General features: G+C 44.3%; 3 protein-coding genes across 3 annotated transcripts in view; all 3 read left to right on the plus strand.

The window, feature by feature from the left end:
• LOC107976976 (carcinoembryonic antigen-related cell adhesion molecule 3-like) overlaps positions 1–8,370 on the plus strand; it is a 19,679-nt gene extending 11,309 nt beyond the window's left edge. Inside the window, exons 5-9 of the mRNA XM_035449349.1 lie at positions 1,592–1,619; positions 1,666–1,988; positions 3,692–4,051; positions 6,725–7,072; positions 8,087–8,370. Coding sequence (XP_035305240.1) covers positions 1,592–1,619; positions 1,666–1,988; positions 3,692–4,051; positions 6,725–7,072; positions 8,087–8,370 — 1,343 coding nt within the window. The remainder of the gene's footprint in view (positions 1–1,591; positions 1,620–1,665; positions 1,989–3,691; positions 4,052–6,724; positions 7,073–8,086) is intronic.
• Positions 8,371–25,678: 17,308 nt separating this feature from the next.
• LOC100771234 (carcinoembryonic antigen-related cell adhesion molecule 3-like) lies at positions 25,679–34,524 on the plus strand. Its single transcript, XM_035449109.1, has 3 exons — positions 25,679–25,736; positions 26,666–27,034; positions 34,163–34,524. The coding sequence occupies exons 1-3, from the start codon at positions 25,679–25,681 to the stop codon at positions 34,522–34,524; spliced, it is 789 nt and encodes a 262-aa protein (XP_035305000.1).
• Positions 34,525–59,093: 24,569 nt separating this feature from the next.
• LOC107980387 (carcinoembryonic antigen-related cell adhesion molecule 3) lies at positions 59,094–64,199 on the plus strand. Its single transcript, XM_035449110.1, has 3 exons — positions 59,094–59,157; positions 60,322–60,684; positions 63,916–64,199. The coding sequence occupies exons 1-3, from the start codon at positions 59,094–59,096 to the stop codon at positions 64,197–64,199; spliced, it is 711 nt and encodes a 236-aa protein (XP_035305001.1).
• The last annotated feature ends 7,890 nt before the right edge of the window (positions 64,200–72,089 follow it).

The raw sequence follows: 72,089 nt of genomic DNA on the forward strand, positions 1-72,089 counted from the left end.
CACCTTCTGGATGAGAACAAATTCCACCTCACCAGAGCATTGAGGTCATGAGGACAAGTGGGTTCACAGCAGAATTTCTGTGTCACAGAGAATGTGTAGGGATAAGAGAGTCCCCTTCTTTGATGCTACAGTGCCAAGGCCAGGACACAGCAGAGTTTAGTTCTGGAATGAGCTTTTGGGCTTTGGGACACAGGGATTATTATTGGCTCATTGCTCATTGTGTGGTCTGGAGGTCTGAAGCATAAAGAAGGCAATTTGGGAACAGAATCACCAAGCAATGCCAAGGAGACCAGGGAGAACTGTCTTGGACAAGGACCCATACACAGTCCTTGTGACTCTCTGATATGCTTCTGCCCTCTAGAAGGCTTAGCTCTATGGAGGCCAGGGCAGCAAATCTGACTCAGGTACATCAGAGCTGACTCCAGGACAGCAGAGCTGACTTTATGACAGAGGAGTGTGTTAGCTGTGCTGGATCCTTTGGAGACCCCACCTTGTTCCAAGGGATCAAGATCCCTATCTTGTCCGAGGGTCACCATGGGCAAAGGCTAGTCTTATAAGTGAAGAGAATTCCCTGGCCATGAATGGGAGGTGTAGCTCAGGCCTTCGGTGGGGTCTCTAAGGAGGACAAGAGTCTGAAGGAGAATCAAGGTGTCTGCTTGCCACCTTAGTGGAGGTGGTACAGAGGTGGACTCAGGTCCAGCAGCAGGAAGTTCTCAGTGAACAGGAAATGGTAAGGGGTAGGGTTGTAAGCCAGACTGTTTTCTATTCAATGGTAATCAGGTTGACTGCTGTATTCTGAAGACTCATTTTCTCAACTATAACAAGTGACAAAGAAAAGTATCTAACCTGGGTGGGGTCAGTGATGTGTTTCATTGAGTGAAGGCAAATTCTACTTGGCCCAGTGACCTGAGTTTAATACCCCAGCTCCCATGTGGTGGAAGGAGAGAACCCTCTCTCTCTTAGTTGTACTCTGCCTCACACATAATGTGGCATGCCCCCAGTAATAGACACATGTCTGTAGGAATGCACATGAACACATAAAATGGAAATAACCATAAAAATTAAATAAAACCCTGGACATCCTTGACCTTGGAATACTTTTGGTCATTCTCATATTCATTCATTCATTCATTCATTCATTCACTCACTCATTCATTCATTCATTCATTCATTCTCCACAGCTGTCAGATAACTTTCTAGGTAACATGTCTTCCCCAAATGAGATTAACCCTGGTCTTCACAAAAGTATATTCTAAGTGTTCTTGAAGATAGTCCAGTAAAGAAAGCATAAAGGCAAAGGCAGGTGTTGTCTGGAACCATAAGAGGAAAAAAACGTAAACAACAGAAAACTCAGAGAGTCAGGTGTCAAGGATTGCAGGGATAGAAGCCGGGAATTTATACCCCTAACACCAACCTAGACTGAATGTGAGCAGGGGTCTGGGGGCAGTGAGCTGGCGCCTGTTAACAACAACTAATCAGAGAGTGTCATACAGAGAACATGACATGTGCAGGGACACCGAATGCATAGAGCTCATGTCCAGACTCACCCAGTAGGACAGAGAGACACACAGGACACAGGGCCCCAACTTAGGCAAATACAAAAATCCTACTACTAATGCATCTTTTTTCCCTTCTAGCCTCCCATTGTGGGCACCATCCCTCCACCCAGCCCACTGTTGAATCAGTTCCACCCAGCGTTGCTGAAGGGGGAAATGCTCTGTTAGTGGTTCCCAATCTCCCAAAGGATACTCGAGCCATTTTCTGGTACAAAGGTGCGGTTGCATTCAAGAATCAGGAGGTTGCCCGACGCAAAATTGCCGCAAAATCAAGTGTGCTGGGCCCTGCACACAGTGGCAGAGAGACAATGTACAGTAATGGATCCCTGCTGCTCCAGAATGTCACCAGGAATGACGCTGGGTTCTACACCCTCCGAACTGTGACCACTGATCTGAAAGTTGGATTAGTCCATGTGAAACTCCTGGTGGACAGTAAGTGATTCTCCGTGATCACTCAGTGTTCTGTGGTATTTAGACACACAGCAGTGTCTTTTCTGGCTCGTGCATAGTGTCACCATGTTGGTGTGTGAGCACTTAGTGGTGGACACACATGATGGAGACAAATGGTGATAGATCATCTTACATCATCTGAATCCTCCTCCATCATGAAGTCCTTGTAGCAAAGTCACTCAGCCTAAGATGTCAGATCATGCTCAGTCTCATGGGCATCTCAACACACATTTCAGTAAGAAAGACCATGTAGGCATCAGGTAGGGACTTCTTGAGGAAACCATGCCATCTTTTTCTTTTCTTCAGATTTTTTTATTTGAATTAGAAACAAGATTATTTTACATGCCAATCCCAGTTCCCTTCTCCCTCCCCTCCTCCCCTACCACACCCCCCAACTAAAACCCTACCTATCACATATCCTTTTTTCTATTCTTCCCCTGACTCAAACTTTCTGCTCCCTCATGACCTCTGCATCCTTCCTCTTCTTCCCTTCTCATTCTTGTGGCTCCCTCCCCCCTCTTCCCATGCTCTCAATTTGCTCAGGGGGTCTTGACCCTTCCCCCTTCTCCAGGGGACCATGTATGTCTCTCTTAGGGTCCTCCTTGTTTATTAGCTTCTCTGGCTTTGTGGATTGTAGGCTGGTAATCCTTTACTCTATGTCTAAAATCCACATATGAGTGAGTACTTATCATGTTTGTCTTTTTGTGATTGGGTTACCTTGCTTAGAATGGAAACCATGTCATCTTAACAGAGAGTCAATCACTAGTAAACCTTGGCCACAATCCACTCTCCTAAGCTCAAATACTTGGGGACAAATTGCCAGAACTAGACTATTAATGTCTCTTAGTACTGAATGGGAGCAGTGGTTTTTGGCTGTCCATGTCAAACTGGGACATTTATTTTCTCCAAACATGAGTTTCATAAAAAATTCTAGGAACTGGTGCAGAGACAGTGGAGGAGTGATGCTTATTAGTTTGTTCTTCATTGCTTGCTCAGTCTTGTCTCTTATGTCAACCTAACCCTTAGGATAGGAGCAGAAATGTTTTCAGTGTGCTGGATCCTCCAACATCAATCACCAATTTAAAACATTGTAGTATAGATTTGCCCACAGACCAACATGGTGGTAGCATTTTTAATTGAGTCCTCCTCTTTCAAATTGATGTAGCTTGTGTGACAACGACATAAAACCAGCCATCTTAGAATGTATGTCTGTTCTAACACCTGAGCTTGCCAAGAATATCAGACTTCTGGCCCTTATCCAGTCCTAGACTTGTGTGATTCAAGGCAATGTTGCAAGAACATGTAGAATTTGAACATGTAGTCAACCAGGGGTTGACTGGAGCCACAAAGCAAATTGAGAGAAAAGTTACAGAATGAGGATGTGGGGTCTGTGGAGAACAAGTTCAGAGGAGGCATAATCTCAACCTCAGTGTGCAGTGCTTGACTGAGGGAAGTGAGTGGAAGCTGTACAGACACCCGGGGAGAGAGTTCCATGTAGAGGAAATTATATATTCAGGGGCACCGAGGAAATGAAGGTCATGTTGTTGACATTCACCAAGTGGGTTACAAACACCCACACCTTCATCTCTAGGCTGAGTGATGGATCCATCTGTTTAGGGTGAAGGTTGCTATCTTTCCACCAAGCACACGATCCTTGTGATAACTGTTTTTCTTTTGTCTTTCAGCCTCCCTTTCTGTGTGCTGCAACTCTCTCACTTCTGTCCAACTCATGATAGAGCCAGTGCCACAGAATGCTGTTAAAGGGGACAGCGTTCTTTTCCTTGTTCACAATCTGCCAGAAGATCTGCGAGCCTTTGCCTGGTACAAATTAGGGCATAACAACCAGAAATTTAAAATTGCAGAATTCAGCAGAGTCACAAATTACATCACCCATGGGCCTGCCTACAGTGAAAGAGCAGTGGTATACACCAATGGATCCCTTCTGCTCCAGGATGTCATGCAGACAGATGCAGGAGTCTACGTGCTGCAAACATTAAACAGAGATTTCAAAACTGAAAAAGCATATGTCCAATTACATGTGTACAGTAAGTGATTCTCTATGATCTCCAGCTGCTGGGTGTGGCTTATCTTACTTCACACACTGAACTCCCAGGCCTGGGCTGTGCCTGCTTCCCCTCTCCTCATTGTGTACCCACTCCGGGTTTGAACTCGTACTAAAGGAGACAAAAGGAGTAGATAAAATGTATTGTATCAGAAACCCTCACCTCTCTTTACTTGTAGAGTTGAGGACCTGTGCGTGGTAAACTCAGCCCCAGGATGTCAGCTGTACCCAAGACTCTTAGAGGCCTCACCATGCACATGAACCAGAAAGACACTGTGGGAGTCAGGCAGGCCCTGGCTGATGAAGTCATGGCATCCTCACAGAGAGTGCCAGGAATCCCTGGCTGCAAATCTCTGTCTCTGACTAGACTCCAGATGACACTTGGGAGCTTTTAGTTACTGCGTAGTTTTGATTTCCTATGAAAGATGACAGGGAACAAGGCTTTCCTGATATGTGGAATCACCTAGTGCCCTGTCAAGAGAGCTATAGTTAGCTTAGGTCACCTGGATTTCTTCCTCAGAGATAGCACATGGAAAGTATAGCCAGTCAGGTGCCTAGTCAACTAACTAACTAACTAACTAACTAATTAACTGTTCTGATGGAATTATGAGACCCCACAGGAAAGTCAGGATCCCCAAGTCGAGTAACACAGGAGAGAGTCCTTTTTGAAAGTGATTGCCACTTGGGGTCCTGCTCTGGAATTTTCTCTTGCAGGTAAATAGTAACAGAGGTGCTGATCTGGACAGCTCCCAGACAGGAGGGACAGTTCCTTGCGTAACCATTAGATGGCTGTAGATAGACACAAAAATCAATACCTAGACAATTGTTTCCAGGAGTCATGGGATTAATTGTAGTCTACCTTCCATCCATGTCCTTGTAGACCTGGAGGTCTCTTACAGCCTTCTTAGACATCCTGGTTGCTTCCTGTGTTTCTAAGCACACTTCTCTGCCAGAGGATCCTATGTTGCCACCTTCTACCTTCTGGCACAACCCAGGAGGACTTCACCTAGACAGATGTCATTCGCATCCCATGGAGAACATGCAGAGACCCATGGCATGGCTAAACCATCACAGGGAGATGGAGGGGCCCTCTGAAATCCTTTCTAGGTTGATGGAGTCACCAATGTCTCTCCAGGACTCAGGTCATCTCCTGCTTCATATCTTCATGAGTCTCTCCTGGGTTTCCATGCCCTTGACTGGTGACTCCATTGAGAGTGGGTCTCTCCCCTTTCCAAGCCTTACTCGGCCAGCCCATTGCCAGCTTCACACCCACATAAATCAGCTCACACAACTCCTGGGCTTCATGAAAATGCATCCTGACTGCTGACTCCACTGGGAGTGGGTCTCTCTCCCTTCCCAGGCATCACTCAGCTCGCCCCTTTCCAGATTTCATAGATATCAATGTCACCTTTCTGTGGGGAGTAAATTCCAACTTATCAGAGCATTGAGGACAGAAGGCAGACTAGGTGCTCTGCTAGGATTCCATGTCATGAAAGATATGTCGGGAGAACATAGCATAGGGTGGCCCTTGGGTGAGCTGTTGTTGTCCTAGGACACAGAGATAATCATCAGCCTTGTTGATCTTTGCATGGTGTGCAGGACTGAAAAATATATAGAGAACCTGACTAGGCTACCAAGCAAGACTAAGAGTTGCAAGGACACAGAATGTCCTTAGACCCCATTCCTGACAATGTTCATGTTAATCTCAGAAGTGCTCCTTCCTGTGGAGACCCAGAGCTCAGAGACTGGAAGTCTGTAGTGATTGTGGGAAGTGATGGAGGAAAATCTGTTCTCCACAGCGGGAGGGCAGAACAGATGGCCACCCCTATGGAGGCCCACTGTGCACTTCTCTGCAAACGGTGCAGCCCCTGGTAGTGGCTCCTTTCACTGGAGAGAACAACACTATCTGAGAGCGTGAGAGGGGAGAGGAGCCCAGGGACAGGATGTAAGCTCCATAGTTGGAGGGATAGGAAGGAAAGGCTTCAATCCAGGTGCTGTTACCAGCACACACACACACACACACACACACACACACACACACACACACACACACACACACACCACTCCACATATGCATAAGGTAATGATGTTAGCTGGAGTTGTAACTGGTGACAGTAGCTCCACATATGAGAATTTCATAAACACCTGGACATGAAAATCCATGGACATTCCTTCTTCCATCCACCCACATGTATCTCAGCCTGTCCAGGTATCAAAGATCTAACTATCTTTTCCAATAAAGTCCCAGCTCTAGTGGACTGGTAGGAAGACTAGGAAATCATTTCAAAGTGAAGGTATGGGTTGACTGCCTACCGAGAGATAAGATATCAAAGAGGTCAGAATGGGAAGACTGGGGTCTGTAGAGGAAGAAGTGAGGGAAGGCACCCCTCCTCCACATTTTCTGAGCATGAGCAGGCATGTGAGGACAGCGAGTGTGTAAGCACACGCGGAGACAGCTCTCCACACAGGAAGTGACACAGTCAGGTGCACATGGGTCATGGGGTTCCTTTTTCTTCCTATGAGTGTGTCAGACATTCCCATCCACCTCAGCTGAGTGATGGTATAAGCTTCTCAGTAATCAGGCCCCAGCTTTTCACCAAAGACAAAGATCTCAGTGTTGATGAATTTGTCTTTCTTTCTCTACCCTTCCTTTTAGCCTGCAGACTTCCTCCTCCCAATGGCCAGCTCTCTATTGAGTTAATGCCAACAAATGTCGCTGAAGGGAAAAATGCTCTCCTACTTGCTCACAATATGCCTGAGAACCTAGTAGCCTTTCACTGGTACTTAGAGGTAGCCATTCTCAACAGCCGTTTAATTGCACAGAAGGATACAATTGATAATAAAATTTGGATTGCGGCTGCGTACAGTGGTAGAGTGACTGTGTACCACAATGGATCCCTGCTATTCCACAACGCCACCCAGGATGACACTGGATTCTACTCCCTAGTAACCATAAGCACACGTGTTAAAACTCAACAAACACATGTGGACCTCCGAATATACAGTAAGTGATTTTTTTTGTGACCTCTGGGCTCTGGTGGGGCTGATTTCCCTTATCACACACAGGACTGACTGTTGTAGATTGAGATCCTCCCTTCTACATTCTGTCTCCACACTGGGATTTAAGCATTTTGTGCAGGACACACATTGGGTAGACATACTAAAATAGACCAGAACCCCTCACCTGACTCTACCTATGGAGAAGGCTGTGTGCTCAGCAACCAAGCCCAAGGATGTCAGTCCTCAGAATTTTGGGGCTCTCACCATGAACATATCCTTGACCAAGACCTCATGGAAGTCAGCCATGGCCTATCAGGGAAACTATGTTTTCATCATGGTGAGGTGAGCATCAGGCAGCCCTGGATCCAGACTCAACTCCAGGTGACCATGGAGAGCTTGGCTCCAGGGCTAGAATTTGACTTCCTGTCAGAGCTGACTTGGAACAAGGCTTTAACCGACTGTCCAAGACCATAGAGTGTGGAACCAACTGTGTACTGCCATGACGGCTGCAGTTAGCTAGGTCACCTGGGTATCTTCTACATCTGAATCTCAGTGGACAGGTGTCAGGACTAAGCCAACTCTTCTTATGGGCTTAGGAGACTTCAGAGGAAGGCCAGGCTGCCCAAGAGGAGCGACAGAGGTGACTGGTCTCGAGGAGCTCCTTGTCGTTAGGGGTCCAGCCTAGAGAATTCTCTTCTGCAGGCAAATAGTAAATGATGCTGCAGATTTGGGCATCTCCCCATCCCAAGATCGGGCCATTGCTCACATATAAGCTTAATTCAGGGCCCTGACAATGATCATGCACTGAGTGCACTGGTGAAGGGAAACAGAGACCAGGAAACACAGAGAATAAATCAGGGCCACACAGGCCATGGGTGACAGATCCAAACCACAAGAAATCTGTCTATTGCAATAGCCATTAAGTCTCCACCCTGGAGGGTTGATTAAGTGTCCATTGACTACAGAGGGAGATCTCTGAAGTGTTATTGTCATTTCCACCCCCTCTTTTGCTTCACAGAGCCTGTGACACAGCCCTTTATCCAAGTCACCAGCACAACAGTTACAGCACAGAGCTCTGTGGTCTTCACCTGCCTCTCAGGTGATACTGGAGTCTCCATCTGTTGGATCTTCAATAACCGAAATCTGCAGCTCACAGAGAGGATGACATTGTCCCCGACAAAGTGCCAACTCAGCATAGATCCTGTCAGGAGGGAAGATGCTGGAGATTATCAGTGTGAGGTGTTCAACCCAGTCAGCTCAAGGATCAGTCTCCCAGTCAGCCTGGCCGTGACGAATGAGTGACCTGTCTCCTCTTTTCCTCCAGCAGATTTGGGGCATTTCATTATTGATCTGGTACAGCAATGAGAAAAGTTATGTGGTGAAAATGATTGGTCACCATGCCGGTACAGCCAGCATGGCGACTCACAACTGTAATCTTGGGATAAAGGTGTATCCCAGGATAGGCCAGGACATAAATAGAGACTTGGTTTCCTAAACTGAAAAGAAGAAATCAATATAGGAAACAGGATTGCAGGATTTCAGAGCTTAGGATGTGGATCAGATACATAGATAATTCTCAGAATCCATGGAAACAAATTTCATGTGTCCCCAAAATTCTGGATGCTTGACTCTCCTGTTAACATGAGGCAGTGTTTGTGTGGAGATAAAATCTTCCTCTCATATGCTCATATATATTCCATTTATAACTGATTCATGTAACCCCAATGTTGCCTAGACACCAGTCATCCATGTGAAGTGAGGAAGAGTGACATGAAAAGGCACTGCTCTCTTTCCCTGTGCACATAATTGTTTACTAAATAGTTGTGATCCACAGTTTGTTTGAGGCACACATGTAAAAACCTATGGCAAAAGTCTGACCTGGACTCTTTCTATCCTGAGACTGGCATTCACAGGGTGACATCACACAAGATTCATTTTCTTGTTAACATTTTTTCAGATATACATGGGTTTTCCCATTTGGCCACATTGAAGTGAGAAAATAAGTGGCATGAACACATTCATATTTTCTTGTGGCCATCACCATTGGCTATCTCCAAATCATTTTCAATCCAGTCCATTCTCTGCAGTCCTGTGCAACCCCATCTGTTTCTTTCTCTGTGCACGTGACAAAGCAGGACATCAAACTGTTTGTGGTCATTATTCATTTACACAAGTACTTCTCAGGTGGGTTTGTTTGCTCACCAGTTTCAGAAATTTCTGTAGAATTCTTAGGATTTTCTACAGATAAGTTCATGTCACTTGCAGACACATTTTACAGCAGATTGGACACCTTTCATTTCTTTGTTTTGCCTAATTGGTCTGTATAGGACTCCTTAGGTAAAAGTGAACAGAAGTGGCCACAGCGGCATCCTTTTGTTGATCCTGGTTTTAGAGGGAAAGCTGTCAGTGTCCCCACTGTGCATTGGGTTGGCTGGGATTTCCATGTGTATGTCTACTGTACCGGCCTAAATCCTCTCTGCCCGGTTTGTCTGGTTTCATCATTAAAAACTGTTCACTTTGTCAAATATATTTATTGATTCTTAATGTCATGGCTGTGTCACCCTCAGCTTCAACCACCTGTCAGATCTACTCTGCTGTCTAGATGAGGTTCAGGGCCTGTTTCTTTTAGTTCTGTAGCTGGTAATGGGGAGAGTCATCTCTCTCATTTGTTGAACAGAAGTGGCCACAACAGCATCCTGGTGCTGCTCCAGGTCTTAGAGGGAAAGGTCTCAGTGGCTTTTCAGTAACAGTAACTGGATAGACCACAGGGGATGATGTTACAACCTTTGGTAAGTCATCTTTGACTCTAAAGGTACTGGTAATATTAAATCCCTTTCATTTATTTTATTTGTACCTCAGCTCCTGGTGTATTGCTATTATGGTTTTCTATGGCCTGTAATGTATACACCATTGTTTCTTGGAGTATTTGAATTTCCTGAAATGTATAAACTTCTAAGGATTTCATTACATAAGTCAGATTCTTGTTCTTTTCATTTATATATGATTCTAGAGATTTAATACTCTCAGCCTTAGAGATTATCTGGATGACATGGAGATTGCCTTCTAAAAGCAATGTTCTGCTCGCTTGTTATTAGCCTCTGACATGGAACAAATTTTTCTGTTAGTATTTCAATCTTATGTTCCATTTTTTTTGCATTTTATTTGTCGAATCATCAGTCATGGAACATTTTTTTTCTGTTAGCTGGTCAGTTTTTTGTTCCATATTTTGTATTCTGTTTGTCGAATCACCATTGCCATTTTCAGTGTTCTGAAGCCTTTTTCTAAGCTCTCATTATTGGTCTGTAAAGTCTGTATGATTCGTATAACTTCTTCACTCTTTGCTCTATTATCAAATCATTTTGTTAAGGATATTATATGGACGACAAATCTAATAGCCACCATGAATACTAAATATATTCCAGGTAGGTCTCAAGCCTCTTGTGAAATCCCATCCATAGAAGAAACCAAAGATTTTCACTTCCTATATTGAATTGTTATCTGCCATTGTTACTTGGTAGTCAATTTACCTTAAGTAGATTCCTGAAATTCGGAGATCTTGGTAATTGTTGGCTCATAGGGTACTTTGCAGTCGGGCAGGCAAATTGTTGCGACTCAAAGCTTTGGGCTACTTTCCACAGCCAGCTCCTGCAAATCCACGGCAGGCAAAGAGAGCAGGGAAGCGCTTGCTTTTCCTGGGACAGGCTGAAGAACTGTGAGGCAAACTCAGTGACCAATGAAAATGCAAAAAGCGTGGTCTTTACAGTAGGCCACAAGGCAGTCGAGCAGATTTACCCAAGCACATGTCAGGTGCAAATTGAAGGGGAGGAAACGATTATATCACTAGACCAAAGATAAATGATAGATGGGCGTTTATTATGGAACAATTATACAGAAAAATACAAAGGACCGCTGGATATTTCCCTGCTCTTCCTTCCAGATCTGCTGACATGCCAGACAGCATGCTTTAAGGAAAGCCACACCTCAATCTCCTCTGTTTCCACTTCCTTCTGTCTGAGGCCACACCCAAAAGGGTGTGGCCACTGTTACAGGTCCACAAACCAGATGCCTACAGGGCTCGGTTTAAGCTTTAGTAATATTTCTTTCACAAACGCAGGATTCTTTATTGGCACATTAGCATTTTCTAACCCATATACTGATGTATGCATGAATAAGTACACAATATTCTCTCTCTCTTTCCACATATATAAAATACAAAATTGTATATTAAAAGTCACACTGTGGTGTTAGCCTATTTTGTTATGTAACAATTCGAGATTCCTTCAAAGTTAGTGTCCTCATGTAATTGTTCACTCATTCATTCGTTCATTCATTCATTCATTCATTCATTCATTCATTCATTCATCCACATGTGCCTGAGCCTTTTCCAGGCACTCAAACACCCCATAACAGCTGGGGCATTCTGTTCTCCCAAAGCCTTAGCTGAAATGGACTGGAAGGGAAACAGGTATCTAGAAGGTCAATTCAGTGGTTGACTTGAATCACACAGGCACCAATAAGGAAATCTGAAAGGCGGGCTGGGGAAATTACTCAATATTTAATAGTACCTGCTGATCTTCCAGGAGCCCCAAGTGCAGTTCCCAGCACCTATGTGAAGAGACTTCACAAGGTCATCTAACTCTAGCTCCAGGTGATTCCACACCGTCCCTGGGCTTCCGCTAATCACCTGGGCATCTCATTCTGATATTCAGCCTGGAGAACCCAGCTGCACTGGTGCTCAGGCAGTTACCCAAGTGTTCTGATGGGCTCATGAGATGTCACAGGACAGTCAGGGTTCTCAATCGGAAGGGCAGGGGCATAGCTGCTCCTGATGATTCCATGTCCTAGCAAATTCTTTCCCACAGGCCGGTAGTAACAGATGTTGCTGACCTGGAAAGCTGTCCTGTCCCAGTGTCAGGGCCTTGTCCATATTTGAGGCTAATTTATCTCCTTGAGAACATTCATTCACGATGTGTGGGAAAGAGACACAGGAAACACAGAGTGTACATCTGCCTCACAGGCCATGGGTGACAGACAATCTGTGTATGACCACATATCCATATCTTTACCCTGGAGGCTTCTCAAGTGTGTGTGGAGCAGGGACAGCTGTTTTTCAAAGATGTTATTCTTGATCATCATCTGTTTCTGTGAGGAGGCCTCGACAATCTATGGGGCCTCTGATAGTAGATCAGTATTTATCCCTGGTGTTCAAACGGGCTTTGGGAGCCCATTCCAAGTGGAAGGATGCTCTCTCAGCCTGGACACATAGGTTTTGCCCTGGATGATATGACTAACATTGGAGATCCCCCATTGAGGGCCTCACCATCCTTGGGGAGTAGAGGGAGCATGGAGTGGGGGACTGGTGGGGGCTGGGCAGGAGGGGAGGGAGAGGGAGCTGGGATTGACATGTGAAGCAGGCTTGTTTCTAATTTAAATAAAAGCAAATAATTAAAAATAATAAAAATATGTTGGCCATCAGTAGCTTGGGGAGGTGTCTCTTTTACCAAATGAAAACAAATGGAGACTTAGGTTTGACTTTAGAACTAACTACCAGCCTCTGGAGAACTTCTACTAAATTCCAAGACTCTACAGCACATGCTCTGGACAGAAAATCATGTGTGTTCTGGCACACTGCTATCATTATTCCAAAGGCAAATACCAAGCCTTTGCTTTTTATCCTTCAAAAGATCCTGCGTCTAACACAGGGCTCTCTCTGCACCGAGAATCACTGATTGCAACCAAATTTAGCATCTGTCTGTCATCAAACTTCATTGTACTCTTAGGGAAGCATCCTTTTGGTGATTGACCATAGATCCTGGGGATTTTTAATAATTGTCTCATAAGGAGAAAGTTAGCATTCCATATCCCTAACTCAGATATGCCAAACACACTTGTCTCTTTCAGACAGAGTTCTATCCTGTTATTGATCAATATCTTCTACCAGTCAGATCTGCTTCTGAAATCATCCACCTGCATGCTGGAAACATGGCTCAGTGTTTAAGAGGGATGATTGCTCTTGTAGAGAACACAAGTTCTGTTTCCAGCACATACATGGCAGTTTACAACCAGTCTGTAATTCAATTTCCAGGGGAATACAATTCCCCCTTCTTGCTCCTATGGATACCAGCCATACTTGGTGCACAGATATACATTCAGTAAAAATAATCATACACATGCCAAGACAGAAAAAAATAAAGGAAGAAAGAAGTAAAGGAAGAAAGAAAGGAAGGAAGAAAACAGAAACCTGAATATCAAGAAATATTTCTCTATTTTCCTTAACTGTGCAAGAGAGAGCATTACAGGCCAAGACAATGGTTCTATTTCTAGCTCACCTATATCCAATATTCTTACCTCTCCTAGATTATTCTGAGGCTCATCATTTGCCATTTGGGGACCTGTCCCTTATCTCAGTCACCATCAAGCACATGGGAAAGACTGGTCCATGTTATGGTCCATCCCGTGTAATTAGCTCAATGGCAGACTCACTCATAGTCTCATGTGTGAGATTTCTGTGCACACATTGAGTCCTGAGGACAATCTGTGGGTGCTTCTCAGGGAACCATAGTGGGAAGTCTTACTCTGTCTAATAAGTAGGACATCCTTGAACAGAAATGTCTTGGGGGGCACAGAATATGGAATTCAAGACATTTAAATAACGTAAGGCTTTTCATGACAGTGGGACATGTCTGCCCCTGGCAGCACCAATATGTTTCAAAGAAGATGATGGGCACTAAATAACCTCCGTATGTAGTTAGCTTCAACTGTGGCAAACCTAGCTATTGGACAAGAAACTACCCTAGTCTCTACTGCTGAGAGTATTCTGTCCAAGTTGGGCAAGCAGGACACAAAGAAGGAGACTGCAAGAACTTTGCCAAGACAAGGTAGGCCAGTCTTTCAAAAATTCCTGCTTCACAGAAAATTCTTTCAGAATTGATATGCCAACGTTGCAGAGGAACCTTAGGTGACTGTCCATGCAGCCAATTGTCTTTTTCATTTCTATAGTTTTGAAGTTGCTTGTTTTGCACTTCCTGTTTACTCAGGTAATATTTATCCTTCTCAGGTCTCTGACAGTGTTGAAGACTAGATAGTTGTTGTTTTGCCATTTTCTTGGTTACCAAATTAAAAAAAGAAACTCTCAAAAGAGATGTAAACTTTATAAACTTTGAGAGACATAAAAAGCTTAAGTTGTTCATGCATCTAACCCAAGATCAGCTGAGAATATCACTACAAAAGTGGGGACACAGTACTCTTTTTTTCCAGGTAGGCAGTGTGTCAGTGAGGACCAGGAGAGACAATGGGCATCTAACTTCAGACGGTAGGTCTGTATAATCAAGATCTGAAGCTTAGCACTCGCATGGCTAGGAATGTTTCTCTGAGTGCTCAGATCTTTCAGAATCTGACTTGGACTCATCTTCTGCCTGGTGTTCTGAGTACATGATTGGGGATGGAGGTTTAATGACCAACACTGGTCAGAGGTCTAACTTCTCTCTGTTTTCTGCACAGTACTGCTACCCATGTTTACCTTTAAAAGCAGCAACTCTAACCCTCTGGAGGGTGAGCATGGTAGCATTAAAGCCTGAACATGGAGAATCAGGATACAATTTATCCTTCAAGGATAAATGCTCAATGACTCTCAGATGTAAACAGCTCAGCTTAGCAAACAGAGGAAACTTAAGCCTGATCTGAAAATCTTGCCTGGGACAAAAGACCTCACAGCTTCCTTCCAGGAGTCAAGTCACCTCCTCCCACAAACCCAGGATGTGACACTCCTGACACATTCTGGGCCTTTGACCTTGGTCAGAAACCTGATCGGTGATTCCATGGAGAATATATTTGTTCTTTTCCTCATGCACTTCTGATACCGTCCCTTTGGAGTCACACAGATATGTCTGTGCCCTTCCTGGAGGGAGCATTCTGTGTTTCCAGACCATTGAGAACACAATAAAGACTGGGTGCCCAGCTGGGTTTCTGTCTCATGCAATTCTGCTGACGGTCCGTTTTTGGTGCTTTGAAACCAAGGCCAGGACATAGTTAAGGGCAGTTCCAATGGCAGCTGGTATTTTCTCATGTCAGAGGCTCTTCCTGTAGGTTCTAGGGGACAGAATCTTAAGGGAAGATGGAGAGAGGGACACTGGGCAGCACTGAGAGTGTAGGGGATAGATCAGTTTTTGAGCACAGACCCATGACAGCCTATGTGACTCTAGAAGGTACTCCTTCCTAGGAAGGTCCTGAGTTATAAAGGCAATGATGGCAGAGCTTGTAAGGTGTGCTGCAACAGACATTCTCCAGAAGGAATCCAGAACCATCCACAGAGACTAGCAGGTCACCCTCCGTACCCATATTCGTAAGTTGTATCATCTTCCAGGGGCTCCTGCTCACAGTCAAGGAAACCATAAGTTGACTCTTTTTGACAGGAGAGGGTTGACAAGCTGTCTGGATTCTCACAAGAGAGACAAGGACATGAGAAAAATCCCAGGGTTTGTAGGGAGAAGACAAAGCACAGGCCAGAGGATCAGCAATGTTAACGTTAAACAGTGAGGGAGGACTTGAAATGGTAAGGGTGTGGGAGACTCTGTATGCTGGTGGAGGGCAAAGGATTCTTCTCCAAGGTCATAATCTTCCGGAAGATCTCAAGCCCTTTCCTGGTACAAATCAATATATATTGGTCAGGTACTTGAAATTGAACTATGAATTCCATTTCCTGGCAGCCTGCATACAGATGAGGGATGGTGTCCAATAAGGGATCCCCGATGGTCCAGAATGTGTCTGAGAAAGATGCAGTAATGTCATACTAGACATTTTCAACAAAGATTTCAAAAAGGAAACACTTACATAAATTTGTAAATAGTAAGTGACTGTGGCCCCCAATGTCTGGGTGTGGTTTATTCTACTTCATACGCTTAACTGTCAGACTGGGCTGGGCCTGGTCTCTCCCCTAGTGCATTGTGTTACCATACTGGGCTTTGGGCACTTATTGCAGAACAACATGGATTAGAGAAACTGCAATAAGTCAGAACCCCTCACCTGTCTTTTCCTGTAGAGAGGAGGACCCCTGTTTGGTAAACCCAGCCTCACCTTTTCAGTAACCCTAACCCTAACCCTGAAATGGCCTGGAATCTAGAAGGTGAATTCAGCATTTGACTTGATTCACAAAGAGTACAGGGAACAATGAGAAAGGAGGTCTTGGGAAATAACCCAGTGTTGAGTATCAGTTGCGGATCTTCCAGAGAACCCGAGTCCAGTGCCCAGTCCTTATGTGAAGAGACATCATGGTTTTACCTAACTATGTCTCCATGGGATTCCATACAATTCACAGGAATTCAGTAATAACCCAGGCATCACTTCCTGAGATACAGCATGGGGTACCCAGCTGTACTGTTTAGCACCTTGCTAACCAACTGTTCTGATGGGCTTATGAGATGTCACAGGACAGTTAGGATCCCCAAGGAGAGCAACATAGGACACTGGTACTCCTGATGACTCCACATCCTTAGGGATTAAGTCTAGCAAATTCTTTCCTGAAGGCAAGTAGTATCAGATACTGCTTGTCTGGACAGCTGTCCTGTCCCAGTGTCATGGCTGTGTCTATGTTTGAGGCAACCTTATCACCATGGCAACATTCCTTAAGTATGTGTGCTATCACTGGAAAAGAGACACAGAAAACACAGTTTGTACATCTGTCTCACAGGCCTTGAGTTACAAGCTGTCTGCGTACAACCACATATTCAGTGTCTTCACCCTGGAGGCCTTCTCCGGTGTATGTTGATCAGGAGCAGCTGTTTTTACAGATATTAATCTTGGCCACCAGCAGTTTGAGGAGGTGTCTTTTTTTATGAAGTGAAAACATATGGAGAGTTGGATTTGACTCTAGTTCGAACCTACCTGGCTGTGGAGAATTTCTGTCAAGAAAATTACTCCATAGCCGACCTATTGGATAGGAAATCAAGTACTTTCTGTTTCTATCACTACTCATAAAGGCAAAAGACAGGGCTTTGCTTTGTACCTTCATACAGCTCCAGTAGATGATGCTGGACTCTGTTCAGGGCACAGCTGATTTCAAACTATTCTGGAATCTGTCTCTCATCATTCCTCATTGTACTCTATAGATTACCAATTCTTCTGGGGATTGACTGTAAATACTCAGTATTATTAAGAATGATCTCTTATGGAGAAGATTAGCATCTAATATCCCTTACCCTAATATTGCTAAACACACTTGTCCCTTCCATCCAGAGTTCCAGAAAGTTATTGTTCTCTACCTTCTATAGTTTGATATGCTTCTGAAAGCATCCATTCGAGACTTCTGGAGAGATGGCTCAGATGTTAACAGGATTGTTTGCTGTTTTGGAGGTCATTAGTTCTGTTCCCAGCAAACACGGCCAGCTAATAACCAATCTGTTATTCAATTTCCAGTGTATCCATGCTCACCTGTGTTTTCTTTGGGTACCAGGTATACTTGTGTACACAGGTATACATGCAGTAAAAATAATCATACATATGACAAGAAATAAATATGTAACCAAAGAAAGAAAGAAATATGTAAAGGGAGAAAGAAAGTTAGGAATAAAACACTACCCAAATTTCAAGAAATGTCTCTCTATTGTCCTTAACTGTGCAAGAGAGGGCATTGCAGTACCCGACAATGGTTCTGTTTCAAGCTCACCTGTACCCCATATTGTTGGGTCTCCTAGATCATTCTGAGACTCATCATTTGCATTTTGGTTACTTGTCCCTTATCTCTATTATCATCATACACCTGGGAAGATTTGCCCACGCTATGGTTCACCATGAGATCAATGACGGGCCCATTCCTGGTCTCATAAGTGAGATTTCTGAGCGCTCATTAAATTCTGAGGATAGCCTGAGGGTGCTTCTCAGGGGAGCTCAGTGGGTAGTGTTACTCTGCTTCTTTCAACACCAGTGTCCTGGAGGATACTGTCCCTGGCTCAGTAGTGGATATCAGTAGAGCAAGAAGGAGATAGCACTCATTGGTGCCAGACATGGCTAGGGTCAGTGGGATCCAGGAGAGAGAATAGTCATCTGACTCCAGATCCTAGGTCTGTATCATCAAGATCTGTAGTTCATCTCCTCCATGGTAAGACTGTTTCTCACATACAGCACAGGAGGCCCACTATCTGTGAGCACTCGGGGCCTCCTGCATCTATGCCTGTGAGTCATCTTCTGCCTGTTTCTCTAAGGACATGGATTGAGTGTGGAGGATAGGAAGGCCGAAACAGTTTGAAAGAGGCCTCTTCAAGAGTCATAGTTACTACAGGGCAACATATTCTCTCTGTTGTTTGCACAGTACTGCTACCCAAGTTTACCATTGCAAGCAACATGGCTAACCTCATAGAGAGCAAGAATGATAGGCACAAAGAGTGAATGAATGTGAGAGACAGAACAGGTTCTAGTTCTTGAGGAAAAATGGTCAAATCCTCTCAGAAGGTAGCAGGCTAAATGTCAGTGATGCAGGACTCACTGAATGTGAAGCCTGCAAGTTAATGTTTGCCATTGAAAGAGACACATACAGCCTGAATATTTTGTGTGAGCAATTTTTGTTTCACCATGGCTGCAAAGGCCGAAATGTAGATAGCTAGAGCCAAACATTTGGTTCTCTTGAGGTCATGCCAGAGATGTACTACACAGATACCTAGCATGGCTAGGACCTTGGGGGACTTCTGCCTAGACAGACTGAGGGTGATGGAGACAGGGGACATCTCAGACTCAGTGCACACATGCATGTATAGTGGGAGTGCTTTGTATGTTGTGCTGGAAATTAATGGGAGAATGTCCTTCTGTGTATATGCTTCTCTCATAGTTTGATGAATGAAACACTGACTGGCCAGGCAGAAAGTGTTAGGAGTGAAGGAGAAGGCTGGGGGAAAGGCAGAGAGGTGTCTCAAAGGGACGCTATGTACTTATAAAGAGGAAAGAGGACGGGATTCTCCCATAAGTCAAGAAGACATGGAAATATATAGATTAATAGAAATGGGTTAATAATCAAGACAGAGCTAGCCAATAATAAGCCAAATCCATCTGCCAACATTGTGAAGTGGAAATAGAGCAGGTATTTCAGGTGGAAGGGGAGAGGGGTCCGGTGGGGGCTGTGGAGATTGGCGCAGAAGGACTCGGGGAGAGGAAGGATGCATGGAGAGTCCTGGGGGGACACAAGTGGAATCTGGGGGCGCCTCTGGGAGGATTTGGAAACCTAGTATAATGGAAACTCCTCAGAATCTATGGAGGTGAATCTAGCTAAAACTCCTAACAATGGGGATTATAGAGCCTGACCAGGCCATCTCCTGTATCCTGGGAAGACGTCCAGTAGAGGAATTGTGACACCAACACAACCACTGAACCTATAAACTACAATTTGTCCTTCCTAGTAGACATGCTGTGTAAAGTTCTCACAGAAAGTGTGGGAGTGGTAACTAATGACTAGAGTAAACTAATGTTTGATGGTATTGTCTCACATTTTCTTCACAATGACTGTAGTGGATATCACAGTGTCCCTGGGCCCAGGATCTAGGAGGTAAAAAAAGTGTATCCCAATTTACATGTCCTTGGCTGTGCCTTGGCTCTAGAATCCGGATGTGTGTGTTAGTAAATAGATACCTGGAGTTGTGATAAGCACAGCAAAGAAAGAGGGGCACCCACTTGGAGAAGGGGAACTTCCTTTGAAATCTCCCTATTGTGGGAATTACCAATACGGAGCCAGGTACAAGGGAATTTATTAGGGAAAAGCCTTACTTACAGAGCGACCTAGCCAGGCAGCAGGGCAGCAGTAAGTACAGCAAGCCGAAGATGAAAGGGAAGAAGGGGCCTTCCACGTGTGTGTGCCTCACTCTTAAACCTGCCCTACTTCACCCTGACCACTCCCTCAAAGGGTGGGTCAGGCACACATGGACCCATCCCCTAGCAGGCATGGTTATGGTTTCCCCTACATCTCCCTGTGGAGGAGGGGGACATAGCAGTTTGAAACAGTGTTCTAGTTATCACTAGCTGTCATTTTGACAAAATCCAATGTCACTTGGGTGAAAAAAAAAGAGTCTCAACAAAGTAACTACCTTTATCAGGTCAGGCTGTACACGCCTATAAGGGATTGTCTTAATTATTGGATGTGGGCCCAGGTCACTGTGTGCAACACCTTCTCTAGGCGGATGGTCTTGGTTGTATAAGAAACTTGCTTAAGATGAGTCTGAGAGTGAGCCAGGGAATGGTCCAGTAAGCATCATGCTTTCTGTCTTGACTTCCTTCATTGCTACAATATGATATAGCCCCCAAAGTAAATGCACCCTTAGTCTCTACTAAGCATTTTTTTCCTCAGGCAGTTTTTTCAGTCAGAGTGAGGGAAAATTAGAATAGGGTATTGTTGGGGGAGGACCTTCTGTGTATATGTTTGTCTTACTGGTTGATAAATAAAGCACTGTTGGCCATTAGGAAAGCAGGAGAGGTGGGACTAGGAGTCAAAGAGGATTCTGGGAAATGTAGTAAAGATATCCAGGCAGGAAGTGATATAGCAGGAAGACTCAGAATATAATCAGGGACAAGAGGGAAATTGTCCGCTTGCTTTTCCTCTTCCTCCTGCTCTCTTCTGTATGGAGCAACATGTGATCCCAGGAAGATGATGACAGCAGAAGGAGTCCTCGATAAGTCTTATAAAATATATAGATTTATGATAATTAAGACTGAGCTAGCATATAAGAAATCCTAGTCAATTGGCCAGCAGCATTGTAAACTAATTTCAGTCTCTCTGTGTTATTTGGGGCCCTAGAGTGGCTGGTGGAATTCAGGTGGCCTAGCAGAAAGCGCCCACATGGCAGCAGGGCTTGGGCAGATGGAATAAAGGCTTATCGTTACAGGGTATAGAGAAGAGCAAATGGCTCGTCCACTTGAAGCACTGTTCTCTGTACTCATGAACAGATCCTCTCAGCACTCAGTGGGTAAAGAGAAGGAGGCATTCCTGTATCAGTGATGGTCATGACGTTCATGTGCAACCCTCCATTAGTGTCCTCTCTATTTTTCTTTTTAATTTTTTTATTAGTTCAAATTAGGAACAAGCTTCTTTCACATGTCAGTTCCTTCTCCCTCTCCATCCCCTCACCCTCACCCCTCCTCCCCCACACCTGACCTACCCCCCATCCCATCCACCCTCCACTCCCCAGGCAGGGTAGGGCCCTCAACGGGGGCTCCACAAAGTCCACCACATCATCCTGGGCTGGGCCTAGGCCCTTCCCCACGTGTCCAGGGCAAGAGAGCATCCCTTCACGTGGGATGGGCTCTCAAAGTCCCTTCTTACACCAGGGAAAATACTAATCCACTACCAGGGGCAGAGGCCTCCTCATTGACATCCATGTTCAGGGGTCAGGATCAGCCCTGTACTGACCTCCCAGTCAGCATCTGGGGTCGATGTGTTCCCCCTTGTTCAGGCCAGCTGTTTCTGTGGGTTTCACCAGCCTGGTACCTACCCCTTCGCTTTTCATTCCCCCCTCTTTTCAACAAAGTTCCAGAGTTCAGTTCAGTGTATATCTGTGGATGTCTGTCTCTGCTTCCATCAGCCACTGAATGAGGGCTCTAGGATGGCATAAAAAGTAGTCATCAATCTCATTTTAGGGGAAGGGTGTTTAGGTTATCCTCTCCACCTTTGCCTGGATTGTCAGTTTGTGTCATCCTTGTAGGTCTTTGGAAATCTCCCTAGTGCCAGATCTCTCCTTGGACCTATAATGGCTCCCTCTAATATGGTATCTCTCATCCTGCTCTCCTCTATTCTTCCCCCAACTCAATATTTTGCTCCTCTATTTCCTCCTATCCTCTTCTCCTGCTTTCATTCTGCTAGCTCCCTCTCCCCTACCCTCATGCTCCCAATTAGCTCAGGAGTTCCTGCCCCTTCCCATTCCTGGGTCCATTCATTTATCCCTTAGAGTCCTTCATGTTTCCTAGTTTCTTTGGTGATGAGGATTATAGGCTGGTAATCCTTTGCTCTATGTCTAAAATTCATATATCAGTGAGTACATACCATGTTTGTCTTTATGTGACTGGTTACCAGACTCAGGATGGTTTCTTCTAGTTCCATCCATTTGCCTGTGAATTTCAAGATTCCATTGTTTTTTTCTGCTGAGTAGTACTCCATTGTATAAATGTACCACATTTTCTCTATCCATTCTTCAGTTGAGGGACATCTAGGTTGCTTCCAGGTTCTATTCCAGGCTATTACAAACAATGCTTCTATGAACATGGTTGAACATATGTCCTTGTATGAACATACATTATTTGGGTATGTACACAAGAGAGGAATTTCTGGATCTTGAGGTAGACTGATTCCCATTTTTCTGAGCAACCGCCATACTGATTTCCAGAGTGGTCTTACAAGTTCACACTTGCACCAGCAATGGAGGAGTGTTCCTTTTTCTCCACATCCTCTCCAGCATAGATTGTCATTGGTATTTTTGATTTTAGCCATTCTGACAGGTCTGAGGTGGTATCTCAGAGTTGTTTTGAGTTGCATTTCTCTGATGGCCAAGGATTTTGAACACTTTCTTAAGTGTCTTTCAGCCATTTCAGATTCCTCTGTTGAGAGTTCTCTATTTAGTTCTGCATCCCACTTTTTAATTTTATTGTTTGATGTTTTGGTGGCTAGCTTCTTGAGTTCATTGTACATTTTGGAGATCGGCCCTCTGTCAGATGTGGGATTGGGGAAGATCCTATCCCATTGTGTGGGTGGTCGTTTTGTCTTACTGACTGTGTCCTTTGCCTTACAGAAGCTTCTCAGTTTCAGGAGGTCCCATTTATTAATTGAAGATCTCAATGTCTATGCTACTGGCGTGATGTTCAGGAATCGGTCTCCGGTGCCAATTCGTTCAAGGGTATCTCCCACTTTCTCTTCTAGAAGATTCAGTGTGACTGGATTTATAGTGAGATCTTTGATCCATTTGCACTTAAGTTTTGTACATGGTGACAGATTTGGATCTATCTGCAATCTTCTGCATGTCCAAATCCAGTTGTGCCAGCACCATTTGTTGAAGATGCTACCTTTCTTCCATTGTATAAATTTAGCATCTTTGTCAAAAATAAGGTGTTCATAGGTGTGTGGGTTAATATCAGGGTTTTCAATTTGATTCCATTGGTCTATCTGTCTGCTTTTGTGCCAATACCCAAGCTGTTTTCAGAACTATGGCTCTATAATAGAGCTTGAAGTCAGGGATGGTGATGCCACCAGAAGATCCTTTATTATCCTGGGTTTTTGTTTTTCCATATAAAGTTGAGGATTGTTCTTTCAAGGTCTGTGAAGAACTGTGTTGGGATTTTGATGGGGATTGCATTGACTCTGTAGATTACTATGTTGAATCTACCTATCCAAGAGCATGGGATATCTTTCCATTTTCTGGTATCTTCTTTAATTTCTTTCTTTAAAGACTCAAAGTTCTTACAGTACTGGTCTTTCACTTTTTTGGTTAGCGTTACCCCAAGGTATTTTATGTTGCTTGTGAATATTGTGAAGGGTGATGTTTCTCTGATTTCTTTCTCATTGCATTTATCATCTGTATATAGTAGGGCTACTGATTTTTTGAGTTAATTTTGTATCCTGCTACTTTGCTGAAGGTGTGTATCAGCTATAGGATGCTCGCTTCTGTCTGAACCAATCGGGACAAGAGTGGACCAGCCCAGACCAGAAGGCCCACACTGAGTCCGGACACACCTCACCCCTGGATACACCCTGCCCTGTGTCCTTCGGAGGCTGCTCTAGCCTCAGGGGACCAGCCCAGACCAGAAGGCCCACCCTGAGTCTGGACACACCTCACCCCTGTCTACATCCTGCCCTCTGTCCTGCAGAGGCTGCCGTAGCCTCAGGTGAGTCTGGGAGCTGCTCTGCCCGTCACCACCCCCCTCCTCCATCAACACCTGCTCAATTCTGCCCGAGCCCATCCAGACAAGAGTGGACCAGCACAGACCAGAAGGTCCACCCTGGGTCTGGACACACCTCACCCCTGTTTACACACCCTGCCCTCTGTCCTGTGGCGGGTGCCTGAGCCTCAGGTGAGTCTGGCGCTCTCTGTTTCCCATCCTCTCTAATCAAACCCTGCTTGCTTCTGCCTGAAACATACCCCCCCAACCCCGGACAAAAGTGGACCAGCCCAGAACAGAAGGCCAACCCTGAGTCCAGACACACCTCACCCCTGTCTACACCTCTCTATTTTTCAAGACTGGGTTTCTCTTCATAATAGCTGTCTGTCCTGTAACTTACTTTGTAGACTATGCTAACTTTTAACTCACAGAGCTCCATCTGCTTCTGCCCACCAAGTGCTGCAATTACCGACATGGGACCCGATGTCTGGATGTCTCCTCTTCTATGTCCTAGGATGTTCCTCTGACATTTACTCACCACAAGGCTCCTACTGAGGATACCTGGATTCTGGTTAAACGTTGATTCCATCTTCAGTCCAGGTATTCCCAGGACAATTCTGAAGTATGGCTAGACCCACCCTCTATTAGGTGGTATTTGGAATTCAGGAGAGGACAGTGAACAGGATTACATACATTGCATTTTATATGTATTCAGTGTTTCAGAACATGTCACAATTGACTTGGACCATGCTTGATACAGCTCTGGGCACTATATTGCTGTTCTAGCAGTTAAACAAATGGGTTTACTGTCAGAAAATTGTTTCCTTTATGTAGGCATGACCTTGCCTAGTAGACTTGTTTCTATTCCTGTCTCTAACAACCTGGAGCTCCCTGCCTTGTTTTAGCCAAACCTCCTGGCTGCTACACTTTTCTGAGAACACCTTTCTACATGGGGATCCCTAAGGTCCTCTCTCTCCTGGAATCTCTCAAAGGGAAAAAGACAAGATTACCACCAGGGAATCAGGTAGGCACAGGCAATGATGACAGAGGAATATCAGAGAGGACATGGTCTCACCTAACACAGTTACACAACACATAATGCTAGAATGTTGACTTGTCGCCCCCCATAGTAAGATGGAGCTACCAGCCCTTTCAAGGACAATTGCTCATCTGCTTCACACACTAAGAATATGGAACTCCTCATGCAACTGCTCCTGGGCCTTTGTCCTTGGACACAACTTTGACTGGTTATGTTAGTGATAAAAGATTGATCTTCATTCCTAGTCAAGACTCAAGTCAAAGCTGGTCTCTTTCCAGGCTTAAGAGACATTTATGGAACTGTCCTCAGTGAATTACAAAAGTACACATTGAGAACACAGGGCAGGCAGTGTTCTCAGTTGGATCTCTGTGTCTCAAGGACACATAGGCTTGTTGAAGGCTCCCTCTGGTTCTGACATACTCAAGGTAAGACCCAGCAGGTGTCAGCCCGGTGATGAATCATTGTTCTCTAGGGCACGGGGATGCTTATCATTGTTGTTTCTCAAAGTGCAGCTTGGAGGAGAAGCATAAAGGGAAGTTGAAATGGGTTTTGGGTGGCACTTGAATGGAGATGATTGAACAGTGCCTTGGACACAGTGTTTTGGATTCTGAGAAGTGCTCCTGCCTGAAAGGATCATCAGCTCATAGGAAAGATACCTGCAGAGACTGAACACCTTGCAGGAGCTGAAGTTCTTCTCCTGAAAGGGTTATCAGTGAGGTGAGAAGAGAGACGGAGATGCCCTCTGTGCTTCTGTGCAATGGGTGCACTCCCTGGCAGGGGCTTCTGCTCACAGGTAAGTGCACCCACCCTCTGACTGTGAGGGTGCAGGGGAACTTGGAGGCAGGCTGGAGTTTCCTCCAGAGGACAGGAGCCTGAGAGGAGACTTGAGGTTTCTGTTTGCAGTCCTGGGGCAGAAGGTACAGGAGGGACAGAGGCTCAGCACCCTGAAGCTCTCAGAGGACAAGAGGTGATGAGGGGATAAGAAGAGCCTCAAACACTCCCTATTCACAATCAAGAACATTGGCTGTCATGTTCTGAAGTCTGATGTTCTCCAAAATGACAGTGTGACCCTCAATATAGAAATCAATTAGGGGTGGACCACTGAGATGTCTCAGTATGTGGAGACACGACAACCTGAATTCAGTCTCCTGCTCCCTCATGGTACATGGAAAAAACAGCCTCATGCAGGCTGGCAATCCTTTGCTCTATGTCTAAAATCCACATATGAGTGAGTACATACCATGTTTGTCTTTTTGTGATTGGGTTACCTCGCTCAGAATGGTTTCTTCTAGTTCCATCCATTTGCCTGTGAATTTCAAGATTCCATCATTTTTTCCCCCCACGGAGTAGTACTCCATTGTGTAAATGTACCACATTTTCTCTCCATTCTTCAGTTGAGGGGCATCTAGGTTGCTTCCAGGTTGTGGCTATTACATAAAATGCTGCTCTGAACATAGTTTAACAGATGTTTTTGTTGCATGAATGTGCTTCTTTAGGGTGTATGTCTAAGAGCGGAATTGCTGGATTTGTGGTAGACTGATTCCCATTTTTCCTCAGTATTTCTAAGTGAGTTTATGACACAGTCAGAGTTTTGGAGCTAATGGAATTCATGATGCTATGTCTACCAAGGAGGGTGGACACACTGATACCCCTACATACAAGATGAGTGATGATCACACCTGCTCAACCTTGATCATTTCTTTTTTTTCTGTTCCCTTCTAGCCTCTCTTGTAACATTCTGGCACTACCCCACCACAGCTGAACATGTCACTATTGAATCTGTCCCACCCCATGTGGTCGAAGGAGAAAATGTCCTTCTTCTCGTCCAGAATCTGCCAGAGAATCTTGCAACCTTGGTCTGGTCCAAAGGGGTAAAAATATCAAACAATGTAATTGGATTATATGACCTGAACAAAGATGTAAGTGCTCCAGGGCCTCTACACAGTGGTAGAGAGACAGTGTACAGTAACGGGTCTCTGCTGCTCAGAAATGTCACATGGAAGGACACAGCACTGTATACCCTAAAATGCTTAAATAGACATGGAGATACTGCATCAACAACCACGATTTACCTTGAAGTGCACAGTAAGTGCTCTTTGTGAATTCTGAGTTGTGGGTGGGGTTCATTCCATTGGGCACACACACAGTGTGTTGGCCTGTGCCTTCTTCCCCTGTGCACGGGATTTTCTATTTTCGGTATGAGTACTCAGTTCAAGACACTCATGATTTAGAATGATGCAATAGATCAAAATATTTCGCTTGACTTCAATTTGCAGACAGGTGGACAGATACTGGGTAACTCAGCCAAGGGTATCAGCCTGTTTCTAGACTCTGGGCTTCTTACCAAGAATATGTCCTTGAGAAAAATCCAAAGGGAATCAACATTTGACCTGATGTTGGAAAATTTGGGATCCTCACAGAGGAATGATCTGCAAGATGCCCTGACTCCAGATCTCTGTCCCAGAATTTACTACAGGCAGCATTGAGAATCAGTTCATAAAGGTTGGATTTTGACTTCCTGATGGTAGGAAACAATGCTTTTTCACAGGCCAAGTCCTGCATCTTTGGAACCAGCCAAAGCTCTGTCATATGGTTAGTCTATGTCCCCTGGATAGATTCTACACAGACTAAACAGGGAGACCTAAGCCTGATAGATGCTCAGTTCATTACTTGTCTGTTCTGATGGTCTTATGAGACTTTACAGGAAAGTCAGACAAAATAAGGACTAGGAGAGATCACACACATTCTTCTGCCAAGTGTCCACTGGTTGGAACTCAGGGAATCCTCTTCTGTAGGGAAATGGCTAAGGCTGTGCTGATCTGGACAGTTTCCAGACATGAGCTGTAGTTTCCCTAGTAATCACCAGGGGTGTCATTAGGAGAAATGATGCACTGGCAGAAAAGTATTTGCTTGAACCAGAAATTTACCTAGGAGCCTGCTTCCACTGCTGTTTTCACTGACCCAGAAATCATGGACACAGTGTTCTCAGACCTACTGGCTTCTTAATGTGCGTGCAACGCTGCTTGAGGGTCATGTGCCCTTTCCCCCTTTATGTATTTCCTTTGAGAATCATATGATATCCAAAGGGAATCAATTAGACAGAGGTCTAAGACAACTCTCAAAGACTATGGAGCACATGGGAAGACCCATTACTCAGGTCAGCAAACAGAGGAAAAATAAGCATTGTCTTAAAATCTTGCCTGGGACAAAATACCTCACAGCCTTTTTCCAGGAGTCAAGTCACCTCCTCCCACAAACCCAGGATGTGACACTCCTGACACATTCTGGGCCTTTGACCTTGGTCTCATACCTGACTGGTGACTCCATTGAGAATGTATTTGTTGTCTTCCCCACATACCACTGACCTAGTCCCTTTGGAGTCACACAGATATGTGTGTCCCTTCCTGGTTGGAGCAATCAATATTTGCAGAGCCCTGAGAACACAATAAAGACAGGATTCCCAGCTGGGTTTCTGGCTCTTGCTATTGTATAGACTTTACCTTTTTGGTGCTTTGAAACCAAGACCAGAACATAGTATAGGGCAGTCCCAGGGGCAGATGCTATTTTCTGATGTCAGAGGCTCTCACAGTATGTTCCAGGGTACAGAAACGTAAGGAAAGATGGAGAGAAAGATACCTGGTCACACTGAGAGTGGAGGAGGCAGGGAATGTTTGGACACATACCCACCCACAGCCTATGTGGTTCTGTTAGACACATTTTCTTGGCAAGAAAGATGGCAGAGATGTAAGGATGGCAGAGACTGTGAACTGTGTTGCTGCGACATGCCAAGAAGGAATCCAGAACCAGCCACAGAGACCAGGGGGTTGCCCTCTCTACCCATATGCAAAGGCTGTATGGTATTTCAGGGCCTCCTCCTCACAGCCAATGATACCATGAGTTGACTGTTTTTGAGAGGAGAGGGTTGTCATCCAAGTGTTTGTAGCAGAGAAGACCAAACAGTGGCCAGAGAATCAGCAACATCGTCATTCAACCATGAGGGAGAACTCAAAATGCAAGGTTGTGGGAGACTCTGTATGCTGCTGAAGGACAAAGCATTGTTCTCCAAATTCATAATCTTCCAGAAGATCTCAAGTCTTTTCTTGGTACAAATCAATATATAGGTTTCAGGAACTTAAAATTATATTATACAGCAGAGCCATGAGTTCCATGTCATTTCGGCCTGCACTCAGAAGAATAGGGATGGTGTTCAATAACGGGTCCCTGGTGGTCCATGTTGTCAGTGAGGAAGACTCTGGAATGTACACACTAGCAGTTTTCAACAAAGATTTCAAAATGAAAAGCTTATGTGGAATTTTATGGTTTTGGCCTCCAATGCCTGGGTGTGGCTTATTGTTTCACACCCTGAACTGTCAGACTGGCCTGTGCCTGCTCTCCCCCCTAGTGCATCGTGTTCCAATAATGGGGTTTGGACACTTATTGCAGAACAACATGCAGTGGACATACAAACTACAATAGGTCAGAAGCCCTCACCTGTCTTTGCCTGTGGAGAGGAGGACCCCTGTTGGGTAACCTCAGCCTCGCCTGTATAGCCTCAGTTCACATGTTTAGAGCTCTCACCATGCACATATTCCCAGAAAGTCAGTGGCTCCAGGCAGTCCCTGTCTTTGGAAGTCATGGGGTCCTCATGGAGACCAGCAAGGAGCCCTTACTCCAGAACTTTGCCCTTGACTGAACTCCTTGTGACACGTGGGAGTCTTAAGTAAAGGTTTCTTTAGATTTTCTGTCTGAGCCAATAGGGAACAAGATTTTACTCTCTATCCAAGTCCTGGGGCTGACAATGCCAGAGAGTGTACAGTCAATTGTGCTCTCCCGTACCAGCAGTAGTTAGGTAGGTCACCTGTGCATATCCTTCTCATGAGGCTCAGTCAATAAGTATCTGGGCCATTAGTATATTGTTCTGATGGGCTTATGAGACACCAGAAGAAGGAAGTCATGGCACTAAAGGAACAAAAAGAGGAGGTAATGAGAATGGATCTCTCTCCTTCCCCAAGCACCGTCACCTGGTCTCTTAGAAGCATTGTGGGCATCTCTGTCATCTTCCAGCAAAGTGGATATTCTGTATTTTTCAGAGCACTGAACAAATTGGGTGCCCAGCAGCATTTCTGTGTCCCACAGGGAGTGCAGAGGCTCCCTCTTTTGTGCTGACAGATCCAGGGACAGGAAGCCACAGAGGGCAGCCCCAAGGTGAGCTGCTGTTGTCTCAGATTACAGGGAAGCTCGTCAGCCCTTTTGATCACTGTGTGGTCTGGAAGTGGAGCATAAAGAGAGAAGTGGAGAGGGATAAGGGGAGGCCCTGAGAGTAAGGGGACCGAGCAGTGTTTGGAACAGAGACCCCCACAGCACATGGAGATGCTCCTGCCTGGAAGGAGACTCAGCTCATTTGGGGGAAGGGTAGCAGAGCTTGGGAGCAGATGTGCCACAGAAGGAGGGTGTATCAGGCCACAGAGACTAGGATTGCACCCTTGTATCCCTCTGCAATGGGTCACTGACTCTCAGGGATGCCTGCTCATAGATGAGGTCATCCGGAGTTGACAGTGTGATAGAAAGGATTTTCTATGGGGGACAAGGAATTAGAGAAGACTGCATTTGTAGGGGAGAAGACACAGGGCAGGCCAGATATTCAGCAGCAGGAAACTTATTTTTTTTCTTGGTGAATCTGAAAAATTAATGGAAGTGCAGGGATACTTTTCATTCAAACTAAACCAGCATGTGCACAGTAGTCTGAACACTGGCGTAGTAGGCTCGGCATCCCAGAAAAAGAAAACCTCAAGGTAGTGTTGATCAGGGATGTGGCTCAGTAGATATAAGCATTAGCTTTTTTTCTGAAAAGCACAGACAAATGAACACAAGTCCTGTGACCTCCAGGTAGGTACTGTGTCCCACACCCACTGCCTCACTCTGAGACACGCCCTTGCAGAGACAGTCACACACAAATGAGCATTAAAAAATCAGAGCAAATGGAGAAATTCAATTCTGTATTCCTAAACCTGTCGGTTTCTTAAATCAATCCATGGCCTTACAGGGTCTGCAACATCATTCTTTCGTTTTCCACAGCTGTCTGAGTTTTTGTTGTTAAGGGTGTTTTTTCCTCCTTTTAACAAATTTTTATTTAATTTAGAAATAATCTTATTTTACTTATAAATCCCAGTTCCTTTTCCCTCCATCCTACCATGACCTCCCTACCAACACCCCCTTTCCACCCCCATCCACTCCCTAGGGAGGGTGAGGCCTTCCGTGGAGGATTATTAAAGTCTGTCACATAATTTGGGACAGGACCTAGGTCCTCCCCAGTGTGTCTAGGCTGACAGAGTATCCCTCCATGGGGAATGGACTCCCCAAAATCCATTTGTGCACTAGGGATAAATACTGGTTCCACTGACAGAAGCCCCATAGACTGCCAGGCCTCCCAATTGACAACCACGATCTGGGGGCCTTGTTCGGTCCTATGTTGGTTCCCCAGCTGTCATACTGGGATCTGTGAGCTCCCACTTGGTCAGGTCAGCTCTTTCTGTGGGTTGCCTCAGCATGGTCTTGACCCCTTTGCTCATCACTCCTCCCTCTCTACATGGGGATTCCATTGTCTCATTGTTTAGCTGCAAATCTCTTCTTCTGCTTCCATCATCTACTTGATGAAGGCTCTAGGATGGCATTTAAGGTAGTCATCAATCTCATTATAGGGGAAAGGCATTTAACGTAGCCTCTCCACCAGCGCTTGGAATATTAGTTGGGGTCATCCCTATGGATATCTGGACATTTCCCTAGTGCCATGTTTCTCTTTAAACTTATTATGGTATCTCTTTTATTACTCTATTCTTCCCCTAACTGAATCTTCCTAATGCCTCATCTTCTCCTCCCCTCTTCTGCCCTCCTCTTTCCCCTACCTCCCTCCCATCTCCCCTCCATGATCCCAATTTTGTTCAGAAGCTCTTGTCCATTTCCCCTTCTCCGGGGGACCATGTATATCTCTCTTAGGGTCCTCCTTGTTACCTTACTTCTCTGGAGGTATGGAATATAGGCTGGTGATTCTTTGCTCCATGTCTAATATTCACTAATGAGTGAGTACATACCATGTTTGTCTTTCTGAGTCTGGGTTACTTCACTCAGGATGATTTCTTTTAGTTCCATCCATTTGCCTGAGAATTTCAAGATTTCATTGTTTTATTTTTTCCCACTGAGTAGTACACCATTGTGTAAATGAACCACATTTTCTTCATCCATTCTTTGATTGAGGGGCATCTAGGTTGGTTCCAAGTTCTGGCTATTACAAATAATGCTGCTATGAACATAGATGAACAGATGTCCTTGTAGTATGCATGTGCCTAAGAGTGGAATTGATGGATCTTGAGGTAGACTGATTCCCCCTTTCCAGAGAAAGCACTTGCTGGTTCCAAAGTGGTTGTCCAAGTTTGAATTCCCACCAGCAGTGGAGGAGGGTTCCCCTCTCTCCACATCCTCTCCAGTATAACGTTTTAGTGGTGTTTTTGATTTTAGCTTTTCTGACAGGAGTAAGATGGTATCTCAGAGTTGTTTTGATTTGCATTTCCCTGATGGTTAAGGATGTTGAGCACCTTCTTCAGTGCCTTTTGGCCATTTGAGAGTCCTCTATTGAGAATTCTCTATTTACTTCTGCACACTACTTTTTACTTGGATTATTTGGTGTTTTGGTGATTAGCTTCTTGTGTCTTTTGTATATTTTGGAAATCAGCCCTCTATCTGATGTGGGGTTGGTGAAGACCTTTTCCCATTCTGTGGGCTGTTGTTTTGTTTTGTTGACTGTGTCCTTTGCCTTACTGAAGCTTCTCAGATTCAGGAGGTCCCCTTTATTAATTGTCAATTTCAGTGTCTGTGCAACTGGTATTATGTTCAGGAAGTGGTCTCCTTTACTAATTCATTCAAGGGTACCTTCCAGTTCCTCTTCTAAGAGGCTCAGTGTCTGGATTTATGTTGAGGTCTTTGATCCATTTGGACTTAAAGTTTGAGCATGGCAATAGATATGGATATATCTGCAATCTTATACATGTCAGCATCCTGTTATGCCAGTTCCATTTGTTGAAGAAGGTTTCTTTTTTCCACTGTATAATTTTAACTTCTTTGTCAAAAATTAGGTGTTTGTAGATGTGTGGATTAATATCCGGGTTTCTAATTAGGATCTGTTGTTACACCTGTCAGTTTTTGTGCCAATAGCTAGCTGTTTTTATTACTATAGCTCTATAATAGAGCTTGAAGTCAGACATGGTGACGTATCTGGAAGTTCCTTTGTTATACAGGGTTGTTTTGGCTAGCCTGGGTTTTTTGTTTTTCCATATAATGTTGAACATTGTTCTTTCAGGTCTGTGATGAATTTTGCTGGGATTGCATTGAAACTGTAGATTGCTTTTGGTTAGATTAGTAAATGGAGTTCTTAATTGGTATAAATACTAAAAATCAGGATTCAAACATAGACTAAATGCTTAGAGATGAGAGAGAAGGAACAAGCTAAAGCCACATTTACCTCACTAGTTTCCTGGTTGGATAAAAGCAAATTCCTATTTCTTCCAACTTATATCCTATCTCCACACAGCCTTCTCACTTCCTGTCTCTGCCCATCCATCTCACTTCCTGTCTATGCCCAGCCCTTTCACTTCCTTTTTCTGCCCAGGCATCTCCCTTCCTGTCTATCTGTACAGACCTCCTGAACTCTATGGTTAAGTAGTGGCAAGCTCCATCCTCTGATCTTCAGACAAGCTTTATGTGTATAAACAAGATATCACCACATTTTCCAGGCACCAGTTCTTTAAAAATAAGAGAGAAATCCAGGTTCTCACAATTCCATAGTCCTAGTGGACTAAAAGTAAAGAAAGTCAGGTGTTGACTGGAACCACAAGAGTAAAGGACATAATCAACAGAATGTCATCCAGTCAGGTGTCATAGTCTAGAGGGAAAGGGGCCAAGAAGTCATCCCCCAAACCAATCTACACTGCATGTGAGCAGGGAGTCTGAGGGCATTGGACTTGGGCCATATTGACACCTGAGCAGAGGGAGCCATACATAGGAAATGACAAGTGCAGGGACACTGAGGACATGGAAGTCAGTAAATGACAGAAAGACACCCGCTCACACATCTAAACTAAGCTATGGCATACTTGCTCAGGACACAGGGTCTCAACTTAGCCAAATATGAAAGTCTGACTATTGATTCATCTCTCTCTTCCCTTCTAGATACCCATTGTGGGTGCCCTTGCTCCTCTGCCCAGCCCACTATTGAATTAGTTCCACCCAGCATTGTAGAAGGAGAAAGCGTTCTTCTAGTGGCTCACAATCTCCCGGAGAATCTTCGATCCTTTTTCTGGTACAAAGGTGGGATTGTGTTCAAGAACTTTGAGATTGCTCAGCACATAATAGCCACCCATTCAACTTTGTTGGGCCCTGTACACAATGGCAGAGAGAGAGTGTACAGCAACGGATCCCTGCTGCTCCAGAATGTCACCTGGAATGACATTGGATTCTACACCCTACGAACTCTGAGTAGAAACATGAAATCTGAATTAGTACGAGTGCAACTCCAGTTGGACAGTAAGTGATTTTGTGATCATTCAGTCCTGGTTTGTGTGTGTACACAGGACTCTTTTGCCAGATCTGTGCTTAACTTCTGTACTGTGCCCCCTTTTTGGTGTTTGATCATTTAGTGCAGGACACACATAGTAGAGACAAATGGCCATAGATTAGACTCCCACACAGACTCAACCATCAGACCTGTGTGTGTGTGTGTGTGTGTGTGTGTGTGTGTGTGTGTGTGTGTGTTGGGAAAGGGTAAGACAGTTGAAATGCATTAGACTCTGTCTTGTCTTTGTCACCATGAACATGGTACTGAGAAGAGCCCTGATGGCATCAGGCATATCCTGGGATCCTCAGAGAGATGTGAGCACCAGGAATCCCTGCCTCCAGCCCTCTCTCCCAGACTTGATTACAAGTGACCTTGGGAAGTATTTTGATGATTTGGATTCTTACTTTCTTATGCAGCTGAGAGTGAACAACAGTTCCTGGATGTCCATATTTCACAGCATGTGAAACCAACTAGTGCACCTTTCTGATTGTCACATTCAAGCTAGGTCACCTGGGCACCTCCTTCTGAGACTCAGCATGGAAGGCAGAGCTAGACAGGTGCCCAGGTCATCAGCACACTCTTTTGATTGGCTTATGAGTATTCACAGGAAGATCAGTGTCCCCAAGGTGAAGAACAGAGAACACAGGTACACTTGATATTTTCTTGTCCTCTGGGGTCCACCTCAGGGATTTTCCTCATGCAGTCAAATGGTAATGTGCTCTGATGGTCTTTACATCTCCCAGACATGAGCCACAGTCATCCTTTTGATAGCCAGAGGGTGATATTAGCTCACAGTCTAACCCTGCGGTGCTGGGAAAGAAACATGTGATTTCCATTTCTTTCCCAATAGACATTGCCACAGGCCCACATGACCTACTGGTGCTTCCATTGTCTGAGAAAGGTACTATGCTAGCGACCATATTCAGGCTCCTTCTTTCTAGCATAGGGAAAGCGAGGGGGGCCACAGGAGAACTACCAAGCAAAGAATAGATGTCCCTAAAATGTCAGGGTGGACATGGGCAAACCTGAGCCATACCTTAGCCACCAAAAGAGGCTGGAACTCAGGTTTCCCTTTGAAACCCTCAACAGTAGTGTGAGACCACACCTTTCCAGGGCACAGTTGACCTTGTCAGCAGATAGGACATGGATCTCTTGATAGAACTCTTCCTGCATGTCTGTCCTGGATCTGACCCTGAATGGTCACCCTAGTGATAAGCAATGAGTGTCCTTCCTCTGCCATCACTCAGGTGGTCCCTTTCCAGCTGTCACAGACACCTGCTACCTACTGCCCGAGAGCAATTTCCACCTTACTAGAGCATTGTCGACACAAGGACAACTGGGTTCACAGCAGAGTTTCTGTGTCACAGAGAATGCATAGGGATGAGAGTGTCCCCTCTTTGATGCTACAGTGCCAAGGCCAGGACACAGCTGAGATCAGTCCCGGGGTGAGCTGTTGGATTTTGGGTCGCAGGAATAATTATTGGCCCATTGCTCACTGTGTGGTCTGGAGGACTGAAACATAAAGCGAGTTGGGAAGAGAGTCACCAAGCAATTCCAGGGAAAGGAGTGAGACCTGCCTTGGACAAGGACACACCCACAGTCCATGTGACTCTTTGATGTGATTCTGCCTTGCAACAGGCTTAGCTCGGAGGGAGACAGGACAGTAGAGCTGACTCAGGTACATCAGAGTGACTCTAGGACAGCAGCACTAACTGGGGGACAGAAGAGCTCAATTCTGCCAGACCCATTGACTTGAGTTTAGTCCCCAGCTCCCATGAGGCTGAAGAAGAGAACCCTCTCACTCCTCAAAGTTGTCCTCTGCCACATACACACTGTGGCGCACACCCAGCAATATACATATCTATGTAGGAATGCACATGTGTTCATGCCTGCACGCATTCATGAACACATGAAATGGAAATACATGTAAAAATTAAATTAAACACAGGACATTCTAGACCTTGGAGCATCTGTTTCTCATTCTTATGTTCAGTCATTCATTTATTCATTCATTCATTCATTCATTCATTCATTCATTCATCGTCCACAGATGTCAGAACCTTTTCTAGGTAGCATGCCTTCCAAAACTGAGATTAACCATGGTCTTCACAAATGTTTATTCCAAGTGGACTTGAAGATAGGCCCATAAAGAAAGCTCAAAGGTGAAGTCAGGTGTTGTCTGGAACCACAAGAGGAAAGAACCTAAACCCCAGAAAAATCAGAGAGGCAGGTGTGAGGTTTTGTAGAGAAAAAAGCCAGGAAGTCACCCCCCCCAACGCCAATTTACACTGATTGTGAGCAGGGTTCTGAGGGCAGTGAAGTCAGGGTCATGTTACCAACTGATCAGAGAGTTTCATACAGAGAAAATGACATGTGCAAGGACACTGATTGCATAGGGCTCATGTGCTGACTCACTGAATATATAGGACCTTGAGATACACAGGACACAGGCCCCCAACTTAGGCAAATAACAAAGTCCTACTACTAATGGATCTTTCTTCCCTTCTAGCCTCCCATTGTCTGCACCATCCCTCCTCTGCTCAGCCTACTATTGAATTAGTTCCACCTAGAGTTGTTGAAGGAGGAAGTGTTCTTTTAGTGGCTCACAACCTCCCGAAGAATACTTTGTTATTTACTGGCACAAAGGATCGTTGGTGACCAGGGACCATCAGATTGCCCAATATACTATATACAAAAATTCAAGTGAGCTGGGCGTTGCACACAGTGGTAGAGAGACAGTGTACCGAAACGCATCCCTGCTGCTCCAGAATTTGACCAGGATGGACACTGGATTCTACACCCTAGTAACTCTGAAAGAAAGTGGGGAAGTTGGATTAGCCCAAGTACAACTTCTCGTAGAAAGTAAGTGATTCTCTGTGATCATTCAGTGTTGTGTGATATCTTTTCTGGCATGTATGTAGCGTCCCCATGTTGGTGTTTGAGCAATTAGTGCTGGTCACACATGGTGAAGACAAATGGTGATAGATCATACTACATCATCTGACTCCCCCTCTTTCAAGAAAGTCCTTGATGCAAAGCAGCTCTGATAGGGGAAGTCCTTATGTTTGTCTTATTAGTTGATAAATAAAGTACTGTTGGCCAATAGGAAAGCAAGACAGGTGGAACTCAGCGTCCAGGAGGATTCAGGGAAATGTAGTAAAGATATCCAAGCTGGAAGTGACACAGCAGGCAGATGCATATATAAGCAGGGACAAACAGGAAGTAGTCCTCTTGCTCTTGCTCTTCTTCCTGCTTTCTGCTCCGGAGCAGCCATGTGAGCCCAGGAAGACAGGATGCCTTCTGCCAGCGTCCCCCATAAGATAAGTCTTATGTTTATGGTTGATAATTAAGACTAAACTAGCAGATTAGAAATCCTAGTCATTGGCCCAGCAGCAATTGAAACTAAGGTAAATCTCTGTGTGTTATTTGGGGCCTTAACATGGTGGGTAGAACTAGGGTGGCTGGTGGAAAGCACCCATGTGGCGGGGCGGAACTCGGGCGGCCTGGCAGAAAGACTTATCATTACACAATTCAGCCTAAAATGTCAGATTATGCTCAGTCTCATTGGGATCTCAATTCATATTTCAGTAGGCATCAGGCAGGGGCTGCTTGAGGCTGTTATGACATCTTAACAGAGAGGCAGTCTCCAGGAAGCCTTATCCACACTAAATGTCCTAGGCTCAACTACTAGTGACCATATGGGACATTTTGGCAGGGCTAGAGTAATAATGCCTCTTAGCGCTGAATTTGAGCAACGTTTCATGGCTGTCCATGTCAAACTGGGGAATTTATTTTCTCCAAACATGAGTTTCATTAAGAAATCTACGAACTGTTTCAGAGACAGAGAAGGAATGACGCCTATTAGTCTGTTCTTCATTGATTGCTCAGCCTTCTCTCTTGTATCTCCCTGAAACCATTAGGATAGGAGCAGAACTGCTCTCAGTGGGCTGGACCCTCCCATGTCAATCACTGATTTAAAACATTGTATCATATATGTGCCCACAGACTGACATGGTGCTGGCATTTTCAATTGAGTCGCCCTCTTTCAAATCAACAGTAACTTGTGTGACATTGACGTAAAAACCAGCCATGCTTGTATCTAAATTTTTTTTAACACCTGAGCTTGCCAAGAATATCAGACTTCTCTGGCCCTTGTTTAGTCCTAGATTTGTAGGATTCAGGGAAGAGAAGCAAGAGCATGTAGAATTTCAAGTCAGGGGTTGACTGGAGCCACAAAGGAATCTGGGAAAAAAGGCATAGAATATGGTATCTGTGGAGAAAAAGTTCAGAGGATGCATAATCTCAACCTCAGTGTGCAGTGCTTGAGTGAGGGCAGTGAGGGACGGCTGTACAGACACCCCAGGAGAGAGTTCCGTGTAGAGGAAATGACATATTCAGGGTCACTGAGGAAATGAAGGTCATATTGTTGACATCCACCAAGTGGGTTACAAACACCCACACCCTCATCTCTAGGCTGAGTGATGGATCCATCTGTTTAGGATAAAGGTTGCTATCTTTCCACCAAGCACAACGATCCTAACTGTTTTTCTTTTGTCTTTCAGCCTCCCATTCTGTGTGCTGCAACTCTCTCACTTCTGTCCAACTCACGATAGAGCCTGTGCCACAGAATGCTGTTAAAGGGGAAAGCGTTCTTCTCCTTGTTCATAATCTTCCAAAAAATACTCTATCCTTTGCCTGGTTCAAATCAGTTCTAAGTGTGCCGGATAATAAAATTGTGGAATACAGAACAGACTGGAAATACCTCACCAAGGGGCCTGCCTACAACAAAAGAGCAATGCTGCACACCAATGGATCCCTTCTGATCCAGGATGTCAAGGAGACAGATGCAGGATTCTATACACTACAAATTTTCAAAAGTGATTTGAATTTTGAAATGGCATTTGTACTACTCCATGTGCACAGTAAGTGATTCTCTATGGTTTCTATCTGCTGGGTGTGGCTTATTCTACTTCACACACTGAACTCCCAAGACTGGGTTGTGCCTGGTTCCCTCTCCCCACTCTCTTCACAGAGAGTGCCAGGAAGCCCTGGCTGCAAATTTCTGTCTCTGACTAGATTGAAGATGACACTAGGAAACTTTTAGTTACTGTTTAGTTTGGACTTCCTGTTAGAGTTGGCAGGGAAAAAGGCTTTATTGGTATGTGGAACCAGCTAGCTCACTGTCATGAGAGCTGTAGTTAGAGATAGCAAGTGGAGAGTGTAGCTGGTCAGGTTCACAGACAACTAATTAATGGTTCTGATAGGATTATGAGACCCCACAGGAAGGTTAGAATTCCCAAGTGGAGTAACAAAGGACGAAGTCCTTTTGCAAGTGATTGTCCTCTGGGTTCTTGCTATGGAATTCTCTCCTGTAGACAAATTGTAACAGAGGTGCTGATATGGACAGCTCCCAGACACTAGGAACAGTTCTTCTAGTAATCATTAGGTAGCTATAGAGGATGCAAATCAATACCTAGAAAAAACATTTCCAGGAGACATGAGACTAATTGTAGCCTACTTCCATCCATTACCCTATAGACCTGGAGGGTTACTTACAGCCTTCTTAGATATCCTGGTTGCGTCCTGTGTTTGTAAGCACACCTGTCTGCCAGATGATCCTATGTTTCCACCCCCTACCTCCTGGCATATTTTGTGAGGAGTTCACCTAGAGAGATGTCTGTGTCATACCAGGGTGGGCATGCAGAGACCAAAGGCATCTACCATCACGGGAAGATGGAGGGTTCCTCTGAAACTCTCCTTCATTTGATGGATCCACCAATTTCCCTCTAGGACTCAGGTCACTTCCTGCTTCATATCCTCAGGAATCTCCTTCTGGGTTTCATTGCTCCTCTCTTGTGACTCCATTGAGAGTGGCTTTGCCCCCTTCCCAGGCATCACTAAGATGGTCTCTTTGCAGCTTTCATAGGCATCTATGTCATCTCTCTGTGGGGAGTAGATCTCACCTTCTCAGAGCATTGAGAACACAAGGCAGACTAGGTGCTCTGCTAGGATTCCATGTCATCAAGGATAGGTTGGGAGAGCATAGAAGAGGACAGCCCTGGGGTGAGCTGTTGTTGTCCTAGGACACAGAGATGATCATCAGCCTTGTTGCTCATTGTATGGTCTGGCAGAACTTATAAATATATAGAGAACCTGACTGGGATACCAGGCAGGAGTCAGAGTTGAAAGGACAGAGAATGGTCTTGGACACCATTTCTGACAACATTTTCATTTATCTCAGAAGTGCTCCTTCCTGGTAAGAGGCAGAGTCAGTGAGTGGAAGTCTGTAGTGATTGTGGGAAGTGATGGAGGAAAAGCTGTTCTCCACAGATGGAGGGCACAGTAGATGGCAGCCCTTGTGGAGTCCTACTGTATACTTCCCTGCAAATGGCAATCCCTGTTAGTGGATCCTGTTCACAAGGAACCTTGAACACTGTCTGATAGTGTGAGGGAGAGGTGAGTTCAGAGGCTGGCTAGGATCTCCTGAAGTGGAAGGATAGGAAATCCTTCAATCTAGGTCCTGTCACCTGCATTCACACATACACACAGGATGGCACACTCATGCTTATCCCCAAACACACTTATTCCCACCCACACCCACACACCCACTCCACGTACACACACAATTTAATGAAACCCGGAGTTGTATTGGTGTTGGTAGCTCCACACATGAGAATTTCATAAATACCTGGACAAGAAAATCCAATGACATTCCTTCTTCCATTCACCCACATGTCTGAGCCTGTCCATGTATCCAGCTGTCCAGGAAGATAAAACCAGTTCTCCTAATAAGACCCCAGCTCTAGTGGACTGCAAGCCAGACTAGAAATCCACATCAAAATGAAGTCAGCGGTTAGCTTTTTCCAGAGAGATAAGTGACCAGGGAGAGCAGAATGGGAAGACGGGGGTCTGTAGAGGAAGAAGTGTGGGAAGACACCCCACCTCCACATTTTCTGAGTGTGAGCAGTTATGTGAGAACAGTGAGTGTGTAAACACATGAGGAGACAGACCTCCCCACAGGAAGTGACACAGGCAGGTGCACAGAGGTCACAGAGGTCATTTGCTACTTCCTTCCTCTGAGTGTGACAGACACTCAGGTGAGTGTTGGCATAAGCATCTCAGTAATCAGGTCCCAGCTTTTCACCAAAGATAAAAGTCTCAGTATCATTTATTTGTCTCTTTCCTTCTACCCTCCCTTTTAGCCTGCAGGCTTCCTCCTGCCCAGATCTTTATTGAGTTAATGACACCCAATGTTCTTGAAGGGAAAAATGCTCTCCTACTTGCTCACAATATTCCAGAGAATATTCGAGCCTTTTCCTGGTATAAAGAGGTAACCATTCTCAGCAGACATTTAATTGCATGGAAAGAAATAAGTGATGATGAAAGTTGGCTGGGGCCTGAATACAGCCTCAGAGCGAATATGTACCCCAATGGATCCCTGGTGCTCTACAACACCACCCAGATGGACACTGGAGTCTACACCCTACAAACCTTAAATGCACAGTTTAAAACTCAAGAAACACATGTGTACCTCCACATATACAGTAAGTGATTCTTTGGCTTCTTTCTTTCTTTCTTTCTTTCTTTCTTTCTTTCTTTCTTTCTTTTTTTCTTTCTTTCTTTCTTTCCTCCCTCCCTCCCTCCCTCCCTCCCTCCTTTCCTTCCTTCCTTTGTTTGTTTGTTTTTTTTTTTTTCGAGACAGGTTTCTTGTGGCTTTTGTGGCTGTCCTGGAACTAGGTCTTGTAGACCAGGCTGGTTCAAACTCACATAGATCCACCTGCCTCTGCCTTCTGTGTGCTGGGACTAAAGGCGTGCGCCACCACCACCGGCTGTAAGTGATTCTTTGTGGGCTCTGGTGGGGTTGATTTCCCTTATCACACAGAGGACTGCGTGTTGTAGATGGATTGCTTCCATCTACATTTTGTCTCCACATTGGAGTTTGAGCACTTAGTACAGGGCACATTTTGGGTAGACATACTAAAACAGACCAGAATCTCTCATCTGTCTCCACCTAGAGAAGAGGGTGTGTACTGAGTAACTCAGCCCAAGGATGTCATTCAGCCTCATAATTTTGGGACCCTCAACATGAACATGGCCTTGAGCAAGACCTCATTGAAGCCAGGCATGGCTTATCAGGAAAAGTATGTTTTCATCATGGTGAGGTCAGCATCAGGAAGCCCTGGATCCAGACCTGTGTTCCAGACTCAACTCTAGTTGATCATGAAGAGCTTGTCTCCAGGGCTAGAATTTGACTTTCTGTCAGAGCTGACTTGGAACAAGGCTTTAACTGACTCTCTAACACCCATAGAGTGTGGAACCAACTGTGTACTGCCATGACAGCTGCAGTTAGCCAGGTCACCTGGGTATCTTCTACATCTGAACCTCAGTGGACAGGTACCAGGACTAAGCCAATTCTTCTTACGTGCTTAGGAGACTTCAGAGGAAGGACAGGCTGCCCAAGGGTAGGGACAGAGATGACAGGTCTCTAGAAGTTCCTTGTCCTGAGGGTCCAGCCCAGGAAATTCTCTTCTGCAGGTAAATAGTAAAAGATGTTGCGGATTTGTGCAGCTCCCCATCCCAAGGTCAGGCCATTGCTCACAACTATGCCTGACAATGTTTATGCAATATATGCACTGGTGAAGGGAAACAGAGACCAGGAAACACAGAGAATAAATCAGGGCCACACAGGCCATGGGTGACAATCCAAACCACAAGAAATCTGTCTATTGTCACAGCCCTAAAGTTTGGAGGGTTTATTATGTGTCTATTAACTACAGAGGGGCTACTGTTTGAGATCTCTGAAGGGTTATTGTCATTTCCACCCCTCTTTTGCTTCACAGAGTCTGTGACACAGCCCTTGATCCAAGCCTTTAGCACCACAGTTACAGCAAAGAACTCTGTGCTCCTCAGCAGCTCTGTGCTCCTCACCTGCCTTGCTGATGATACTGGAGTCTCCACCCGGTGGTTCTTCAATAACCAAAGTCTGCAGCTCACAGAGAGGATGACACTGTCCCCGACAAAGTGCAGACTCTTCATAGATCCTGTCAGGAGGGAAGATGCTGGAGATTATCAGTGTGAGGTCTCCAACCCAGTCAGCTCAAAGACCAGTCTCCCATTCAGCCTGGTTGTGAGGAATGCCTGACCTCTCTCCGCTCATCTGACAATAGATTTGGGGCATTTCTTTATTGATCTGGTACAACAAAGAGATAAGTTATGTGGTGAAAATGATCAGTCACCATGCAGGTACAGCCAGCATGACGACTCATGACTGTAATCCTTGGATAAAGGTGTGTCCCAGGATAGGCCAGAACATTAATAGAGACTTGGTTTCCTAAACTGCAAAGAAGTAATCAATATATTAAACAGAATTGCAGGAGTTAAGAGCTTAGGTTGTGGATCAAATACATTGATAATTCTCAGAATCCATGGAAACCCCAAAATTCTAGATGCTCTGAGTCCCCTATTAACATGAGGAAGTGTTTGCATAGAGATAAATGCTTCCTCTCATATGCTTAGATGTATTTCATTCATAACTGGTTCATATAACTCCAATGTTGCCTAGGTACCTGTCATACATGTGATGGGAGTAAGATTGACAGGAAAAGGGACTGCTCTTTTTCCCTGTGCACATAACTGTTTACTAAGATTCCTTTTCTTGTTTACATTTTTGGGACATACACTGGATTTCCCATTTGGCCATTTTGAAGTAGGCAAATAAGTGGCATGAGCACATTCATATTTTCTTGTGGCCATCACCATTGGCTATCTCCAAATCATTTTCAATCCAGTCCATTTCCTCCAGTCCTGTGCAACCCCATCTATTTCTTTCTCTGTGCACGTGACAAAGCAGGGCATCCCGTTGTTTGTGGTCATTATTCATTTACAGAAATACAGGTCATGTGGGTTTGGTCCCTCACCAGTTTCAGAAATTTCTGTAGAATTCTTAGGATTTTCTACAGAAAAGTTCATGACATCTGCAGGCACATTTTACAGCAGATTGGACACCTTTCATTTCTTTCTTTTGCCTAATTGGTCTGTATAGGACTCCCTAGCTAAAAGTGAACAGAAGTGGCTACAACAGCATCCTTTTGTTGGTCCTGGTTCTAGTGGGAAAGCTGTCAGTTTGCCCACTGTGCACTGGGTTGGCTGGGGTTTCCATGTGTATATCTACTGCACTGGCCTATCCTCTCTGCCCAGTTTGTCTGGTTTCATCATTAAAAACTGTCCACTTTGTCAAATATCTTTATTGATTCTTAATGTCATGGCTGTGTCACCCTCAGCTTCAACCGCCTGGCAGATATACTCTGCTGTCTAGATGAGGTTTAGGGCCTGTTTCTTTTAGTTCTGTAGCTGGTAATGGGGAGGGTCATCTCTCTCATTTGTTGAATAGAAGTGGTCACAACAGCATCCTTGTGCTGGTCCAGGTCTTAGAGGGAAATTTCTCTGTTTCCCCACAGTTGTCTCTGTGTTTTCATCTATGCCCTACTGCATTGTCATGGTATTCTATTCCAAGTGATCCTCTTTTTATCCTTAATAACTGTTCATTTTAGGTGGGCGGTGGTGGCATTCACCTTTAATACCATTGCTTGGGAGGCAGAAGTATGTAAATCTCTGTGAGGTTGAGGCCAGCCTTGTCTACCAAGTGAGTCCCAGGGAAGCCAGCAGTATACAGAGAAAAACTGTCTTGAAAAACAAAACGAAATGAAACAAAACAAAAAGGTCATCATAGCAATTGTCCAATAGCATTGGTTTTGTGTTTCTTCATGCTTCTATCTCTGTTGGTCCTGGGCTTCTTGGAATGGGTCTGTTTCATCTGGGCCTCTCAACAGTTAGCAATGAAATATTGAGAACTGATAAAGTCTTAGAAGTCTGAAAATGGACTGTAGGTGTCAAATTTCAATTCTGCTAGTAATAATATTAATCTTTTAAGAACAAAGTTTTCCTTCTGCAGGTTATGCAGATTTCTATGGATACTGTGACACTGTTCCCAGCTGCTTGGAGAGCAAACAGAGGGCAAACAGCATTGCTGCATGTCTCCCCCGTTTTCTACAATTATAGATCACAAACTTCTACCTTTACCAGCCACACTTAGGAATGTAGTTTAACACACGAACTCCCCCTCTCACTTCTTAGAAATTAGACCCCCTTCCTCATTGAGCCCTTTGTCTCTTAGAAATGCCTGGGCATCTCACAAGCCACGCCCCCTCTGAGCCACAAAGGAAGCTGACAGTTATCACTCTCTGTAGACCATATCTGTTTTTATGTCCCTGAGAAATGCAAGTCTTATAAGCTGGCTATTGCCAGGGAACTGCTGGTTGTGCGTGTATGTGCATACAAGTTGAAAACTTTGCAGGTTGGCAGAACAATAAAGAAACTGATGTGGAAAGAACACAGTGGAGAATTTATTTCACTGTCAGATTTTTCTAGTCCCCATGCTTGCTAGAGCATTCTCTCCGAAGTCTGAGTTGGCATTGAGGCTGGTACTCGACGGCCCCTGACACATTCCTAGATCATTGCTAGATTCATGCTTCATCCTTTGGTCTGTCATATCCAGCATCATGAACCACCTAAGAAGAATGGCTCATGTGGTCCAGCTGGACCATTGACTTGAAAGCAGACCTGCTCCTGGCATCCTGGTGAGGTTTCTCTTCAGACATCAAGTCCCGAGGACAGATACCCAAGGAAGGATACCCAAGGAAGCAACTTGATAGTTCTCTTCACCATCTATCTATAGGACAGCAAAGTTTTGGAGGGCACTGGCCCAGACTGAGCAGTGGTGGTCAGTGCATCTGGAGGGACACAGCCCTCTGGGTCACACGGCCACCCTGTCTCTTTACCATCAAGCTCTGTATCTCAGCACACGTGTAGCAAAGTCTGTATTTCTTCCTCATAGCACAGGAGGGCTATGAGAACTGGGATTTCCATCCATTTCCTGTGATTCACCTTACTTCACACTCTGGTCAGCAGGGAGGTGGTGAGAAGCCAACACTAGTTGAATGAGACCCTTGTAAGTGTCACAGGTCCCAAACAGAGCAATCCCCTCTCTGTTGTCTGCACAGCACATATACACAACCAGAAGGAACAACTCCCTCTCAGTGGCAGTTCAGAACTTGATAGCATTAACATGTGACCCTTAGTCTCAGGATATAACCCACCCTGTGCTGCATAAGTGGCCAGAGCCTCTTGTAAGGTATCATGCTGAAACTCAAGATCAACAGGACTGTCACTTTTCTCAGTGTCATTAGGAATGACTCAGAATGCTATGTTTGTGTAGGCTGAGACCCAGTGAGGGCAACATAATGTGACCCAGTCAACATAAACAATACCTGTGAGTAACTTTTATTCCTTCACGGCTACAAACTGTGCAATCACACAGGACCAGAGACAGACTCCTCAGTTCCTTATGCTTCATGATGTAAAACTAACACTTTGGTTGGAGAAGTCATCCTGTGTTTGCTCATCAACACCCATCCATCCAGGTACATGCAGGAGCCAAGCATGACATGGGGGAACTTGTGATTGGCCAAGCTCAGGGTTACCACATGATGGACACATGTGACATCTCACACAGGATCACATAACATGGGTAGTTGTGGGTTCTCAGTGTGTATGATGCAGTGGTGTTGAGATCCAGGGTGTTGTGCTTGGCACAGAAACACCTGCCTACAGCAATACACTCCTTGCCTCAACTGGGTGATACTTTTGGAGGTTGACATGGCTCTTAGATATACTATGTCTTTCTAAAGGTGGGAAATTCCATTTCTTTTTCTTTATTCCATATTCAGATTTGTTCTGTTTACTCCATAAACATTCTACCTCCTAAAATATTTATTCAGGCATGCATTTGATTTTTTTTAAAAAATTACTTTTATTTAAATTGAAGCCAATCCTATTTAATGTATCAATCCCAGTCCCCTCTCCTATTTGGTCCACCAGCCCCCAATACCACCCCCATCCACTCCTCTGGGAGGATGAGGCCCCCTATGAGAGATCCTCAAAGTCTGTCACAAGATTTGGGGAAGGATGTAGGCCCTCCCACATGTATCTAGACTGATAAAGTTTCTCTCCATAAGGACTGCCCCAAAGTCCATTCGTGCACTAGGGATAAATACTGGTGCCATTGCCAGAGTCACCATAGACTTTTTAGGCCCACTATTAACACCCACATTCAGGGGACCTGGTACAGTAATGCTGGTTTTCCAGCTATCAGATCAGTGAGCTCCCACTTGCTCAGGTCAGCTGCTTCTGTAGGTTTTCCCCGAGTGTTCTTGATGCCTTTGCTCATCACTTGTCTCTTTCTGCAACTGGATTCTAGTAAGCTTAGCTGTGGGTGTCTGCTTCTTCCTTCATCAGCTATCTATCCATCTCTATCCATATAGCACAAATGGTCTTTGGGAGCCCATTCCCTATGGAGGATACAGCATGGAGGGCCATACAGATGATATGATGGACTTTGAAGGTCCCCTGTGGAAGGCCTTACTATCCCTGAGCAAGAGTTGGGGGGTGACTTGTGGGGGCGCTGGTGGGCAACATGGGAGGATGGGGGGCATGGGAATGGGGGGATGGACATGTAAATATGAGTAGTAATTAGAGAATTAAAAAACAAAGACAAAAAGTCAAGAAAAGAAAATAGGTTCTTTTGTCATACCCTATATAATGTTTATAGTTTCCCCTATATCAACTCTTTCTATTTCCTCCCCACATCCCCTACTATGGGGATCCACTCCTTTTCTGTCTCTCATTGGAGAAGAATACACCTCTAAGTGATAACAACAAAATATGACAAAATCAAATACAATAAGATGAAACAAAAACTATCTCATTGGTGCTGGACCCTGAAGCCCTACAGGATCACAAAAACCCCAAAGCAGACAGAAGAGTTAGAGACCCATTTGTTCTCAGAGTCAGGATTCTCATTAAAATACCAACCCAACATCTGTAATATTCAGACAGAGGATCTTCTGCTCACTCATGTAGGCACTGCCCATGCTGATTCGGTCTCTGTGAGTTCATATGTGACTTGCTGAGTTGATTCACAGGGTCTTGTTCACAGGGTGTCCTCCACTCCCTCTGTACCTTACCCTCTGAAGGGAAAGCTATCCTGGCCACTGGAAGCCAGGTGACACCTACTGCTTGGAAGGCAGAAGAATTCTGGCGGTCAGAATTCAGGTGACACCTACAGCTCAGAAGGCGAAGGTGTCCTTGTTAGAATTCAGGTGATACCTACAGCTCTGTTCCAGTAGGCCGTGGTTTTTCTGTAGGAATATAGCAGTTCTGTTTCTTTCTGGAAGAGCTGCCATGGGAATGATCATGCAGGGAGACTGAAGACCCTCTCCTGTGAGCGTTCCCATTTCTAGGCAACATCATTGAGCAGTATTTTACCAATCCCTGGCAAAAGAAGGTCTGATTATTTATAACCTTTTAGGGGCAGAGCAGAGTTTCACACCACATGCTTAGATCAGTGTAGTATAAGTGACAAGAAGCATGTCAGAGGCAGGTGTTGTAAACTGAGAGTATATGAGTGAGAGCAGAGACAGTTCCCATACTCCATCCTAGTGTGAGCTGCAGGAAATGTGGCCTGACTAAGGTTGTGAGAATCTGGCCTAAATTTGCAGCCTTCACCTATTGCAAAGTTGCAGAGGCCCCACACTAACAGTAGATAGGAGTGAGAAACTCAGAGTATGGCTGTAGTCTTTGAAGATAGGAGGGTGTGAGGTACTGAGGGTTTGTTCTCACAGTCCTTTGGACTGTAAGAAAGGACAGAGCAGGACAGAGCTTTAGGAGCAGGAAGTCCTTGGTGAACTGGAAAGAGTAAGAGGAGGGGGAGCCAGATTGCTTTCTACTCAAAGTTTATCATCGTTGGCCATTATATTCTAAAACTGATGTTCCCAACCAGGACATTGTTCCCCTCTGAAGGAAAATCAGAGCAGTGTGGGCCACCAATTTGGTTCAGTGGGTGAAGGCACTTGCTGCCAAGGCTGACATGCTGATTTCAATTTCCAGATTCAGCTTCATGGAATTAAAGAATCAATGCCCTCATGTACTCTAACCTCTATATGGGTACAGTAGCATTTCCTTATCGATACACTGATGTATACTTGATTAAACACAGATATATTTTCTCTCCCTAGTTCTTTCCACACGCATGTAAAATGTACAAGCAATTGTAAATTTAAAGTCATACTGATATTAGCCTATCTTGTTATTACCAACATGAAATTCCTTCATGCATGTGTCCTTGAACTATTATTGTTCAACCATGTGTTTTTGAAACATTTGAAGTCACTGCACCATCCAAAACAGCAACAGCATTCTGTCCTTCCGAAGTCCTAGTTGAAATGGACTGGAAGGAATCTAGAAGGTGAGTTCAGCATTTGACTTGAATCACAAAGAGAACAAGGAAAAATGTGAAAGGGAGTCTTGGGAGATAACCTAGTGTTGAGTAGCTGTTGCTGATCTTCCAGAGAACCTGAGTTCAGTGCCCAGCCCTATGTTTAGAGACACCAAGACTTCACCTAATTCCATCTCCCGGTGATTCCATACATTTTATGGGCATTCACTAATCACCCAGGCATCCCCTTCTGGGATTCACCGAGTTGTACAGTTTCTCAGGTTGTTAGCCAACTGCTCTGATGATCTTATGAGATGTCACAGGACATTCATGCTCCCCAAGGGGAGGGACAGGGGCCACAGGTGCTCCTGATGACTCCACATCCTTAGGGATTAACTCAAGCAAATTCTTTCCCGAAGGCAAGTAGTATCTGATAGCACTGGTCAGGACATCTGTCCTGTTCCAGTGTCAGTGCTGTGTTTATATTTCAGGCTATCTTATCACCATGGCAACATTCCCTAAGTATGTGTGCTATCACTGGAAAAGAGACACAGAAAACACAGTGTGTACATCTGTCTCACAGGCCATGCATGACAAGTTGTCTGTGTACAATCACGCATCCATTGTCTTCACCCTGGAGGCCTTCTCATATGTATGTGGATAAGGAGCAGCTGTTTTTCACAGATGTTGATCTGGGACATCAGTAGCTTCAGGAGATGTCTGTTTTATGAAGTGAAAAACATATGGAGAGTTAGATTTGAGAAAACTATCTAGATGCAGAGAATTTCTGTCAAATTCCCTCCATATAGCCCACCTACCGGACAGGGAATCAAGTATTTTCTGCTGCTATCAATACTCAGAAAGGGAAAGAACAGGGCTTTGCTTTTTACCTTCCTAAAGATCCAGTAGTTAGCACTGGGCTCTCTCTACTCAGGTTGTAACTGATTTCAAACTATTCTAGCATCTCTCTCTCATCATATCTCACTGTCCTCTTTAGATAAGCAATTATTTTGGAAATTTATAGTAGATGCTCAGTAGTATTAACAATGATCTCTTTTTTTTCATTATGGCATTGTCCTTCTTCTTTTTCCATCTTTTTATTATTTGAATTAGCAACAAGATTGTTTTACAAGTCATTCCCAGTTCCCACTCCCGCCCCTCCTTCCTTACCACTTCCCCAACTAAAACCCTAACTATCACATATCCTTTCTGCTCCCGAGGGAGGGTAGGGTCTTCCATAGGGAGTCATTAGAGTCTAACATATCCTTTGGGATAGGGCCTAGGCCCACCCCTGTGTGTCTTGGCTCAGGGAGTATCCCTCTCTGTGGATTGGGCTCCCAAAGTCCACACCTATGCTAGGAATAAGTATGAACTATTACAGGAGGTCCCGTAGATTTCCAAGGTCTCCTCATTGAAACCCATCTTCCTGGGGACTGGATCAGTCCCTTGTTGGTATCCCAGCTATCAGTCTGGGGAGCAAGAGTTCCCGGATATTCAGGTCAGCTGTTTCTGTGGGTTTCACCATCCTGGTCTGGACCTCTGTGCTCATCACTCATTCTTCTCTGCAGCTGGATTCCAGTTCTGTTTAGTGATTAGTTGTGGGTGTCTGCTTCTACTTCCACAAGCTGCTAGATGAAGGCTAAAGGATGGCATATAAGACAGTCATCAATCTCATTATCAGGGGAGGGCATTTGATCTCTTATGAATAAGATTAGTATCCAATATCCCTTACCCTGATATGTTAAACACACCTGTCCCTTCCCATCAGAGTTCAAGAAAGCCATTGGTCTTTACCTTCTACAGTCAGATTTGCCCCTGAAAACCTCCACCTGAGACTTCTGGAGAGATGGCTAAGTGGTTAAGAAGACTACTTGCTCTTGTAGAGGACACAAATTATGGTGTCAGCACACACAGGGCAGCTCATAACCAGTCTGTAATTCCATTGCCTGTTGATCCATGTTCCTGTCTGATTTCTGTGGGTACCAAGCATACTTGTGTTGCACAGGTATACATGCAGTAAAAACAACCATACACATGGCAAGAAACAAATAAGTCACTGAAGAAAGAGAGAAAGAAATAAGGAAGAAAGAATGAAAAGAATAAAACAGTCACCTTAATTTCAAGAAATATTTCTCTAGTGTCCTTACCTGTGCAAGAATGTACATTGCATTTCAAGACAATGGTTCTGTTTCAAGCTAACCTATACCCTATATTTTTGGGTCTCCTAGATCATTCTGAGACTCATCATTTGCATTTTGGTGACCTGTGCCTCATCTCAGTCAACCTCATACACCTGGGAAGATTTTCCCAAGCTATGGTCCATCCTGAGTACTTAGTCCAATGACAGGCCCACTCCTGGTCTCATGTGTGAGATTTCTGAGCACTCATTAAATCCTGAGGATAGTCTGAGGGTGCTTCTCAGGGGAGCTCAGTGGGTAGTGTTATTCTGCTCAATCAGCAGGACTTCTTTCAACATCAGTGCCCTGGAGGATACTGACTCAGGCTCAGCAGTGGATATCAGTATAGCAGGAAGGAGACATCACTCATTGGTGTCTGACATGGTTTGGGTCAATGAGATTCAGGAGAGACTATAGTCATCTGACTCCAGATCCTAGGTCTGTATCATCAAGATCTGTAGTTCAGCTCCTTCATGGCAAAGACTGATTCTCCCAGACAGCAAGGAGGTCCATTATCCCTGAGCACTCAGGGTCTCCTTCATCTGCCTGTGAGTCATCTCATGCCTAGTTTTATAAGGACATTGATTGAGTGTGGATGTTAGAAGGGCCAAAAAGGTTTGAAAGAGACCCTTGCAAGAGTCAGAGGTACTACAGGACACCGTCTTCTCTCTACTGTTTGCACATACACTGTTACTCAAGTCACCATCATAATTAATTCCCAGTCTGTGTCATATGGCACAAACAAATCTCAAACCTCTCATGAGATTTCAGCTATGATTCTCCCTATTTTCCTTGCATCTCATGTTTCTCCTGCATCACCCCGGGTTGTCTTAGAAGGTGAAGTTCTTGGTTTTTCTGGGGAAGGAGGTGAGGAGAAACTTCCCAGGCCATGAGACATTAGTATGTTTCATCTCCTTGACTTGATAGGCAGTTTCTCCTATAATCAACACATATCTTTCTGTCCCCTCATGATTACTTTCATGATTGGCATGATCCAGAAGGATTACACAAAGCTTTGAACTATGGTCATGTTCCTCTACTCCAAATGCTCATATCCTCTGTCTTGTCTCAGCTGTTGACTGACTTCTGGTCTGATTCCAATGGAGCCAAAAGCGGCAGGTGGTTAATCTGACCGGGAGGCCTGTCTTGAATCATTTTTGAAACTTATGTTTTGAATGTTTTGTTTCATTAAAATTTCACAATGTCTGTGGTGAGGGTCCCAGTCTCCCTGCACTCAGGGTCTGGGAAATGAAAAAGTGTCACTCTGGGAAGATGCTGTTGAGCCGTACAATGGCTTTGAGTGGACACTCACACTTGTGATGATAATTTCAAACAGGGTCACTCACTTGGGAGTGGGGGAGCTTACTTTGGATTCTCCCAGTGAAGGTGGAAGATGTCACAGTTTGAAACAGTGTTCCTAGTTAGCCTTAAATATCATCAGGACATAGCCCAAATTTGCCACGGGGAACAGAGTCTTAAACAGGCCACACCAGTCAGATGAACAAGTGAGTGACTTACCTACCTGCTAAGCTGCCCTACTTCCTAGTACCTGTTCCCAAAGTCCCATTCTGCAGCCAAAGCTGTACTAGCTGAACATACACCATGCCATCTGGTCCTTTCCTCAATGCTGGAAGACTTCTGCTGCCCAGACACAGGCTATATCACTCAAAAAATAAACCAGGCCATAGAATTCTGAAGAACACACACCCTCTTCTGAACTAAACACCAATCTAACCAACTATGCCCCAATTTAGACAGAGGCTCCCTACTAGATCAGAGGTCCTCCTGGGCACCAGAAATCCAGGCCCCAAAGCCCATCAGACCAATAGGAAACAGAAGCTAAGAAACAAAATACCAAAAAGACAAACTCAGAATTATGGTTTCAGACATATTCAACCCAAACACAGATGCCTAAATATCAGTATAGGAATACAATTCACAACAGTCAGGGCAATAGAGCACCATCAAAACCAGCCATCATACGATACGAATCTCATAAAATTCCAATGATGCCAAAGCAGAAGAAAATGACTTTGAAACCATCTTTAAGAAATTAATAGGGTGGATATGTAAATATGAGTAGTAATTAAAGAATGAAAAAGAAAACAGTAGATATCCTAAAGTGGTAATGAAATATGCCCTTAAATACACCAAGGAAATGACATTCACAATTGTAGGCAATATGAAAATACCTTAATGAACGCCAAGACAGTCAATACAAAACAAACAACCATGTGAAGTGAAATATCCACACCAGAAAATTAACTTAGAGGCAATAAAGAAAACAGGAACTGAGGGAAATCTGGAAAGGGAAAAGCAGAGTGAGCAAATAGGAACTGTACACTTACGCTTCACCACAACAGAATAGAAGATAAGGAAGAGAGAATCTCAACCTTGTTAAAATGATAGAAGAAATAGATTCATTGCCGAATGAAAACGTTAAATCTAAAAATGTAACATGAAACTTCTGGGAAATTGGGGACATATGATAAGATTTACATTAAAAATAAAAGGCATAGAAGGAGATGAATAACATCTTTAAAACCCAGAATATGCACTCAACAAATCACAGAAGAAAATTTTTCTTAACTGAGAAGGGACATGCCTATGAAGGTAGAAGAAACTTACAGAACACCTACTAGATTGTACCAGAAAGCAAAGTCCCCAAGTCACATAGTAATCAAAACACTAAGCATAGAGAACAAGAAAGAAAATTAAAAGGTGAAAGCCTGTAAGACCAAGTAACATATTAGAATCACAACCAGTTTCTCAACAGGAGACTCTAAATGCTCTGAAGGGAATGGCGTCTGGGCCATCAGAAATCAGTCTGTATTTACAGGTCTGTAGAGAAAGAAATCCTGGCCGTTGCGAGCTAGGAAATACCTATCACTCTGTTACAGTGTGGGAACGACTTCCCTGCTACAATGTAGCAGTGTGGTCCTCTCCGGTGAGAGCTGTTACAGCTCTGCTCTGCTCTGCTAAGGGTGTTTCCTCCCTGTGATATTGCACTTCTGCTGCTAGCTGGTGAAAAACTTTACAGCTCTGGTCTTCTGCATCAACATTTGTTATTTCTCCATTCCATTCTTCTTGGGTGAAAGAAAGTCATTACCCAAACCTCATACAAGAGATTTACTGGGAGGGAGGAAACCAGGCAGGAGCTGGCTCTGCCAGCGTGGAAAAGGGCAGCTCTAAACTGAACAGTTAGTTAAAGGCTTTATGTGGGTTTTCCTAGTTGTGGGGTTTATTCCGGGTGAAATTTTCAGTGTGGAGGAGATTGGTCAGATTTCTATCACTGGAGTTGGACAAACTCAGAGATTGGCTGATAATTGCCCAGGGAATGGTTGATGTTCCTGCTTAGGAATTAGTTGGTGTACATGCTGAGCTGGTCACCGCCATAGTGTGTTGTTTCTTTGTCTCTGATTTCAGTGCCGAGGTGTATTTCTTTGTCTCTGATTTCAGGGTCAGATTGTGTTTTTTGACTCAGATTTCAGTGTCAGGGTGTGTTTCTTTGGAAGGCCCCTATATTGTATACAAAGTAAGTAAAATGCAGGGACAGAGTATCCAAATTAACAAATTCAGAATCAAAAAGGGAAAAAACAGACACTGAGGAAATATAAAGAATCTTTAGGTTACATTTCAAAAACTAGTACTCCAAAACAGAAAAAAAAATCTTGATAGATACCTGTTACAAAGTTAAATCAATATTCATCAGGTAAACAATTTGAATATGCCTATAACTCCCCAGGAATATAAGCAGTCATTAAAATTCTCCTAACCCACAAAAATGCCCAGAGCCAGATTTTACCAAACTTTTAAAGAAGAGATAAGACAAATGCTCCTCAAATTATTCCATAAAATAGAAATGTAAGGGACATTGGCACAGTCAGCCTGATACCCAAACCATACAAAGACTCAACAAAGAAAGAGAATTGCAGACCAATTTTCTTCATAGTAATTAATTGAAAAAATACTTAAAAATAGCTGCAAACCATATCCAAGAACACATAAAAAAGATTGTCCACCGTGAGCTAGTGATCTTCTTCCCAGAGATCCAAGGATGGTTCAACATACAAAATCTGTCAATGTAATCTCTCATATAAGCAAACTAAAAATAATCCAAACAATCCATTTATTAAATGCTGAAAAAACTTTTGACAAAGTCCAACACTCTTTCATGATAAAAGTCATGATGAGATCAGGGATACAAGGGACATTCTTGTGTTAACTAGTTTTTTTTTTATTGTTTTGTGATTAGATACCCTGAGCATGGCAACTCTTATAATGAAAAAAACACATTTAATTTGGTGTCTTACATTTTCAGTGATTTAGTTGATTATTATCACAGTGCAAGGTGGTTTCATTATGGTGCTGGAGTAGGAGCTGGGAGTGCTTTGATTTTGAGGTAGAAGAAACAGGAAATCATCCTTCTCATTGTTCATGGCTTGAGCATATGTGAGACCTCAAATCCCACCTCCACAATAACACAATTTCTCCACCAACAGCATACTTACTCCAACAAGGCCACATTGTGAATTGGAAATAGACATTGCAGGTGGAAGGGGACTGGTGATGGAGGGGGTGGCGAATTTGGAACTGGAGGACTCAGGGTGAGGAAGGATGCATGGAGATTACTCGGGGAGACAAATGGAGTCTGGCGGCGGCACCTCTGGGAGGAGTGAGAAACACAGTGTAATGAAAACTCCCCAGAATCTAGGGAGGTGATTCTTACTAAAACTCTTAACATTGGGGGCCTGAAGAAGCCATCTCCTGTATCCTCACAAGACTTTCAGTCGAGGGGCTGGCACACCAACACAGACCGTCAATCTATAAACTGCAATTTGTCCTTTCTACAAGACATGCTATGTAAAGTTGTCACAGAAACTGGGAGTGAACAACTAATGACTGGATGAAACTAATGGACTAATTGTTTCACTTACTCTTCCCAATGTCTGTGGTGGACATCACAGTGTCCCTGAGCTCAAGAACTAGAAAGTATGAAAAGTGAATCCCAAGTCACATGTCTTTGAGCAGTGCCCTGGCTCTCAGGGTCTAGCTGTGTGGGTTAGTGGACACCTGGACTTTGATGAGCACAGCAAACAAAGAGGGGCACCCACTTGGAGAATGGGGAGCTTCCTTTGAAATTTCTTAGTGGAGGAAGATGTTGTAGCAGTTTGAAACTGTTCTAGTTATCACTAGCTGTTATTTTGACAAACTCCAATATCACCGGGGTAAAAAAGAGTCTCAACAAAGTAACTACCTTCATCAGGTCAGGCTGTACATGTCTGTAAGGGCCTGTCTTAATTAATGGATGCCGGCTCAGGCCACTGTGTGCAATACCGTCCCTAGGCAGATGGTGTTGGTTGTATAAGAAACTGGCTAAGCATGGGTCTGAGAGTGAGCCAGGGAATGGTCCAGTGAACATCATGTTTTCTTCCTTGACTTCCTTCAGTGCTACAGTATGACACAGCCCCAAAAGGAAATGCACACTTAGTCTCTACTAAGCCTTTCTTTTTGCTCAAGTCATGTTTTTCAATCAGAATGAGAGAAGTATAGATTATGGTATAGAGAAGAGCAGATGACAATCATTTGAATCACTGTTCACTGTACTCATGAACAGAATCTCTCAGCACCTGCCTCTCCTGGAACATACTCTGTAGACTAGGATAGCCTTTAAATCACATAGATCTACCTGTTTCTACCTCCCAAGTGCTACAATTTCAGACATGGGGAACCATGTCTGGATGCATCCTCTTATGTGTCCTAGGGCTTTCCTATGACTGTTACTGACCAAAAGACTCCTCCTGAGGATGCCTGTCCTCTGGTTAAAGATTGATTCCAACTATAGTCCAGGTATTCCCAGGAAAAGTATCGAACCTGACCCACTCTATACTAGGTGGTGTTTGGAATGCAGGAGAGCACAGAGAACACAATGACATACCCTGTATCTCCTATGATTTTAGGGTTCAGGGCAGGTCACAATTGACCTTTGGACCATGCATGATGTAGCTCTGGACATAAGATTGCAGTTATCCCAGTTATATACATGGGTTGATGTCAGGACACACCTTCACTGTCATAAAATTGTTTACCTGAGCCAGGCATGACCTTCCCTATTTGCTTGTTTCCATTCCTGTCTCTACTAACCAGATGACCCTACCTAGACTCTGCTTAGACCTACTGGCTACTCATTTGTCTGAGAAGATCTTTCTACATGGGGAACCCAAATGTCCTGTGCCTCCTGGCATCTCTCATAGGGGAAGACAATATTGCCACCAGGGAATCAGCTAGGCAAAAGGGAAAAGATGACACTCGAATATCAGAGAGGACATGTGCTCAACCAACACAGTTAGGCAATACATAATGCTTGATTACTGACTTGAAACCCTCCCTAGTAAGATGGAGCCCACAGTCCTTTCAAGGACAATTGCTTATCTGCTCCACAACACTAAGAATATGAAACTCCTAATGGAACTGCTCCTGGTCCTCTCTCCTAGGACAGAACTTTGACTGGTTACATTAGTGATAAAAGATTGATCTTCATTCCTAGTCATCACTCAGCTGGTCTCTTCCCAGCCTCCAGAGACATCTCTGCCACTTTCCACAGTGAATTACAAAAGTGCCCATTGAGTACCCAGGGTAGGGAGGGGGCTCAGTTGGATCTCTGTGTCACAAGAACACATAGGCTTGTTGACAGCTCCCACTCGTGCTGATGGACCTAAGGCAAGACCTGTCAGATGTCAGCCCTGTGATGAGCCATTGTTCTCTAGGGCATGAAGATGCTTATCAGCCTTGGTGTCCAATGTACTGCTTGGAGGAGAAACATAAAGGGAAGTTGAATTGTGTGGTGGGAAGCACTAGAGTTGAAAGGATTGAGCTGTGCCTTGGACACAGGACCTACCACCACCAGCCCATTGGGTTCCGGGAAGTGGTCCTGACTGAAAGGAAACTCAGTTCATAGGAGAGAAAACTTCAGCATCTGGGCATCTTGCTGGAGCTGACTTTCTTCTTCTCAAAGGAAGGACATCGAGGTGAAGAGAGATGGCTATGCCCTCTGTGCTTCTCTGCAATGGGTGCACTCCCTGGCAAAGGCTTCTCTTCACAGGTATTTGTACTCACTCTCTGACTGTAAGGGTGGAGAGGGACTTGGAGGCAGGCTGGAATCTCCTTAAAAGGGCAGGAATCTGAGAGGAATCTTGAGGTTTCTGTTTGCAGTCCTGGGGCAGCAGGTACTTTGAGGGACGGAGGCTCAGCATCCTGAAGCTCTCAGAGGACAGGAGGTGATGAGAGGAAGAGAAGAGCCTCAAACACTCCATATTTATATTTAAAAAATTAGCTGCCATGTTCTGAAGTCTGATGTTCTTAACTATGACAGTAAGAACCTCCAAATAGAAATGGCTGGGCCACTGAGATGGCTCAGTATGTGGAGACATGACAACCTGAATTCAGAATTCTGCTCCCTCATGGTAGATGGAGAGAAGAGACTCCTGCAGGTTCTTCTCTGTCCTCCAGCCAGGTTCTGTGGTGTGCACACATCCAGGAGAGTACTGAGATTCTTGTGTCCCTTCAGGTGCTGTGGCATGCACCTGCACTTTCTCAAACTGAGCCATCTTCCTTCACACAGATATGTGACATACCCTTCACATGGACAAATGCACACACCTGCCTCAGACCTATACAGTACAACATATGAGTAAATGAAAAAAAAATGAAGTCATGCTTGAATACAATTATTGTCATTAACTCCAAATTGACAACAGTGTAATTAATCCCATGGGGTATTTCCTTTGCTTCCTTCCTTTCTTCCTTATCTTTTTGTTTTATCTACTTTTATCTGAATCTTTTCCTAGAGCTTAACTTCCCAATACAGTCACACTAAATTCTGTCCATATAACCTCTGACTCTTGTTGAACTGATGTCAGGGTATCTGCAAGATGCAATCATGGTTTGCTTTTGAATTACAAATGTGGCAGAGAAAAGGTCAGACAGTGAGGCCTCCCCAGAGAAGGGGTTCAGAGGGAGAGTGCGCCTCACACCAAATTCTCTATGTGAGAAGGGATAAAGGGACACTGTTGGGGGAGCCAGGCAGACGCCTGAGCAGAGTATTCCTGAAACAGTTAATGACACAGTCAGCGGCTTTGAGTGAATGGAAGTCATGAAGCTCATGTCTACCAAGTTGGGCGGGCACACTGGTACTCCCACATATAAGCTTAGTGATGATCACCCCTGTTCAACCTTGATTGATTCTTTTTTTTCTGTTTCCTTCTAGCCTCTCTTTTAGCATGCTGGCACTTCTCCACCAGCACTGCACAGGTCACCATTGAATCTGTCCCACCCCAAGTGGTCGAAGGGGAAAACGTCCTTTTTCTTGTCCACAATCTGCCAGAGAATCTTATAGCCTCAGTCTGGTTCAGGGGGCTGAAAATTACAGAAAATGTAATTGCAATCTATGATCTGAAGCAAGATTTTAGTGCTCCAGGGCCTATACATAGTGGTAGAGAGACAGTGTACCGCAATGGATCTCTGTTGCTCAGAAATGTCACGATGAAGGACACAGGACGCTATACCCTGAGAACCATAAATAGACATGGAGATATCGTGTCAACAACAATCATGAACCTTCATGTGCACAGTAAGTGATCCTTTGTGAATTCCGGGTTGTGGGTGGGGTGCATTCCATCGGACCCTCACAGTATAATGGCCTGTGCCTTCCTCCCCTGTGCATTGCACTTTTATTTTGGGGTGTCAGTCCAATGCAGGGCACTCATGGTTTAGAATAATGGCAATAGTTTAGAATTCTTCATTTGATTTCGTTTTGCAGACAGCTCGATAGATAATGGGTAACTCAGCCAAGGATATCAGCCTCTATCTAGACTCTTGGGCTTCTTACCAGGAGTGTGTCCTTGAGAAAGATCCAAAACTAAATCAATATTTGACCTTTTGGAGGAGAATTGGGGATCCTCACATTGATCTGAGTAACAAGATACCTCTGTCCCAGAATCAACTACAGTTGGCTTTGAGAATCAGTTTATAACGTTTGGATTTTGACTTCCTGAAGGAGGAATCAGTGTCTTTTTCTAGTCCAAGTCTTTCATCTTTGGAACCAGCCAAATAAAAGTCATGAGCTGTATGGTTAGTCTAGGTACCCTGTACATCTTCACAGACTAATCAGGGAGAGCTAATCATGATAGGTGCTCAGTTCATTACATGTATGTTCTGATGGGCTTATGACAATTTACAGGAAGGCCAGAGAAAGTAAGGACAGGTTGAGGGGACACATGTCCTCCTGACAAGTGTCCTCTGGGTCCAGCTCAGGGAATCCTCTTCTGTAGGGAAATGGCTAGAGGCTATGGTGATCTGGACATCTGTCAAACATGAGCTGTGGTTCTTCCATAGATCCCCAGGGATATCTTTAGGACAAGCAATGAACTGGCAGAAAAGTATGTGCCTGAACTGGAAACTTACCTGGGAGCCTGGTTCCTCATCTGTTTTTACAGACCCCAGAAATCACGGAGTCAGTGGTATCAGAACTACTGGCTTCTTAATGTGTGTGGTACACGCCTAGAGGGGAATGTTCTCCTCTGCTTTTATGTGTGTCCTTGGGAATTACATGATACCCAAGGGAAGCTAATTATATAGATGTCCAAGATATCTCAGAAAGACCGTAGAGCACATGGGAAGACCCATTACTCAGCTCAGCAAACAGAGGAAGCATAAGCATGGTTTCAAAATCTTGCCTGGGACAAAGGAGCTCTCACAGCCTTTTCCCAGGAGTCAAGTTACCTCCTCCCACAAACTGAGTTGTGACACTCCTGACATATATTGGACCTTTGACCTTGGCCAGAAACATGATTGATGGCTCTATTGAAAATATATTTGTTCTCTTCCCCACACACCACTGATCAGGTCCCCTTGAAGCCACACAGGTATGTCTGTCACCTTCCCGGTGGGAGCAAACTCCGTGTTTGCAGATCGTTGAAAACACAATGCAGACTGGGTATCAGGCAGCTTTGTAGACTTTTCCCTTGTTGGTGTTTTGAGACCAAGGCCAAGATAAAGCAAAAAAGGATTTCCCGGGGCAGCTCCCGTTTTTCTCATGTCACAGGCTCTCACTGTATGTTCTAGGGGACAGACAGATAAGGACACATCCCGTCTCTATTGGGAGAGGGATACTGGGAGTAGAGGGGGCAGAGCAGACCCACCCACAGCCTATCTGGCTCTGGGAGGTGGGTGGCTCTGGGAGGTGGGTGGCTCTGGGAGGTGCTCCTTCCTGGGAAGAATGGCAGAGCTGTGTGGCAGAATTCAAATCAGGCTACAGAGACTAGGGACTTGCCCTCTGTACGCATCTGCAAGGGTTGTATCATCTTTCAGGGGCTCCTGTTCAGAGGCAAAGAGACCAAGAATTGACTGTGTTCAAATGGAGAGGGCTGAACTTTTGACCTGGAGTCCCCAAAGAGGGACAAGGACATGAGAAGATCCCAGTGTTTGTAGGAAAGAAGACAAAACACAGGTCATAGTTTCAGCAACAGTAACATTAAACAGTAAGGGAGAATAAGAAAAGGCAAGGTTTTGGGGACTCTTTATGCTGCTGAAGGGCAGCATTCTTCTCCAAGTTCATAATCTCCCAGAAGGTCTCAAGCCTTTTCCTGGTACAAATAAATCTCTAGGAGCCAGGCACTTAAAGGTTGTAGTATACAGCAGCGCCTTGAATTCTGCCTCCTGCTGCCCTGTAACTGAAGGGTAAGGATGGTGTGCAGTAACGGATCCCTGGTGGTCCAGGTTGTCACTGAGAAAGATGCTGGAATGTACATCCTAGAAGCTTTCAATGAATATTTCAAAATGAAAAAGCTTAAGTGGTATTCTATGTAAACGTTAAATGACTTTTCCTACTTCATACACTGAACTGTCCGACCTGGCTGTGCCGGCTCTCTGTCCTAGTACATGGTGTTCTTTTGGACATATTGGAGAACAACATGGAGTAGACAAATAAACTGCAATAGGTCAGAACCTCTCACCTGTCTTAGCCTGAAGAGAGGAGGACCCCTGTTGGGTCACCTCAGTCTCACCCTTTCAGCCCCAGTGCACTTTGGAGCTCTCACCATGCACATATCCCCAGAAAGTCTGTGGTACCCAAGCAGTCTCTGGCTTTATAAGACATGGGATCCTCACAGCTACCGCCAAGAAACACATACTCTACAACCCTGCTCCCGTCTGGACTCTTGGTGACACTCGGGAGCTTTTAGATAAGGTTTGTTTAGATTTCCTGTCTGAGACAACAGGGACCAAGGCTTTACTTAGTGTTCAAGTCATGGGGCTGATGATCCCATAGAGTGTAGAGTCAATTGGGCATTGCCATGACAGCAGTAGTTAGGTAGGTGACCTCCTGAGGTTCAGGGGACGAGTGTCTGGCCATTAGTCTATTGTTCTGATGGGCTTATGAGACTTCACAGGAAGAAAGCCAAGGCACCAAGGGAGCAAAAAATGAGGAGGCAGCTTCTCAAGATTCCTCCGTCATCTCAGGGGTCCAGCCTAGGGAATCATTTTTCATAGGTAAATAGTAACAGATACTACTGATGTGAGCAGCTCTACCATCCAAACTTCAGACTCATGTTCATAACTAAGCTGAATTCATGGACAAGGCAATGGTTTTGCTCCATGTGTCCTGGTACATGGAACTTGAGGCAAAGGAAACAGTACCTGAATTAAGATCACAGAGGCCTTGGCTTGCAGAGCCAAAGCACAAGATATGTGTGTAGACACAGCTCCAATCTCCTGCAATCTTTATTTGGTATGAACTTAGGATGGGCTGGTTGAGCGCTCTGAAGGACTTCCGTCATTTGGTGCCCCCTTTGTTTCTTCACAGAGCATGTGATGCAGCCCTTCCTGGAAATCAGTGACGCTACAGTCGCAGTAGAAAAATCTGTGTCCTTGATCTGCATCTCACCACACGACGATAACTCTTTCCATTGGCTCTTCAATAACCAGAGTCTGCAGCTCACAGACAGGATGACACTGACTGTCACAAAGCGGGTACTAAGAATAGATCCTGTCAGAATCGAGGATGCTGGAGATTATCAGTGTGAGGTCTCCAACCCAGTCAGTTCAAAGACCAGTCTCCCAGTCAGGCTGGCCGTGGTGAAGGGCTGACCTCTTCTCATCCTACTGCAGAGTGGGGGCATTTTTTTTTCAGTGTGGTACAAAATGGAGAAAAGTTATCTGAATAAAATGATCAGTTACCACTCAGATACAGCCAGCGTGGTGACTCATGCCTATAATCCTGGGATACATGTGTGTATAGGGCCATGCCGGGATTTAAAGTGAGACTGTCTTAAAAGGAAATTAAAGCCACCAAGATGGTAAGCATAAATGAAAAGTGAATAAGAACTCATGTTATGGATCGAATATATAGCCTGATTTAAGGATTCATGGTAACTAATTTCAGTAACATGTTATCTTTTGGATGCTCTGAATCTGCTGAGAAAATGGTTCAGTATTTGCATAGAGAAAACCATCCTCTCTTATGGGCCAATATATTCCCCCTTTAACTCATTCACATAAGCCCAATGCTGCATGCACACCATTTATCCATGTGTAGTGAGGAAGAATGACAGGAGGAGGGTCTGACCACGGTTCACGGTGGACATTGCTGGTTTCGAAATAGCCTCGATCCACAGTTTGTTTGAGGCAGACATGGTAAAATCCTCTACGTAAGGGCAGATTGTACTGTTTCCCATCCTGAGTGGCACTCACACTGGCGCCTTGCACATGAGGTTTTTTCCTGCTAATATGCATTTCTTTCCTTTTTTATTCCCCTCCCAGACATCTTGACCTCAGTTTCCCCTCCCTCGATTCCTCTCAGCTGCCACCACCCCTCTATCCCAGATCCCGTGCACTTATATTTCCCTCCAAATAAGAGATCCTCCCAGTAATATACAGAGAACACTGCTTTACAATTTATATTAGACTTGTCATAATCCCGCATAACAAAGCTCAAAGAGGCAGCCAGTTGGAAGTTGTTCCAAAGCACAGGTATAAGTCGGAGATGTCCTCCACTCTGACTGTAAGGTGTTTCATGAGAATACCCATCTAAATTACCATAGCTGATATGCTGAAGCCCTAGCTCAAACCTTACAGGCTCTGTGAGTTTATCTTCAGTCGCTATGATCCTTTATAAGCCCTGCTCAATTGTTTTTGTGTTCCATGCTTTCAGGGTATCCTCGTCCACTGTGTTTTCTATAATCCTTCTTCCCCGTCTTCTGTAGGGTTCCCCTGACTCTTTCAATTGTTTGGCTGTATGAATCTGCATCTGCTCTCTTCAGTTCTTGGATGATATCTCTCTGATGACAATCAGGCTGGACACTGATCTACTAGTATAACTGAATGTCATTAGCAATCATTTCATTGAAACTTTTTTCCAATCATTTTGATTGTTTCTGGGCTTTCCAGCCTCTGGTTCCTTTCTATCCAGGCATGTGTGGCCTCTCTCTTGTGCCATGGACTTTAAGTTGGATCTATCATTGGTTGGCCCCTACCTTAAGTTCTGTTCCACCATTTCCCCTGTACAGCTTACAGGAAAGACAGATTGCAGGTCAAATGTTTTTAGGATGGATTGGTGTCCCAGTCTATCTGCTAGAAGTCTTGTGTGGTTATAGAAGAAAACTGGTTCAGGCTCTGTATCCTCATTACTAGGAGTCTTTACTAGGATACATCTTGTAGATTACTAGGAATTTTCACCATACTAGGTTTTCACATTGCTCCCCAAATGCCCCCAACATTCCAGTCATCTCTCTATGTACTCTTTCCTACTGTCACTCCTTCCCAACCTCTTACTTCATGTTCCAATCCCCATCCACCACAAGCATACCCTCAAAATCTCCTCTATTTCCTTTCCCCATGAAATTACATGGGTTCCTTGTGAATATTCTTTGCTACTTAGCTCCTCCATGTGTGTGAGAACACAGCACATCTAATGTGTGCATTATTCATTGACTGGAGTAGAACTCGGTGGGTGTGTTTATTCACCAGTTCAAGAAACTTCTGTAGAATGTTTTGGATTTTTCAGAAAGAAGTCCATGTCATCTGATGACCTATTTTATAGGCAATTAATTGGGCACATTTTATTTATTTTGTTGCCTAATTGTTCTTTCTACAACATCTAAGAGAATAATAAAGTTTGTGTCCATAACTACATCCTTGTGTCAACCCTGGTCTCACAGGGAAAGCTACCAGTGTTCCCACTGAGTACTGAATTGGCATTGGTTTCTCACATGTGCCATTAATGCACTGGCATCTCTTCTACCCTAGTCTGTCTGTTTTCATCATTAAAATTGTTCACTTTTCTCAAACGTCTTTATTGATTCTGTCTCATGAATTACTCATGGAATCAGTTTCTTCATGCTTCCATCTCTGCATGTTCTGGGCCTTTAAGTATTTGCCTGTTTCATGTAAGTCTCTCTACAACTACCCCTATCACTATTGAACAGTCACGGAAATTTGAGTATTCAGAGAAATGGACAGCAGGATTTCAAATTTCACTTCTAGTGTTAGTCATGTTACTCTTTTAAAAACAAATGCCAATCTAATGAAAGGTTATCAATCCCATTATTCACTTTGAAGAATGAACTGCATCTCTGTCATTGAAAATAGGCTCCTTTGTCATAACCTATATAATGTTTATAGTTTCCCCTATCTCAACACTTTCTATTTCCTCCCCACATCCCCTACTATGGGGATCCACTCCTTTTCTTTCTCTCATTAGAGAAGAATACACTTCTAAGAGATAACTCCCAAGGGGAGTCCCAGACAGTGGAAATTGGTGCTCCTAATGACTTCATGTACTCATTGATTAAGTTTAGCAAATTCTTACCTGAAGGCAAATGGTATTGGATAGTGCTGGTCTGGACAGCTGTCCTATCCCAGTGGCAGGACTGTGTTGATATTTGAGGCTCTCTTATCACCCTGGAAATGATCACTGGAAATGAGACACAGAAAACACATAGTGTACATCTTTCTCACAAGCCATCAGTGAGAAGCTGTCTGTGTACAACACATATCCGGTGTCTTCACCCTGGAGGCTTTCTCATGTGTTTGTGGAGCAGGAGCAGCTGTTTTTCACAGATACATTTCTTGGCCATCAGCAGCTTGAGGAGATGTGTATTTTATGAAGTGAAAACACATGGAGTGTTAGATTTGACTCCAGTACTAAACTACACGACTTTGTAATATTTCTGTCAAATTCCATTACTCCATAGCCCACCTATTGGAAAGGGAATTAAGTATTTTCTGCTGCTATCACTACTCAGCAAGGGAAAGGACAGGCCTTTTTTGGGTACCCTCCTAAAGATCCAGTATTTGACACTGGACTCTCTCTACTCAAGGCGAACCTGATTTCAAACAATTCTAGCACCCCCTCTCTCTGTCTGTCTCTTCCCCCACCCTCTCTCTCTCTCTCTCTCTCTCTCTCTCTCTCTCTGTGTGTGTGTGTGTGTGTGTGTGTGTGTCTGTGTGTCTGTCTCTCTCTCATCATGTCTCATAGAATTCTTAGGTAAGCAATTCTTTTGGTGATTGACCTTAGATTCTCTGTATCATTAACAATGATCACATATGGAGAAATTCATCATCCAATGTCCCTTACTCAGACCCTTCCTGCCAGAGTTCCAAAAGTTCTTGCTCACTCCTTTGTACAGCCTGAGATGCTCCTGAAAATATCCACCTGGGAGTTCTGCAGAGATGGCTCAGTTGTTAAGAGGACTGTTTGCTCTTGTAGAGGACACAGGTTCTGTTCCCAGCACACACATGACAGCTCATAACCAGCCTGTAATTCCATTTTCAGTGGATACACATTCTCCTCTGATTTCTTTGGGTACCATGCATACATGTGGTACACTGGTATACATGCAGTAAAAACAACCATACACATGGCAAGAAACAAGTAACAGAAGAAAGAGAGAAATAATGAAGTAAAGGAAGTAGGAAAGGAAAGAATAAAGCAGTCACCTGAATTTCAAGAAGGATTTCTCTAATGTCCTTTACTGTGCAAGAGAGGGCATTGCAGTACCAGACAATGGTTCTGTTTCAAGATCACCTGTACCCCATATTTTTGGGTCTCCTAGGTCATTCTGAAACTCATCATTTGCATTTTGGTGACCTGTGCCTCATCTCAGTCAACCTCATACACCTGGGAAGATTTTTCCAAGCTATGGTCCATCCTGAGTATTTTGACCAATGACAGGACCACTCCTGGTCTCATGTGTGAGATTTCTGAGCACTCATTAAATCCTGGGGATAGTCTGAGGGTGCTTCTCAGGGGAGCTCTGTGGGTAGTGTTATTCTGCTCAATCAGTAGGACTTCTTTCAACATCAGTGCCCTGGAGGATACTGACTCGGGCTCAGCAGTAGATATCAGTATAGCAGGAAGGGGACATCACTCATTGGTGCAAGATGTGATGTGGGTCAATGAGATTCAGGAGAGACAAGAGTCATCTGACTCCAGATCCTAGGTCTGTATCATCAAGATCTGTAGTTCAGCTCCTTCATGGCAAAGACTGATTCTCCCAGACAGCAAGGAGGTCCATTATCCCTGAGCACTCAGGGTCTCCTTCATCTGCCTGTGAGTCATCTTATGCCTGGTTCTCTAAGGACATGGATTGAGTGTGGATGTTAGAAGGGCCAAAACAGTTTGAAAGAGACCCTTGCAAGAGTCAGAGGTACTATAGGGCACCATCTTCTCTCTATTGTTTGCACAACAGTGCTACCCAAGTCATCATCACAAACAACGGCTCTAACCTCATGGAGGGCAAGAATGATAGACATAAAGGGTGAACATGAAAGTCAGAATATGTTCTACCTGTTGAGGAAAAATAGTCAAAGCTTGTCAGATAGTAACAGGCTAACCTGTCAAAGGGCAACTGGACTCTCAATTTATTGAATGTCATGATTGATGCAGGACTCTCTTAATGTGAAGCCTGAAAATTAGTGAGTGTCATTCAAAGAGATCCATACCATCTGAATACTTCCCGTGGGTAGTATTTGTTTCACCATGGCTACAAGGGCCTAAGTGTAGATGGTTACAGCCAGGACACTTGTTTCTCTGGAGTTCATAACAGAGAGCTACTACACAGACACTACAGTGGCTAAGGGCCTTGAAGAACTTCTGCCTAGATTGACTGAGGTTCATGGAGGCAGGGGGCATCTCAGACTGAGACTCAGCTCACACATACGTGTATAGTGGTGCTGTTTTAGATGTTGTGGTGAAGATATGTCAGGGCTCGTGTATTCTGCATGAATGAGCTTCTACTAGTCTGCAAGTTGTTCTGGTTGTGAGATTACAGTACAGGTAAAATCCCCCTCTACAGATGAGCATTTCTCTTTCCCTCTGCTGATTTCACCTGTGGTTTTATTCTGTCTGCTCCAGATGATTCAGATGACCCTATCATATCCATTTCAGATATTCATTTGCATCCAGTGTCAACCTTCAACCTCCCCTTCCACACTGCCTTTCACACACCTGCCCAGTACTCTTGGCTTAACAATGGAGAGCACCAGATATCCTGCCAAGAGTAGTTTATCCCCAGTATTATTACAAATAGCTATAGATCATCTGTCTTGTCCAGAATTTAGCCATTGGTGTCACAGAACAAATGTGAAAAAAAATTACAGGCCTTGGCGAGTGGATCCCTGAAAGGACAGCATTGAGCTGGGTACTGTCTTGGTTTTAGGGATAGATACAGAAATTAATGACCAGCCTGTGCCATAAGTACAAACAAATATCAATCCTCTCATGAGTTTCCAGCTATGATTCTTCCTCCTCTCCTGGCATTTCAGATTTCTCCTGCATTACCTTGGGCTGTCTTAGAATATGAAGTGTGTGGTTCTGCCAGCAGGTAGAGAAACTTCCTAGGCAGTGAGACTTTAGCCTCTTTAGTCTCCTTGTTCTTATCGTCAAGTAAATTTTCCTATAGCCAACACGTGTTTCCCTTCATGATTGCTTCCATGACTGTCATGACCCAGAAGGCTTACACAAAGCTTTGAACTTTGCCCATGTTCCTTTCCCCAAATGCTCATATCCTCTGTCTTGCCTCAGATGTTCATTGACTTCTGGTCTGATTCCATTGGAGCCAAATTGGGCAGCTGATGAATGTGTTTAGGAAGCCTGAGCCAGGATGAAACTTATGATTTGATGGTGCTGTTTCATTAACTCTTCACAATGTCTGTGGTGAAGATCACAATGTCCCTGCACTGAGTTCCCATTCGGGAAATGGGAAATGTGACACTCTTGGAAGATGTTGTAGCTTTGAGTTGGCACTCATGCTTTTGATGACCACGTTAAACAGGGTCAGACACTCACTTGGATCATGGGGAACTTACTTTGTATTCTCCCAGTAAAGGAGTAAGATGTTACAGTTTGAAACAGTGTCCTACTTAGCCTTAAATATCACCCTGACACAGCCTAAAGCCACTAGGGGGAATCAGAGTCTTGAATAGGATACAGTAGTCAGATGAACACGTGAGTGATTTACCTACCCGCCGAACTGTCCAACTCCATAGTATCTGTTCCCAAATTCTCATTCCATACCCCCAGCTGTACTAGGTCATTATCCACCATGCTATCTGCTCCAGTCCTCAATCCTGGCAGATTTCTGCTGTTGAGACACAGGCCACACCACTCAAAAGAACTGATCCGGCCCATAAAATTCTGTAGGACACAGGCCCTCTGCTGAACTAAACACCAAGCTAAGTTCCCTACTATAGATAGAGTTTCCCTACTATATATAAAAGGTCCTGCTGGCCATCAGAAATCCAGGCTTCAAAGTCTAGCATACCAATATGAAACAGAAGCCAAGGAACAAAACACCAACCCTACAAAGATGAACTCAGCAATAATGTTCTAGATATATTCATCCCATACCCAGATGCCTAAATATCAGTGTGGAAATATAATTCACAACAGTCAGGGCAATATGGCACCATCACGTACAGCTGTCATATGATATGAAGACCAGAAAATTCCAATGCTGCCAAAGCAGAAGAAAATGTCTTTAAAATGAACTTTAAGAAAATAATAGAGATCCTACATTACAAATGAAATATGCCCTTAAATAAGCCAAAGAAAAAGCATTCGTAATAGCAGGTAATATAAAAATTCCTTAATGAATGCCAAGAAAGTCAAGAGAAAGTAAACAATCATGTGAAAGAAAATATCCACTCCTGAAAATTGATATAGAAGTAATAAAGAAAGCAGGGACTGAAGGAATTCTGGAAAAGGAAAATCTGAGTAAGCAAATAGGATCTATACACGTAAGCATCGCCAACAGAATAGAAGAGATGGAGGAGAGAATCTCAGCCATTGTAAAAATGATAGAAGAAATAGATTCATTGATGAATGAAAATGTTAAATATAAAAATGTAACAGGTGTTCCCTGGAAGATTCTGGAACCTTATCTATACCCACTCTATAGTAGGTGGTGTTTGGAATTCAGGAGAGCACCATGAACAAGATGACATACCCTGAATCTCATTTGTTTTCTGGATTTCAGAGCAGGTCACAATTGACTTTTGGACCATGCGTGATGTAGCCCTGGACATGAGATTGCACGGAAGAAGAGGAAGGATGCAGAGGTGATGAGGGAGCAGAAAGGTTGAGTCAGGGGAAGAATAGAAGAAAGGGTGTTTGATAGGTAGGGTTTTAGTTGGGGGGTGGTAGGGGAGGACGGGAGGGAGAAGGGAATTGGGATTGTCATGGAAATCAATCTTGTTTCTAATTCAAATAAAAAATGATAAAAAGATTGCAGTTCTCCCAGTTATATCCATCGATTGATACCAGGACACACATTCAGAAAATTGTTTTCCTGAGCCAGGCATGACCTTCCCTAGTAGACTTGTTTCCAACCCTGTCTATACTAACTGGATGTCCTTACCTAGACTCTGCTCAGACCTACTGGCTCTTCATTTTTCTGAGAAGACCTTTCTACATGGGGAACGCTAAGGTCCCATCTCTCATGGCATCTTTCATAGGAGAAGTCAAGATTGCCACCAGGG

The sequence above is a fragment of the Cricetulus griseus genome, chromosome 9 (assembly GCF_003668045.3).
Source record: "Cricetulus griseus strain 17A/GY chromosome 9, alternate assembly CriGri-PICRH-1.0, whole genome shotgun sequence".
Classification (NCBI taxonomy): Eukaryota; Metazoa; Chordata; class Mammalia; order Rodentia; family Cricetidae; genus Cricetulus; species Cricetulus griseus.

What these genes read in the sequence shown, in the direction of transcription:
- LOC100771234 (XM_035449109.1), top strand. Translation starts at nt 25,679, where the DNA reads ATGCCCTCTGTGCTTCTGTGCAATGGGTGCACTCCCTGGCAGGGGCTT. An exon ending in GCAGGGGCTTCTGCTCACAG is followed by an intron (nt 25,737 to 26,665) that starts GTAAGTGCACCC and finishes GTTCCCTTCTAG; the next exon opens with CCTCTCTTGTAACATTCTGG. An exon ending in CCTTGAAGTGCACAGTAAGT is followed by an intron (nt 27,035 to 34,162) that starts GCTCTTTGTGAA and finishes CTTCCCTTCTAG; the next exon opens with ATACCCATTGTGGGTGCCCT.
- LOC107980387 (XM_035449110.1), top strand. Translation starts at nt 59,094, where the DNA reads ATGGCTATGCCCTCTGTGCTTCTCTGCAATGGGTGCACTCCCTGGCAA. An exon ending in GCAAAGGCTTCTCTTCACAG is followed by an intron (nt 59,158 to 60,321) that starts GTATTTGTACTC and finishes GTTTCCTTCTAG; the next exon opens with CCTCTCTTTTAGCATGCTGG. An exon ending in CATGAACCTTCATGTGCACA is followed by an intron (nt 60,685 to 63,915) that starts GTAAGTGATCCT and finishes GTTTCTTCACAG; the next exon opens with AGCATGTGATGCAGCCCTTC.